The sequence below is a fragment of the Silene latifolia genome, chromosome 2 (genome assembly GCF_048544455.1).
Source record: "Silene latifolia isolate original U9 population chromosome 2, ASM4854445v1, whole genome shotgun sequence".
Classification (NCBI taxonomy): Eukaryota; Viridiplantae; Streptophyta; class Magnoliopsida; order Caryophyllales; family Caryophyllaceae; genus Silene; species Silene latifolia.
The window spans coordinates 19620359-19692447 of NC_133527.1; the positions used below are offsets into that span (position 1 = coordinate 19620359).

Below are 72089 nucleotides of genomic sequence, written 5' to 3' on the forward strand. Positions count from 1 at the left end.
CAAAGTCCTGCACTTGAAACGATACAACTACATACATGCTTGTTTAATGCACCATATCCTTCTTCTTCTACCTTAAAATACTCTTAATGCTCTCATTCTATATCTTACTCCGTACATTTCAGAATTTCTATTAAAAATGTCAGACGTAAACCCATGTTTCTCTCAAGACGTATGGTTGGAAATCCTTAAGAATCTTCCCGTCAAAACCTTAGGCAAATGTCGTTGCGTTTGCAAATCATGGCATTCTCTCATTACTTCCTCAACATTCATCACTACTCACCTTAACAATTATACCCGAAACAACACGAATACCATCCTTGTCTACCGCAAAAAAAATGTCTCGTGAAGTTCCAAACCACGAGCAATACCTTTTCTTTCTCGACACTAAGGGTCGTATCCCGTTTCAACTTTGCCATACCTCAAATTTCTCCTTCAAACTACATGACTTGCCTATCAGGCAGCGTGGGTCTTTCTTTGTGGGATCCGTTCATGGCTTGTTATGTCTCTCGGATAAACCTCACTTCTTTCCTACAAAATAAATTATGTTATGGAATCCCTTTCTTCGGAAAATAATCAACTTGCCTATGTCGTCTTTGCCTGCTACCAGTGGCTTAATATCGGTGTTGGGGTTCGGTTATGACAATAACAAAAAGGACCATAGGGTTGTCAAAATTAGTTATTCTCGTTTCGATAATAATAAAGGGTTCAACCCGTTGGTTGAGGTGTATTCAGTCTGGGAACGGATATGGAAGACTATCCCCGCGGATTATTTGGCTGATAACTCGATTAGTAGCGTCTCCTTTTCCCATTGCTTCTTAAACGGGGTTATTCATTGGCTCGCTTTCGAGACAGGACCCTTTAATTATGTTGCCAAATGGGTTCTTTTGTTCAATGTGGTTGAAGAAACTTTTCAAAAGATGGAGTTGCCTGAGGCGATAGTAAAAATGTTGACGACATGTACAGGTACACCCGATCTTTTCGAGTACAAAACTAAGTTATCACTGTTGCATTGCGAGGACTTTGAATGCCACATGTCCACGTTTGCGAAATGTCAAATTTGGGTTAAAGAAGAAGAAGAGTCGTGTTGGTGTATGATATTGAATATTACGGTGGATGATGATCATTATCTATTAAGTCAAGTTGCGTACTTAGACAAAGATGGTAAGCTATTTGGGTTTTATAGGAAAAGTGATAGGGTGATGGTGTTGTATGATGTTAGCAAGAGACAATTTATTGAGCTTGGTTTTCATTACTCCTATGATGCATCATCTAAGTTTGCTTCGTTTACTGATAGTCTCGTGTTGCTCGATCAAGACACCACCGATTTAACGAAGATGATGCACTCGAAATGTACATCTACTCATCTTCAACTTGAAATGAATTAATTTTAATTAATTTCTATGATGTCACCATTATTAATTTTTTTTTTTGGAAGCATTTTAATTAGTCTCTACAAAATTATGTTTTTCTTCACAGTTATTGGGAAGCAAAATACCCTGTATGTTGATCAATGTATTGGACCACATACATGCTTGTTTAATGCACCGATTACTTCTCCTTCTACCTGAAATATTCTGATGTCCTCTAAAATCCCCCAACGCGAGCAATATCGTTTCTTTCTCGACTTGGGTCGTATCCCCCTTCAACTTAATCACACCTCAATTTGCCCCTTCGAAGTGCACGACTCTTTCAAGCACCGCTCTTTCTTTGTGGGGTCCATCAATGGCTTGTTATGCCTTTCAGATGATGTTATCTCGGTCCAAGAAGCAAAATCATGTTATGGAATTCCTTTGTTCGAAAAATGATCAACTTGCCTACGTCTATGGCCGCTACCATTGACTTAGATGACCTAACATCTGTGTTGGGGTTCGGTTATGACAGTAAAAAAAATGATCATAGGGTTGTTAAGATTAGTTTTTGTCGCTTTGATGACGAGGTCAATCCTTTGGTTGAGGTTTATTCGGTTTGGGGTCGGATATGGAGGAATATCCCCACGGATTATTTAGTTGATAACTCGATTTCTAGGGTCTATTCTTCACACTGCTTTATAAATGGGGTTATCCATTTGCTTGCTTCGTCTTCTGCTGGCGTATGGGTTCTTTTGTTCGATGTCGTAGAAGAAACGTTTCAAAAGATAGAATTGCCTGACATATTTTCAAGTACATGTTTAATAGGAGTCGGTCTTCTTGAGTATAAAACTAAGTTATCAGTGTCCCATTGCTACAATGAACGCAACACTGCGAAATGCCAAATTTGGGTTAAAGAAGAAGAGTGTTGGTGTTTGATATTGAATGATGCTCTGTATGATCGTATTCATATAGGTCCACTTGATTACTTAGGGAGGAATGGTGAGAGTTTTGGGTTTGCTAGGGTGAGTAATAGAAAGTTGCTTCTGTGTGATCTTATGACGACGAAGATGAAACGACCTGTTAAACTTTGTATTCATCGATATGTAACTATGGATTTGCCTGAACTTGGTCTTCGTCAAGATGCATCTACAAAGTTTGCTGCGTTTACCGAGAGTCTTGTATTGCTCGACCAAAACACCGATGTTTATACTGATGAACAACTCCAAAGGTACACCTAAGACTCCCTATTCCTTGTCTTGTTAAGCATCTGGAGACGGTACGTTTGTATTTTTAAGCATGGAATAAATTTCATGCTTTTTGAGGGATGTGAATTGATTCGATTTCGAGCTCAATATTCATATGACGTTTCTTTTGTGCTAATATGCTTTTTATTTCGTGACAGATCTTTTCCGAATCGTCGTCGGTCTATCGTCTTTAACGATTTTTCAACTGTTTATTATGGTGATCCCTTCTGAGTTCTGAACTTGATGACGAACAATCAAGATGCTCAACCCATCAATTTAATACGGTAAAAACATTGATATGTTCAATCTTTGACATTGTATAGTTGTTAATATTATGTCATCGTCATCTAAACATATCGTATTATAGCCGAATTGAATATCGTATTATATGCTACTATTTTCACTTATCGTTTTTCCTTGAAATTGAGTTTAAACTATGAGCTTATTATGCAGGCTTGTACAGTAGATGCTAAGCTCGAGTTTATCTCTCAAGCGTCGAGTTCAACATCACTATTTGTAGTTCAAAGCTAAACCTTCATGGAGGAAAACATGCCATTATATACTCTAGTTTCGAATATTTATACTCACTTGAAACAAATGGTGGCTGCTATAAGCCTGTAACTAGCTTTAACGTCGCTTCTGCTTCACTCTTATCTTTAGACTATGTAGGTTATCCCTGTTTTTTTTTTCAATGACAGTTTATTTTCTTTTACTGTGGTTGTATCAGAATGTAATTGCATTGCTCTGCTATTTTACGAACCAAAGCGCGTATCCAGGTTAATACAATCACAATTAGGGATGGCAATGGGTAGGGTCCGCCTAGACCCGGACCCGAGATTTTCCCTTTGGACCCGTACCCGACCCAGACCCGCAAGGGTCTAAAATTTGAGGACCCATACCCGGACCCTATGGGTAAGGGTAGGGTTTGGGTCTACCTGCGGGTCTGAGTTTCGGCCACTTTAGTAACAAGATTAACAGCTATGAGGTCTATAATATTAAAAAAAGTTCATGCTACTTTAACATTATGAGTTTATTAATCTGCCGTTAATGGTGGTTGTCGGTCGCCGCCTATTAGAGAGGTGGTTGGCAGTCGCGTATCAGGTGGTGTTGGTTTTCTTGTGTCAGTAGTAGAGTGGTGGTATTGTCAGAAGAGTTTGGTTGAATTTTATCACTTTATGGGATGAGGGAAGAGAAAGAGACTTTAGTTGGGTTTCTACGGTCTGCCACTAAGAATTCAGAAAAGTTGTGATTTTGATTTTTTTTTTTTTTTTTTTAATAAAGGGTCCAAGGGTCGGGTATGGGTCTCATAACTTAGACCCGGACCCGGACCCGAAATATTTTCTTAAGACTCATACCCGACCGATACCCATTGGGTCTGAAAAAATGAGACCCATACCCGACCCTCAGGGTCTGGGTCGGGTCCCCGACCCACTGCCATCCCTAATCACAATACTGCAATGCACAACTGAACAAGATTTCATGAATGTGAAGTAATTGTAGACGTTAGAAGAGATCATACCTCAGTCCTGTGGTAAATTATACCATGCACCCAGGAGTATGGTGCATGGTACTCTCTCCATATAAATTTTTCTTATAATAAATAAATATTAAATTTAATAAATTATAAAATTATAAAAAATATATCATTATTCATAATTTTTATTTCTCTACAAATAGAGATTATATTTGATATATTTTGTTATTTATTTTATTTTTTCTCATACATTCACATCATGTAATTGACATATTCATATCATATCACATAATTATTCTTATTCCTTTAAATCATTTTGTATTATGCGGTTTAGATATGGAATAAAACGTTCAAGATCGTCATTGTTCAATATATTTGAACAAATAAAGTCATATTCACTAAACTGAAAGTGAATATAATAGAGGCATGAGATGAACACACTACATAATACATATTCATCAAAGTACAGTGTCATATTCACTAAACTAAAAGTGAATATAATAGTGTTATATTGTGAATATCGCACTATAAAGCACATATTCATAATACAACATTGTCATATTCACTAAAATTAAAGTGAATATAATAGTGCCATATCGTGAATGCAACACTACAAAACACTTAAACTGAATATGGTAGTGGTAACTATTTCTTAAAAGTGGAAGTTAATTTTTGGTTTTTCAAAAAATAAAATAAAAATAAAAAATAAGGAAGTTGAGGATGAGTGGGGAGTGGGGAGAGTGGGAGGGAGTATAGAGTATCCTACACCAGGATATAAGAATTGCAGTCCTGTTGTCTTCTTACCCCTGGGAATCGGTATAAATCTAAGCGAACATCTTTACACTTTTTCATGGCCTAATTTTCGCGCACTGCAGCTTCAGCAACAGAAACCACAGCAGCACCACTTATCAGTAGTCTTCTTTCTGTAAAGTATATGTGAAAGATTGAAATTATATTGATGAATAAACTTGAAGGATTACATGGGTATTTATATGAATACAAGAGAGACCTAGAAACTAATATTTACCTAAACTTAACTTAAGGAAAGATTACAAGAATATAGAATATTAACATAACTAAAGAAATAGGAATTATGGAAAATACAATATTTACAGAATTTAGGTAATGGGCTTAACACGCTCCCTCAAGACGGACGAGCCGAAAGCGAGACCGATCTTGGACAGCAGATAACGAAAACGCGGTCGATGAAGTGGTTTAGTGAGAACGTCAGCTAACTGATCGTCCCCAGAAATGTGTTGAACACGAATTAGGCCAGTGGCAACTTGATCACGAACAAAGTGGAAAGATAATGCCAAATGTTTCATCCTGGAATGGAACACAGGATGAGCAGAATAATTAGTAGCACTTAGGTTGTCACAGTAGATAACCGGTTGAGAAATATCAAGAACAGAGAGTTCTTGGAGCAGGGATCGAAGCCACGTTATTTCAGCCGTGGTGATGGCCACAGCACGAAACTCGGCTTCTGTAGACGATTGAGCAATGGCTTTTTGTTTCTTCGAAGACCAGGAAAGAGCATTGCGACCCAAATAGGTAACATACCCGGTTGTAGACCGGAAAGAGTCTCGATCACCAGCAAAATCCGCATCACAATAAGCATGAAGACGGAGAGGGGAGTTGCGAAACAATTGTAAACCAACATTGGCGGTGCCATTTAAGTAACGCAGAAGACGCTTAAGAGCACACCAGTGGAGCTCGGTTGGAGAGTGCATGAACTGAGCAAGTTTGTTAACAGAGAACGCAATATCGGGTCGTGTAAAAGACAAATACTGAAGGCTACCAAGGATAGCCCGGTACTCAGTGGGATTCGACAAACTGGGACTCCCATCAGAGTGAAGTGGAGGCGAGACGGCCATGGGTGTGGTGGCCGGCTTTGCTTCGTGCATTTTGTGTTGGTGCAACAAATCATGGATATATTTCGATTGTGTCAATAAAACACCCTGGGAATTGGGGGTGACTTCGACTCCTAAGAAATAAGACAACGTACCCATATCTTTGAGGGAGAACCGTGTGGCAAGGTGATTGACAAAGGCAGATACATGACTTGGGTTGGGGCCGGTGACAATAATGTCATCAACATAAACAAGCAAGTAAAGTGTTAGTGCAGGTGTCGTGCAAGTGAATATCGATGGATCAGCAAGTGAGGCTTTGAAGCCAGATTGAACTAGGTGAAGCTTCAGTGTCGTGTACCAGGCACGTGGAGCCTGTTTGAGTCCATAAATAGGTTTGGTGAGTTTACAGACATGTGTGGGGTGTTCAGGGTCAGTGAAACCCGGTGGTTGAGACATATAAACAGTGTCAGATAAAGTACCTTGCAAAAAGGCGTTATTAATATCAAGTTGACGGAGTGTCCAGCCACGAACAAGGGCCAACGAGAGAATGGTTCGAACCGTAGTGGGCTTGACGACAGGACTGAAGGTCTCGGCATAGTCAATCCCGGGGCGTTGGTTGAACCCTTTAGCAACTAAGCGGACTTTGTATTTGTCAACCGAGTTGTCGGGGTTATATTTAACACGATAAATCCATTTGCATCCAATCACATTGTAGGAGGTGTTTGATGGGACAAGTGTCCAGGTTGCATTATGTTTAAGAGCATCATATTCGGCAAGCATCGCATCGCGCCACTCCGGGTCAATCAAGGCTTGTTTCGTGGTGTTTGGAAGGCGAGAGGGAGGTAGTACAGTAGCCAATTTAGCATACTTTGGATTGGGCTTTGGTATGTTGTTGGTTAAACGAGTCACAGCTCGTGGTGGGGGAGGTGGAGGAGGTGGTGGTGGAGGTGGTGGAGTGGTAGGCGTAGGGGTAGGAGTTTAGGGAGTGGTCGTGAAGGGTGTGGGTGTAGTGGTAGTTGGAATAACTGGGGTTTTAGGCGAGGAAGGCGAGGTGGGAGTTGATGGTGAGGCAGGAATGTCGACAGTTGGTGTAGTCAATGGTGGTGTTTGCGGAAGAGTGGGAGTAGAGGGAAGGGTGTCATGGAGCCAGTCAGTGATGACAGGAGGTCGAGGAGATGGGTTTGTAGGTGACGAGGTTAGTTTGGTGTAAGGAAATATATGCTCGACAAACTTAACATGACGCGAGACATAGGTTTTATTTGTAGTTGGGTCAAGACAATAAAACGCACTTTGCGTTGGTGAGTAAACGACAAAGATACAAGGTTTGGAGCGGGGTTCTAACTTATGACTCGTGTAGGGCCGTAACCAAGGATAACACAAGCAACCGAAGCTGCGAAGTTTTGTATAGTTGGGCGGGTTACCAAATAGCTTAAGAAACGGAGAGGCAAAATTTAGAGATGGCGTGGGTAGACGATTAATTAGGTAGGTCGCAGTGGTGAAGGCATGAGCCCAGAGGGTCGATGGGAGGTTGGCGTGGGTAAGAAGGGACAACCCGGTTTCGACAATATGTCTATGTCGACGTTCAGCATACCCATTTAATTCGGGGGTGTGGGGAGGAGTGGTGAGGTGACTAATCCCGTGTTCGTTTAGCGTATGAGCCATTTTCAAGTATTCTCCTCCATTGTCAGAAAAAATTTGTAGAATGGGTCTGTTGAAGTATTTTTCAACAAGATTTTTAAAACGAGTAAAAACTGTAGTGGCATCGGATTTTCTTTTTAACGGATAAAACCAAATATATTTAGTGTAATGATCCACAAAAATAATATAGTATTTGAATGAATCATACGATAAAATAGGTGAGGTCCATACATCAGAAAACAGTAAATCTAATGGGGCTTTAGAAAGCAAAGTATTATTAGAAAATTCTAGTTTGTGACTCTTGTTAACATTGCAAGAGTTACAGTAATCAAAGGATAAATTGCTATTAGGAATTGGAAAAGTAGTATTTAAATAACGTAAAATCTTCGACGATGGATGACCAAGCCGATGATGCCACGCTAGGTTGGTAGATAAAATAGTCATATTAGCGGACGGTTGAGGTGGGTGCCATTCATAGACGCCACCTTTAGCACTTCCGCTGAGAAGAATCCGAGCCGTGTGAATGTCCTTTATAAAAAATTGAGTGTGAGATAATTCAAAATAAGCATTGTTATCAACACAGAATTGAGAAACAGAGAGAATGTTACGAGAAATAGTTGGCACAAATAAAACATGTTTAAAATTGAGTTTGACAGTAGGAGAGACAGAAACTTGAAACGAACCTATACGATTTATGGGAAGGGCGGAGCCATCGCCAATAATTAATTCATCTTTTCCATCATAAGGGTGATGGAGAGCAAGGTTATCGAGGTCGTTGGTGATGTGATGGGTTGCGCCACTGTCAACGAGCCATGGGCGAGAGGGTGAGGCAGCATCCGAGTGGTAGGTTGAATCCGTGTAGGCTTGAGGAGGACCACGTGGTGGCCGGTTAGGTGTGAAGGCAGACGACGAGGGAAAGACGACATCAGGATAGTCACGCTTAAATTTGAAACAGCTCGAAATAACATGACCAACTGCCCTACAATATTGACACTTTCCTTTGAATGGGGCTGGGGTATAGGTGTCGGTGTTTGGGGCAGGGGTGTGAGAGGAAGACGCACGGTTGTGGTTAGGGACATAGGGACGCTGGTTGCGGGTGGCGGCATGAGCCGAGGCTGGGAAAGGTGCCGGTTTGGTTACGTTTTTGTGGGTAAGGTCAAAATTGATTAGCTTTTCGTGGAGGGTGTCGAAGGGGATGGTGTCATCCCGAGCATTTACGGCATCAATGACGGGTTTATATATTTCGTAGTCAAGTCCACGAATGACTTTAGCAATTATATCTTCTGGGTCCATGGGTTTGCCTAATATGGCAAGTTTGTCAGTGCAAGTTTTAATTGTGTGGAGATAGTCGGTGACGGTTTGGTCCGTAGTTTTGGAAAGGTTGTCAAGGCGGTCTTTTACCTGAAGAATATGGCCGCGGGTTGATTTGGCATAGGTGTTGGTGAGGACATCCCAAACATCACGAGAGGTAGAGGCTCTCATGACGAGGGCGTGGGTTTCGGGTGATAGGGTACCTAATAGTGATCCCTTAAGCAAGTGATCTTGCCTCTTCCAAGTATGGTATGCGGGGTTGGTGGTGGGTTTGGAAGGGGCAGTGTCAGTAGCGGTTGAGGTAATGGTTTCGGGTGGGCATGGGTGGCTTCCATCGAGGAACTTAAACAAGTCATAACCACGAAGTAGCGACGACACTTGATCTTGCCATTGCATGAAGGTCAAGGGGGTGAGTTTGTCGACAATGGATAGATTGACGACATAAAGTGGAACCTTTGGTTCATGTGGGTTGTGGATGGTGTTGGCCGAAGACATGGTTGTCGGCAAGGAAGGCGAAGGGTAGGGTTTTTAGCGTGAGGCGATATTAGGATCGATGAGAACCTGATACCATGTAAAGTATATGTGAAAGATTGAAGTTATATTGATGAATAAACTTCAAGGATTACATGGGTATTTATATGAATACAAGAGAGACCTAGAAACTAATATTTACCTAAACTTAGCTTAAGGAAAGATTACAAGAATATAGAATATTAACATAACTAAAGAAATAGGAATTATGGAAAATACAATATTTACAGAATTTAGGTAATGGGCTTAACACTTTCCTCCTCTGCGATGAACGACAACAGTCCAACCTTCTTCAACCAAACTCGACACTTTAAGCCTGTTTTACAATACCAGGCCAACATGAAAAGGACCGACCATAAAACCATCGGAATTATAAGGCTGTTGCGGTATTGAATATGGAACTTTATGATTTTTCTACTCGTTCCTTTGCTATTGATGCGGATGCTCCACATGTGCAGTTCTTGATTTTTCTATAATTTGATCGTCTTTAGTCGTGTGTAGTAGTCAACCACGGAATCCCTTTGATAGGAAAAGACTACGGTGTGTTAATCCACTAATTAACCTATCAAACAAACAATTTATAAACCCCATGCCTTTTATGACTAAATACTATGATCTTATTTATCCTACGGAGCGGACTATGATCTTATTTATCCAACGGAGTAATTAGATACATTCGTTTCACAGTAATGATTCATGTAACGATCCTAATTGAGACCGATAATTTGAATAAACACAAAACGGATAACATCAGACTACCATGAAATTTTTTTGCATTACGTATTAATTTCTCAATCAAAATCATTACTGTTAACTGTCTACCTTCCTCGCTCATAGAGTAACGAAAAGCCCATATAATTCGTACATGGAAAATTGGAAATGTTGATTGTTTAATGCACCAAATCTTTTATCTTCAAACTTAAATACTCCGATTAAAATGCTCAGTATATCTATGTTACATTTCAGTACTAGTATTTACTAAGAAAAATGTCAGATATAAATCCATGTATCTCTGAAGACATATGGTTCGAAATCTTAAAGGAACTTCCCGTAAAAACCTTAGGCAAATGTCGTTGTGTCTGCAAATCATGGCATTCAATCATTGTTTCCGCGTCTTTTATTGCTGCACACCTTAAGCATTATACCGGAAACGACACAAATTCTTTGATTCTCTATAAAGGATCGGACGAGCGGTATATTCTCTTTCGAGATTTAGCTCAGTTAAAAAAAGGAAATAAACTTCACACCTCAGATTTCCCTTTCGTTGTACCTGTTCATAATTTGACGTTCTGCTTCAAGTTCGTGGGGTCTGTTAATGGTTTGTTGTGCGTCTCTGATTCTAGGTATCTTAGCCCGACAGACCGTATCTTGTTATGGAATCCCTTAATTCAGAAATCCATTAAACTTTCTAAGTCCACATTTACTGGCGAAAAATCTGTGGTGGGGTTTGGCTATGATTATCGGAGGAATGATCATCTGTTGGTCAAAATTAGTTATTGGGGAATCAATATGCCGTTGGTAGAGGTTTACTCGGTTCAGGGACGAACATGGAGGACTATTTCCTCTAAGTATTTGGTTGACAACTTGATTAATAATATTTCCTCTTTACACTGCTTTTGTAATGGAATCATTCATTGGCTTACTACTCAAGAGGCCGAAATCAATTCCTCTCTCAGGAAATGGTTGCTTTTATTTGATGTCTAGGAAGAAACATTTACGAAGATGGAATTACCAGAAGAAATTGTAAAGATTCGCTCATCACGGGGTGAGTTTGGTATATTCGAGTATCAAGGTAAGTTATCGGTGTCCATCTCTGACTACATGGTCTGGGACGAAGGCGATATTTCAGCCGATTGTCAAATCTGGGTGAAACAAGAATATAATGTAGGGAGTTCATGGTGCAAAATCTTAAATGTTGGATTGTTATTTGACTTTTACCATGACGGTCCGGTACAATACTTAGGAGAGAATGAGGAATTACTCGGGTTCGGTAAGGAAAGCATTGGAGAGCTGGTGTCCTATAATCCTAAGACTAATGAAATTAAAGAACTTGGTCTTCAGATGTGGGGAGCTAACAAATTCTGTTCTTATTCGGAAAGTCTTGCATTGCTCGATCAAGAGATTGACGATCTCACAGCTGATGAACTCAAAAGGTATATATACTAATATACCCCGTATCTAATACGACATAGTTTTATCACATATACAAAAATGTTTTCACTTAGCTGAGAAAATTAAAGCTAATGTGATATTATCGCACATCTTTTTGTTTATGCTAATTTGGTTGATTTTCCAATGTTTGTCATACATTTGATTTTGGTTTTGGTTTTGGTTTTATTATGCAGGACAATGAACTCTTCTTTGGCGACTGCATTTGGATGGAATTTCATGACGGATTGCTAATGTGTAATGTGGATCGATGCTAATATTTGATTTATTTTGTTGTGCATTTTAATTATTTGATTTCTTGTTAGGATATGTCGAGATATCTTGTTGGGATATGTCGAGATAAGCCAACACTTGTAAGGACTAATAGAGTAGTCCATGCCTTTTATTAAGCAATACTAAGTAAAAGTTGTCAACAGGATCGGACTATGATCTTATATACTTTAGTTACATACATTCGATCCGCAATAATAATAGTTGTTAGAGTTCATATAACGGTCATAGATGAGACTAACAATTTTAAGAAGTACGAATGAGATAAACATATACTCCGTATAATACTACCATGTGCGCTACATTCCAATCATTTATAAGTACAATGTTGAATTTTTACTAGTTCAGTTATCAGTGTCACATCTGGGTGATGATCAAATCTCCCCCTGGGTAAATGATATTTCAGGTCGATGCCAAATTTGGGTGAAATTAGACTACAACGATGCTAGTTCATGGTGCAGAATCTTGGATGTTACACCGTTGCATGGTGTTTCTCTTATAGTCCCAGTGCAGTATTTGGGTAAGAATGGCGAGTTACTCGAGTTTACCAAGAATCGTAGTGTAGAGCTTGTGCACTATGATACTGATTCTGGTCGTATTAAGGTGCTTGGATTTCGTACAAGTCCTTTCACTAAGTTTAGTGCTTATTCTGAAAGTCTAGTCCTTCTCGACCAAAAGACTACTGTAACGTATCATATTGATGACTATGCTGAACTCGAATAGTACATTCTCGACCAAAATACTCGTGTAAGATGGTTTTAGACCATTCAATTGTAAAATGGGTATGTTTAATTAATAACCAGTTTTGCTTACTTATATGGTTATGTACTTGTGTATGGAACCGTTTACACTATCTTTGTGTAAAACTGCTTTACACAAGACTAGCGTTTCTTTCTATCAATTTTAATGGCCTTAAATTCCTCTTCCCATTATTTATTTGTGCTAATCTTGGTTAAGTCTGAATGTTGGCTGTATATGTTCTAATTTCCTATTCTACTTAATCTCTCGTCGCTTTTTAATGTTTGCTCTACATATTGAGTCAATCTAATCAACATTATGAACTATGATCAGTCTAGATCATGATGAATGATAGAGAATGATTAGAGAGATAAGAGAAGAGAAGGAAGTGAACGAATGAAAGAATGAAAGAAATATTCTGTATAATTGATAATCTCAACTTATTACATGATAAGTATATATATAGGTAGTTTAGATAAGTCGGTTAGTCTAAGTCGGTTAGTTTAACAACCCTAACAACCTATTACTAACAACCTATATTCCACATCCCCCCCTCAAGATGGAACATCTTGGTACAATTTAACGCCTAATTTGGCAACAAAGAAATGATGCTCCTGTTTTCCAAGAGCTTTAGTCATCAAGTCTGCCAGTTGCAGTCCACTCCTAACATGCTGAGTGTATAAGAACCCTTCCAGCTGCTTGTCATGGACAAAATGACAGTCTATATTCAAGTGTTTGGTCCGTTCATGAAAAACGGGATTCATTGTTATGTGTTGTGCAGCTTTATTATCGCAATACAAAGGTATTGGCAGCTTGATGTCTACTCTGAAATCTCTGAGTAACCCTGCCAACCAAACCAATTCACTGGTTGTATAGGACATACTTCGATATTCTGCTTCTGCAGAACTCTTGCTAACCGTTACTTGCTTCTTGGTTTTCCATGAAACCAGTGAGTCCCCTAGAAATATACAATAACCACTTAACGACCTACAGCTGGATGCACATGAGCCCCAATCAGCATCATTGTAGGCCTGTAAAGTAAGAGATGCAGCAAATGAATAAAAGAGTCCAGCATTCACTGTCCCCTTAAGATATTTTATCAGATGCTGAGCTGCTTGATAGTGTGGTTCTCTTGGCTGGCTTAGAAATTGACTTAAATGTTGCACACTGTAAGCTATGTCTGGCCTAGTAAGACTGAGATAGAGGAGCCTGCCCACAAGCCGTCTGTAAACTTCAGGATCAGGAAGTAGTTCACCTTGGTCAATGGCAAGCTTTAACCCCTTTTGCATAGGAAAGGATGCAACTTTGCAATCCTCAAAGCCTGCATCTTTAATGATATCCAGAACATACTTTCTTTGGTTCAACATAATACCAGAATCATTTCTAGCAATCTCAAGCCCTAAGAAAAACCTCATCTCACCCAAATCTTTAATGGTGTACTTAGAATGCAATGCTGTCTTCAAGGATTTTAAAGCTTCTAAATCATCACCAGTGAGTAGAATGTCATCTACATAGACTAAAACCAGTGCCAATTTATTGTTTATTGGATTCTGCAGAGTAAAAAGGGAGTAGTCCTGCTTAGACTGCACATAACCTTGCTGAATCAAAAATTTTGACAATTCCTGGTTCCATTGCCTGGATGCCTGTTTCAGGCCATATAGGGACCTTAGAAGCCTACAAACTTGACCTTTCCTGGCCTTAGTATAGCCCATGGGAGGCTTCATGTAAACCTCCTCATCAAGATACCCGTGTAAAAATGCATTATTAACATCTAATTGGAAAAGAGGCCATTTCCTTATGGCTGCAACTGCTAGCAAGGTTCTAACAGTAGTAAACTTAGCAACGGGAGAAAAGGTGTGCTTATAGTCTTTATCCTTTATTTGATTGAACCCCTTTGCTACAAGCCTAGCCTTGAACCTCTCCACAGTGCCATCAGCTCTATGTTTAATCTTGTATACCCACTTACTACCTATAGCCTTTTTATCCTTAGGTAAATCAGTTAATATCCAAGTATTATTCTTCTCAAGTGCCAATAATTCTTGGTCCATTGCTGCTATCCATCTGGAATCTTTACTGGCTTGACTGAAGTAGCTAGGCTCAAGCTCTTGGATTACATTTGACAGTGATGAAACATAGCCAGGATCAAAGGCATCAAGCTGCTTAATTACAGCTGTATGCAAAGCTGTGGACACAGAAGGACAATGATATCCAGAAAGCCTACTGGATGTCTTTCTTGTCCTGCTGGACTTCCTAATCTCAAGAGTACCTGAAGAAGGGACAGACTGTACAAACACATCTCTACTGCTAGATGGGGTTGTACTAGGTAAAACTGTAGGAGAATTTATATCTGTAGTAAGGTTATCAGTCTCATCTGTAGAGCTGACCATATTATTTGATAAACCAGAATCTGATTCCTTTACAATATCAAGATCAGAAATAAAATCTGTAGAAAAATGCTGAACACTGGCAGTTTATAAGGTAAACAATGTTCATAAAAAATTACATCTCTATTGACAAAAACATCATGTGTCTCCAGATCATAGAGTTTATAACCCTTCTGAGCAGGTGGATAGCCTATGAATAGGCATTTTCTAGCCTTGGGCATGAATTTATCCCTGACAGTAATGGGTCTAGTAGCATAACAGAGAGATCCAAAGACTCTTAATTCATCATATACTGGTTTTGTATTAAACAATAGCTCATGAGGTGTCTGCCAGTTTAGAACAGAAGATGGTAGTTTGTTAATCAAATATGTAGCAGTAAGTAAGCAGCCTCCCCATAACTTAATAGGTAGTTGAGCATGAAACCTAAGAGCTCTAGCTGTTTCTAATAAGTGTCTATGCTTTCTCTCCACCCTACCATTTTGTTGAGATCTACCAACAATGCTCCTTTGATGAACAATACCTTTTGAAGCAAAAAATTCATGACATTGTGTCTGAAAGAATTCAGTTCCATTATCAGATCTTATGACTTTGATTTTAGCATTAAATTGTGTCTCCACTAGGTTTACAAAGCTTATAATCAAACTAGGAACTTGTGTCTTTTGTTGAAGTAAAAAGGTCCAGGTACTCCTGGAATAATCATCCAGAATAGTTAAAAAAGAATGAGCCCCAGTCCTATCAGACTGTTTATAGGGCCCCCATAAATCCATGTGCAAAAGATCAAAACATTTAGCAGCATGTGATAAACTTCTATGAAAGGGCAAAGAATGGTGCTTGGCCAGAATACAAGTTTCACAGAATATTTTATTAATGCTTTTCATCAGAATAGGATTTACATGCTTTAATTTTTCTACAGATGAATGACCAAGCCTAGAATGAAAAAGAGCTATATTTATCTGCTGAACAGCATTAGTGGTACTTAAGCTAGTTGTATTACATGTTTTTGAAGTAACAGTATTCCTAAGAATGTATAAATCTCCAGTTCTTTTACCAATTGCAACAATAGTATTACTTGAAGGGTCCTGAAACAAACAATGATTATCTGAGAATACAACAAGCAATTTAGACCTGGAAATCAGCTTGCCAACAGATAAAAGATTAGGTTTAAAATCAGGTATAAGCAGTACATCATATAGAACAATATGTTGGGTCAGATATACTGTTCCAGTTTTATAAACGGGTTTCAACGTGCCATCAGGTAAGGCTACAAATAATTGTTGTGTTAAAGTAATAACATCATGTAAGATGGAAGCATCTGAAGTCATATGGTCAGATGCTCCAGTATCAATCACCCAGTCCTTGTAAAAGAAAAAACCATAATTAACAGAGGAACAAGAAGGAGAGATACCTACAAAATGGCTAAAAGCTTGAGAGCTAGGTTCACCAGTTTGAGAAGAAGAAGACTTGTCAGACAAAGCCTGGAGAACCTTGGTCATTACAGAGTTAACAATTCCTTGCACAATATCAGGTGAAACTTGTGAAACCTGAGAATCCTGAGTAGTATGAGAAACTGCAGCAGACTGTAAAGTATTCTGATAAGCTGGTAATGACATCCCAGGTGCATTATAACCAAAAGATGTAGGATAAAAGAGACCCCCATTCTGAGAACTAGGACCACAAACAGGTGCATATTCAGCATCCTGATTATGACAGGCTGCTACATTATTAGCAGGTTTTGGAATTGCAGGATTTACAGTCCCAACAGCATTAGCAGCTTTCTTGGCTTGCTTAGCTTTCCAAGCTTTGAATTTGTAGCAATGCTCAATAATGTGACCCTTAATGTCACAAAATAAGCAAGTCTGGTTCTGAAAACAATCCTCAGTCTTATGATTTGATTTACCACACTGAGCACATGGCACAACAAACTGCCCAAGAACATTAGCCTGACCAGAATTATCCTTAGATCTCTTGCTTTTTGCATTGTCATCAGCAGATTTGTGATTACCAAATCTCTTTTTGGCAGCATAAGCAACAGTCTCAAGTACAGCAGAATTATTGTTATCATTAATGGATTTTTGCCTCTCAATCTTTTGCAAAATTCCTAAAGCACGATTTATGGGAGGAAGGGGTTCCATAGACAACAAAGAAGATTGAACTTGTTCATAACCACCATGTAAACCCATCAACAGTTGTATTAACTTGGATTGGGTTTCCCTTTCCACCAATCGTTTGATCATATTGCAACTGCACTTAGCCATAATCCCGCAAGTACATTGAGGCATAGGATCCATGTGATCTATGTTCTCTCATAATCCCTTGATTTTGCCATAATAGTCCAACAAAGAAGCATTTTCTTGTTTAATATTAGCAAGTTCTTTCTTTAACTCGTACAATTCTAGCACATTAAGCTGGCCAAAACGTTCAAGTAATTCTGACCAAAGATGCTTAGACGACTGAGTATATTGAAAACTATCATGCAAATTCTTAACCATAGAATTCTTTATCCATCGAGAAACAAGTATATCACAACGAATCCAAGCATTGTACCTTTTATCTGACTTGTCAGGAAGAAGGCATTCACCAGAAATAAAACCAATCTTGTTTTTGGAGAGAAGAGCCTGAATTATATCCCGCTGCCATTGACGGAAATTAGACCCATCAAACAGAGTTTCAGACAGTTTCAACCCAGGTTGATCAGTTGGTGACAGAAAGAATGGATCATCGAGAGGAGAATAGAGAGAATCTTGATCAGCGGACTGAGAATTTGTATCAGCTGACATGATTATGTATTGAGATAAGAAAAAACAAAGAATTTATTCAAAGATTTAACAATGAATATATGTGTTTGATTGATGCGGAAGCGTGTTATTGGATCGTTAAACCACTGATACCATATGAACTATGATCAGTCTAGATCATGATGAATGATAGAGAATGATTAGAGAGATAAGAGAAGAGAAGGAAGTGAACGAATGAAAGAATGAAAGAAATATTCTGTATAATTGATAATCTCAACTTATTACATGATAAGTATATATATAGGTAGTTTAGATAAGTTGGTTAGTCTAAGTCGGTTAGTTTAACAACCCTAACAACCTATTACTAATAACCTATATTCCACAAACATCAATTCAGTATGATATAGAGCTCAGATGGAATCAAAATTGCGTTCGAGCTCAAGCTCAGGGCTCGGTTCAATATTTAGTTATTCTTATGTCGCTTCGTTATGTTCCAAATGGTTTAGGAGTTATTCAATTATTTTCTAGTAGAATTTGAATTTAAGTTTTCTTTTTGAATGAATCCTAACTGTTAATGTTAAAATTACGTATTGAACATTGTTCAGTAATGGTAACGAAATGCCCATTTACTTGTGAAAATTAGAGGTAATTTGTGGATCAAGACCATTCATATCCATTCATAGAGTAACGAAACGCCCATTTACTACTTGGAAAATGTTGATAACAATATTTTGTTTTTCTGTACACTTATTGGGAACCAAAATGCCCTGCATACATACAGGTTGAACGATACCACCACATATACATATGCTTGTTTAATGCACTAACTAACTAATTCTCCTTCTACCTTAAATACTCTGATGTTGCTCACTTTATCGATCTATCTCATCTCACAATATAGTATTTGTTAGAAATTGTGCCTTGAATTTGTGTCGAAGACGGATAAGTAAGATGCAGCCAGCCGTAACACGGGTCGCACGAATTACTGTAACAAGAAGATTGACTTTAGTGCGTGGTTTTGTTTTTAGGAGAGTTTGTGGGTATGGGTCCCACTTGGTCTCTTCTAGTTTAATTAGAATTTGCCCAGCACTTCTACTTCTTGGTTTTGGTAACTTTGTTTCTCGTGGATTTGTTTGTATTAGGAAATTATTTAAATAATTTCCTATTAGTCTATATTTCTTAATTAGACTAGATATTTTATCTTGGGTGGAATAAATATATAAAGACCCAAATTTTATTCTAGGTTAATTAAGAGAGAGATTTGAGAGCACAATAAAGAGGGTCAATTTGTGAGGTTCCTTCTGAAGAAGAAAACTCAGTTTGTTCCGGGCTCTATTATTGGTGTTCGTCTGTCTTTGAAGATCGGAGGAGTTTGTTCAGATCTTGGTAGGCCTCAAGATTATTTGTCCTTCGTCTTATTGGGGTAGTCTCTTTTGTTCCTTTGAGACTACTATATTTGTTGGTAGAATAGGGTATACTTTTGGCTCATATTGAGCGCGTGTGTACCGGTCTACTGTTGTACTATTTTCTCCACAATAGTGAAATTTGATCTCCTCGCAAGGTGGACGTAGCCAGTTATTTTACTGGTGAACCACGTAAATCTTTGTGTCAACTTTATTTACATTCGCTATTTATTGTTCTTATCGCCTTATCAATTAACTGTTTGGGTAACGGGACGCCTCCGTTACAACAATTGGCACCAGAGCTAAGGTTTTGATTTGGGATCTGCTTCCGCGTTAGTTGTGTTTTAGGCGTTATTTGGGTTTCTTGATTTTCAGGTGAAAAGATGTCGTCTACGAATGTTTTGAATGTTGAAAAGTTCACTGGGAGAAATAGTTAAATTTGTGGCGATTAAAGATGAGAGCTTTGCTTAGACAGCAAGGCGTCTGGTCTGTTATCTCAAAGGCAAATTCAGCAGGTAGTTCGTCTGATGCAGCAAAGACGGCAAAGACAGATGCAGATGTAGTCTTGGAGGAGAAGGCTCATTCTTTAATTCTGTTATGTTTAGCTGATCATGTTATGGTTGAGGTTGCCGATGAGGAAACTGCTATAGGTTTGTGGTTGAAGTTGGAATCTTTGTATATGACAAAGACTCTAACCAACAAGTTGCTTCTTAAGCAGCGTTTGTTTGGTCTTCGTATGCAAGAAGGTACGTCTCTCAAGGACCATCTAGACCGTCTTAACTCTATTTTACTTGATCTTCGTAATTTAGATGTTAAGGTAGATGATGAGGATGCTGCCTTGATTTTGTTAGTTTCTTTGCCAAATTCGTTTGAGACTTTTGTGGAGTCATTTGTTGTTGGTAAAGATTCTTTGACCCTAGAGGAAGTGAGGTCAGCGCTTCACACTAGGGATTTGCGCCGAGTAGCATCTGGTGGTGTTGTAGACAGTAGTCCTGTAGGGCTTGTTGTGAATTCGGAGGGTTCTAATAAGGGTAAAGCAAAGTCTAAGGGTCCTCGTAAGAATGTCTGCGCAATTCATCGCAAGGAACCCGGTCATTGGAAAAATCGGTGTCCTAAGTTGAAGGAAGCTGGTGTTTCTGCTGTTGCAAAAAAGGGTTGCTAAATACGATTCGAGGAAGATTATGCTCTCGTTGTTGATGTTGTTCCACGTTCTTCGGATAGTTGGATTTTGGATACGGGATGCGTTTATCATATGTGTCCTTTTAGGGAATGGTTTACTTCTTATGAAGCTTCACATGGGGCTAATGTTGCTATGGGTGACGGGTCTATTTGTGAGGTGCTTGGAGTTGGTACTATTCGGGTTAGGACATGTGATGGTGTTGTTGTCTTCCTAGAAGGTGTTAGGCATGTTCCACGTTTGAAGAGAAATCTTGTATCACTTGGGATGTTAGTTGATCGGGACTACGATTTTCAAGGTGATGGTGGATCATTGTGCGTTGGTAAGGGTTCTTCTGTTACTTGGAGAGGTGTTAAGGAAGGAACTATTTATGTCCTTCAAGGCACTGTGCTGACTGTTGGAGCATTAGGTAATCATTCTTCTGTCTCTCTCGAGTCTAAGTTGGGGCATATGCAACTTGGATATGTGAATGATACTTTGAAACACATCCAGTTTGGGTCACTTGGGTCACTTGGTGATATTCTGGATAATTCGGGTTTGGATAGCTTTAGTGAGAATGGTAGTGTTTGATGGAAGGTGGAGTCTATTCCGGCACAGTCAAGCTACGGGGTTCTCAAGACAAGCTATCTACTTTTGTCTCTGCGCCTCAATGAGGCGTGTGCGTGCCCCAAGAGGTGGGGGCGGTTTGGGGCTCAGTGTGGAGCTGTTGTGGCTCTTGAAAGAGAGCCGTTTGGGACCTCGTAAGGGGTCATTTGAAACTTCGACGGGAGTTTATTCTTTGGAGCTTTTGGGTTGGACTATCTTGTCTAACAATTTGTACCTTTGATGGAGGTAATTTGTGCTCGCTTAGAATGTTTGTTTTTTGTTTGGTTTCGACTTGAGTTTTGTTGCCTTGGTGTAGGCATTTTTGTGGTGGTCATGACACCTAGTATACTCAAGTGAGACATTTGTTTTGTTCGTGGCGTTTGTGTTCTTTTTGGGACAGCTTGGTACGACGGTACATTTAGCCATGTAGTTTGGAGGAGATTTTGTTTGGAGTCTTGTGTGCGTTGTTTTGGTACACCGTTCCATCATAGTGACATTGGGTATCTTTTATACTTGTGTTGGCATTTGGTAGCTTTTGTCCTCTTCGGAGTTTGCTACGTTTGGCCTTCCTATTGGTATGAAGATATGTTGGGTACTTAGTACATTTGGTAGTCGCAGCTTGCTACATTGGGTACTTTGTATATTTGGTCACATTTGTTGCACACTTGGTTCGTTTGTCCGTTTTGTGAGTTGTGTTCAAGTCAAGTGGAGACTATCGGGACAGATAGTGACTTGTGGATCGACTCTGTTAAAGCTGATTTGGGGTTTGGTTCTTGTTTGGGTTCGTGTTTGAATAATTCAAGTCAAGGTGGAGATTTGTTAGAAATTGTGCCTTGAATTTGTGTCGAAGACGGATAAGTAAGATGCAGCCAGCCGTAACACGGGTCGCACGAATTACTGTAACAAGAAGATTGACTTTAGTGCGTGGTTTTGTTTTTAGGAGAGTTTGTGGGTATGGGTCCCACTTGGTCTCTTCTAGTTTAATTAGAATTTGCCCAGCACTTCTACTTCTTGGTTTTGGTAACTTTGTTTCTCGTGGATTTGTTTGTATTAGGAAATTATTTAAATAATTTCCTATTAGTCTATATTTCTTAATTAGACTAGATATTTTATCTTGGGTGGAATAAATATATAAAGACCCAAATTTTATTCTAGGTTAATTAAGAGAGAGATTTGAGAGCACAATAAAGAGGGTCAATTTGTGAGGTTCCTTCTGAAGAAGAAAACTCAGTTTGTTCCGGGCTCTATTATTGGTGTTCGTCTGTCTTTGAAGATCGGAGGAGTTTGTTCAGATCTTGGTAGGCCTCAAGATTATTTGTCCTTCGTCTTATTGGGGTAGTCTCTTTTGTTCCTTTGAGACTACTATATTTGTTGGTAGAATAGGGTATACTTTTGGCTCATATTGAGCGCGTGTGTACCGGTCTACTGTTGTACTATTTTCTCCACAATAGTGAAATTTGATCTCCTCGCAAGGTGGACGTAGCCAGTTATTTTACTGGTGAACCACGTAAATCTTTGTGTCAACTTTATTTACATTCGTTATTTATTGTTCTTATCGCCTTATCAATTAACTGTTTGGGTAACGGGACGCCTCCGTTACAACAGTATTAAAAATGTCAGATGTAAATCCATATATTTCTCAAGACATATGGTTCGAAATCTTCAAGGAACTTCCTGTGAAAATCTTAGGTAAATGTCGTTGTGTTTGCAAATCATGGCATTCTTTAATTGTTTCCCCTACTTTTATGGCGGCACACCTAAACCACTATACCCAAAACGACGCCAACTCCTTGCTTCTCTACCGTAAAATATCCCTTAATATCTCACAACATGAGCAATACTGTTTCTTTCTCGACTCTGGTCGTATACCCCTTCAACTTAGTCACACCTCAATTTGCCCTTTCAACGTATTTTATGATTCTCAGCATTGCTCTTTCTTTGTGGGCTCAATCAATGGCTTGATATGCCTTTCTGATGATGGTTATCTCGGTCCAACAATCCAAATCATGTTATGGAATCCTTTTCTTCGGAAAACGATCAACTTGCCTTTGTCTATGGCCGCTACCATTGACTTAGATGACCAAACATCTGTGTTAGGCTTTGGTTATGACAGTAAAAAAAATGATCATAGAGTGGTTAAGATTAGTTATTCTCGTGGCAACCACGAGTTCAACCCGTTAGTTGAGGTTTATTCGGTTTGGGATCGGATATGGAGGAATATTCCCTCGGATTATTTAGTTGGTCACTCGATTCCTATGGTTTCCTCTTCACAATGCTTTATTAATGGTGTCGTTTATTGGCTCACTTCGGAAAATTATGTTATCGATAATTCCTCATTTGGCAAATGGATTGTTTCATTCGATATAGTCGAAGAAACTTTTGAAAAGATAGAGTTGCCAAACAAGATTTTAAATTCATGGAAAGGGGAATTCGGTATTCTTGAGTATAAAACTAAGTTATCATTGTCGCATTGCGAGTATCAACGCGACATGGACGCCATGGTCATTGGTGCGATAGTTCATATTTGGGTTAAAGAAGAAAAGTCTTGGTGTTTGATATTGAATATCGCAATTAATGATTATATTCATATGGGTCCAATTGATTACTTGGGGAGGAATGGTGAGCTATTTGGGTTTGCTAGGGCAACTGATAAAATGTTGATTTTGTGTGACATTTTGATGACGAAGACGAGACTACGTTTTACACTTGGTATTCGTCATTTTGTAATGAAAGAGTTTCTTGAACTCGGTCTTCATCAAGATGCATCTACAAAGTTTGCTGCGTTTACTGAGAGTCTTGTATTGCTTGACGACCAAAATACCGATGTTTGCACAAATGATGCACTTAAAAGCATTCCATACATCCATTCAACTTGAAATCTGGAAATGAATCGATCAATTTTCTACAATGATGCCTTTGTTTCATTCGTTTAGAGTTTTTGAGTCAACGTGAAGTTGTATTTTGTCCAATATTGCTTGTTACGTTTTATTTTAAAGTACCGCTAGGCGCTATCGTACGAGTATGGTAAGTATATGAACTTTGTTTTTCAAGTTGTCATATTTGTGGAATACTCCGTTCAAGTTTTCTTTTTTAATGAAACAAATTTGCAGGGCCGTTGAATAAATCTGAGCGATTGCCCGTTGAATAAACCTGAGCGATCATCAATTTGGAATCCCAAATAATAAGAAAAACAAGATGAGATGACACCGTCGCCTTTAAACTAAAAGTTTCGTTATTACTTGTATAGTCATATTTTGGGGCCCCAAACTATTGTGCTCCGATTCTTGGTACCTGTTAGTGATTTTGATCAAAAGACATTTAAGGGAATTTGGATTTTAGAGTCAAAATTGGGTTGAGCTCGTGATGATATAATGTGAGTCGGGAATAAGGAGTGTATGCTCATATATATAATCGTATATCGAGTAAATGTATATGTAATGGATAAGGTTGTTAAATAATTTTATCCGGTTCTGCAAGTATATACGAGGTATAATGCAACCCTTATTAGGGTTATGTGCTCGGAGATATTAATATCAATACTTGGCGAGATTCACACATGGAAATTTGTGTCTCGGCCAAGAAAGTCACGACCCCGATCGGGGTGGTCTGGTCTCAAATCATCTTCAACTGAGTGTAGAATTCAACCACGGATAGTGCTCCTTGTACTTCACTTGATTAATTTGAATCAACTCACACCGCCTAAGACCAAAGAGGGGTTGGGATCCGCAACTGAAAGACTTTAAACCTTGCCTTTTTCTCTCGCCTTTACTGGAGAACCTTCTTTCATTCTCCGGCATAATGGCGCGTCTAAAGCTTTCTTTAGTAAGTACATTAGTGGTTTTCACCACCCCAAACCATTTTAACTTGGTTCCCATCTGTGGCATCGTGTTGATTGGTAATGGTGATTTTATTTCCATGTGGAATGATAATTGGACCTCCCTTGGCCCCTTTCGTTTTCTCATGATTGGGCCCTTGAATTTTTCCTCTGTCAACATGTGCAACTCGTCCATCATTGTTGATGGTTCTTGGAACTTTTTCCGTTCTTGACTTCACCTTACCCCCTATATTATTGAGACCATTTTTACCTTACCCCCTAACCCTCTGTCACTTGCATCGATCGGTCTATTTCGAATTCTTCCCTTTGCGCCTCTAAGGGTATGTTTGGATAGCAAAAGTGGAGGGAAAGGAAGGGGAGGGGGAAGGAGGGAAGAGAAAGGGAGGTAAGGGAAGGGGAGGGCAAATGGGGTGTGGGTGTTTGGATACAATTCCTTCCAAATCTTGTCTATTATGGAGAAATTTTGATTTGCCTTCGAGGAGGGAAAATGGATCCCTCCAAATCTCTCCCCCTCCATTTCCCTCCACTCTTATTTGCTATCCAAACAAAAGATTTTAAATCCCCTACTCTCCTTACCTTTCTTTTCCCTCCAAATTCCTCAATCCAAACACACCCTAAGGGTTTTTCTCTTAACCTTGATTACGCTTCCCTTAGCTCTGATTTGTCCCTACCTTCTTTCTCTGGTCAGTGTCTCACTGTCTCCGTTGGCTTTGGCGGATCCCAACTCAACCCCGTATCTCCCTTTTCCTTTATTAGTTGGTTTGGTGGGATAAGATCCTTCATAAAGCCACCCTTTTTATTCATTCCATTTACTCCTTCACCTAGTTGCGACTTGTGTAACCACCACACTGAAAACTCTCTCCACCTTCGTGATTGCCCTTCCTCTCGTGATGTTTGGAATTACTTCACCCTCCCTTCCTCTTTCTTCACTAGTGACCTTGAGCCTGGGCTCTTTGAAAACGGCTCTTTGCCTTCTTGGGTCACAACTTTCACTTTCATCTTGTGGCATATTTGGATTTGTCGTAACAATATCATCTTTAACTCCGTTGTTGAGCCCATCAACCAGATCTTGATCAACCGTGTTCAAAAATCTTGTCTTGACTTGCCAACTCCCCTGCTCCCTGCAAAATAATTCCCCTCCCCTTTACCTAGTGTGTTGGGCTCCTCCGCCACTTTTGTGGTCTAAGATTAATGTTGATGCTTCCTTTTGTGACTCATCTCGTTTGGCAGGTATTGGGTGTATGGTTAGAAACCATTTTGCCACTGTGGTTAGGTGGTTGGACGAGGAGATGCTCGGCCATCTCGCCCTTTATGAGTGAAGTGTTGGCTATTAGAGATGGACTGTTATTTGCTTCTAATAACATGGGAAACTTCATTATTAGTTCTGACTTACCGCGGCGCATGCCATAGTCAATGACGAGCTGCTTTCAATTTCTAACGTTTTTGGTTTCTCGATTAATATAATTTTGAATTGTAGGGAACTACTAAAGGGCTCACAATGCCATAGTCAATGACGAGCCTAGGTGCACCAATGCCGTTGCTGACGCTCTCGTCAAGTTATCTACTAAAGACGTTGTACCAAATCAAGGAAATTTAGGAAATTTTACTTGGAGTGTAGCTCTTTCTTTTGTTGAGAATCTTTGTAATTTAGACTCAATGACTTGTATCAAGCTCTCCCCGTACCCTCCTCTATGATTTGTAACCTACGGCCTCTTTCGTTTTCTTAATTTAAAGTTCCGTTTTTAACCAAAAAAAAAGATAAATATTGGATCATTTTATGTTAAATATATAGTGACTACTTTTAATTATTACTTGCCAAAAATTGTCAGTTTTTGTCAAAAAGTACGAGTACAAACGTCATACGTGAGAATTTAAGTAGTGCATGCAGGGCATTGTGATTTCCTGTAACTGGGTATCAACATTTCATATACCAATGTCCATAGTATACGTGATACTTTTAACTATTCACCGTTTCATCTCTCAAAATCTTTAATACAATCAACCTTCGTATTCTGCACACATTAAATACTCAGTTGTACTCACTACTAGTATTTATTTCGTCTTCATCAGTTCATTTCATTGTCTACCAAACTCTTCATCTATTAAAAATGTTGAACGTAAATCCATATGTTTCTCCAGACATATGGTTCGAAATATTCAAGTACCTTCTTGTGAAAACCTTAGGTAAATGTCGTTATGTACAGTAACTAGAAGGAGATCAATTAACAGTAACTGAGTACAGTAACTGAGTAGGGAAACCCTACCTTAGCACAACAGCAATGAAGGAGATCGAGCAACTAGAACGGCTCCTCTACGAAGTCTTCGCCTAAACAACAATCACATAACACAATCACTAATTGCTAAAACCCCATTTCCCCCAATACATGATTAAAGACAAACCCTAGAAATAACCACCATTAAACATGAGAATAAAGACTTAACGACAAAGAATTAAAGGGTTGAGTACGATTGCTTATGATTGTCCACACAGAGAGGAGAGATTCGGAGTGATTAGAGCGTCGTATGATGTTTTAGGTTTTGTAAATTGTGTTTAGAAACTGATTAATGAAATATATAACGCCCTAATTACTCCCGAATTAAACTGCTGAAATATTACTCGTCAGACCGGATACTCGGTCGAGTATAGAGTATACTCGGCCAAGTACCCTCTACTCGTTCGAGTATTCAGCATACTCGGCCGAGTGTTCCTTGACAGTAGCCAAACAGACTACGCGACACACACTACTCGACCGAGTAGGCCATACTCGGTCGAGTACCAGCCTATAAAATCCGTAGTTTTACAATAATTACATATCCAATCGGTAATATAACTCTCTTTAGGGAATCCTCTTTACTAGAGAGGTGACGGACATTTGTATCAAATCCAAAGCGCAAATCCATAAGGAAATATTTATCAGATGGGTTGCACCACCGGCTGAACGGAGCATTGAAGGGTAATCCGTGTTTATCCGGGGCGGATGGAATATTTCGTAATGTCGCTGGTCAAATTATTGAAGCATTTGTCGAGAAATTGGGAGTTGCAACGGTGACACGAGCTGAACTTATGGCCTTGAAACGGAGCTTAATGATTGCCATAAAGCGGAAGATACCACGCCTTATTATTCAGACGGACTCTATGGTGGTTGTTAATGTGATGGAACTGAAAGAACCGTATCCGACTGCGCATCCTCATTTGATGCAAATTTGTAAGTCATTCATAGAAGACTCTCAATGGCAGGTTCAGATCATCCATATCTATAGAGAGGCTAACATGTGTGCGGACCTAATGGCGAATATTGGAGTAACGAAACCTTTGCAACTTTGTCGTGTAGATCATACAAATATGTTGACCCAGTTATTTCATCTCATTCAGCAAGACATGGGAGGGGTGGTTTGGCCTCGTTTCGTGCCTGTGTTTTCGTTTTAGTTTGGTTGCTTTGGTTTTTGTTTTAGTGTTGTTTTTGTTTCTTTTGTTCGTTTAGTTCTAGGTTGGATGTATTCCGCTTTTCTTGACCAAAAAAATAAAATAGATACTCCCTCTAGAAATATGTTTTCTTCCCATTTCTATATACTCGTTTTTACGTACTTTTTTTTAGTATTATATAATAGACCTGAAACATAAAACCGAACCCAAAAAGTCATTCGAAAATAGATGAATTAGTAACCGAACGAACACCTGATGTGATTATCATAATAGTACCCGAAACCCGACTCAATTCGAATCAAACCGAAACTGAATCAACTCAATAATAATTGAAAATACCCGAACTTGAATTTATCTCAACCGATAAGAACGGAACCGATTGACCAAAATGAGAAACATCTATTTTCTCATAAATAAACTCATAATTAGGTATTTTTTTCATTGATAGTTTCTCATAAATAAACTCATAATTAGTTTTTTTTTCATTGATAGTGTTATGAATTGTGACATTTAAATTGAAAAATATAAGGTATATACTCCCTCCAATCCTCTATTTTCTTCCTCTTTACTTTGGACACAAGAATTAAGAAATGAAGTATTATATTGATAAAAAGTTGGGTGGGGTTTGGTGATAGGAGAAAGGGATGAATAATTAAGAGTTAAATAATAGATTGTGGGCCACAAATAGTAAAGTAAGGAATAAAATAGGATTAAAAGAGTTGGGTGGGTGGGGTAATAGGAGAGAGGTATGAATAAAATAAGAGTAAAAAGTTACCAAAAATAGAAAGGGGAAGAAAACCTGAATAACCGTTTTAGGAAATAGGGAAGAATATGGTGAATTGGAGGGAGTATAAGCTAATTTTTTGACCTAAAACCCAAGAAAATTATGACCCGAAACTCAACTCAACGGAAATAGAATCGATCTGAATCGTAACCGGCTCGAAAGAGCACAAACCCGATTGAAGTTGCTAACCGAAACGAACCTGATCGAAATAAGGTCAACCTAATTTAAATAGAACCGATTCCACCGGATCCGAAATTGAATTGAATGACTCGTTTGCCTAGTGACCCGATTTAAAGTGAACCGAATAACCCGATTTAAGGTGAAAGAAGGTACTTATTCTATATATGACGGTCTAAAATACCGTACATTCATACGAAATCTACACTAGTGACCTTATCAACTAAGCTAGTTGACACCTATAAAGACGTCTCATAGGGTAAGACGGGCTTTTCAATAATTTACGAGGGTGTATATTAATTTCTCAAAATCTTTCTAATCTTAATAATAATTCCCATTATAGAAAGAGTGCTATACGGCCGGCCAGTTTAGGGTTTTTCCAACAGCTAGTTTAAATAATTTCTCATATATTTTGTTTTTCAGTACTTATAAAATAAGTTCATCATCAGTACGAATCACAAATAAAATGTCGGACATAAATCCATGTATCTCTGAAGACATATGGTTCAAAATCTTCAAGAAATTTCCTGTAAAAACCTTAGGTAAATGCCGTTGTGTATGCAAATCATGACATTCTCTAATTATTTCCTCTTCTTTTATGGCCGCACACTTTAAGCATTACACCCAAAACGAAACCAATTCATTAATTCTGTACAAACATATTCTTTGAAAGTTCAAAATCAAAGATCTGATTTTGAGCAAATCAGTCTCTTTCGTGATTTTGATATGTTGAAACAAGGGAATAGACTTCACACCTCAATTTGCCCTTTTATTGTACCTCAAACTCTTCCGTCTTGCTTTTATTTTGTTGGGTCCGTTAATGGTTTGTTGTGCGTCTCTGATAGTAGTCATCCTCGCCCAAGAGACCGTATCTTGATATGGAATCCTTTAATTCAGAAATCTGCTAAACTTCCCGAGTCCAATTTTACGGACGACCTTTCTGTTGTAGGGTTCGGCTACGATTGTCTTAGGAATGATCATCGGGTAGTCAAAATTAGTTATTCGGATACAAAGAAGCCATTGGTAGAGGTTTACTCGGTTCAGGAACGAACATGGAAGACAATTTACGCTAAATATTTGGTTGATAACTCGATCATCAATAATGTCTCCGCTTCACAATGTTTTCATAGAGGAGTGATTCATTGGCTGCTTCTTAGTAAAAACACGAGAATCGGTCCTTCTCTTGTTGAATGCTTGCTATTGTTTGATGTCGCGGAAGAAAGATTTGCAAAGATGGAACTGCCTAAAGAAATCGTAAAGACGGGCTCACGTAATTTCGGTATATTTGAGTACCGAGGTAGGTTATCAGTGTCCCATTGCGATTATAGAGTCCGGAATAATGAATTTTTAGCTCAATGTAATATCTGGGCGAAACGAGACGACAATGTCGAGGGTTCGTGGTGCCAGACTGGTCCAGGGATCATCCCACAACCGGATAGTGGAGCCATCTCCTATAGACCAGGTTAGATTATTCTTGAGGAAGCCCCACCCAATTCCCACATTTTTCCAAATATGGGAGCCGTAGGAGAAAGAACGGGGACGGGGGTAAGGTATTTACTGTGTAAGGCTTTGGTAGCAAGGGAGGATTTGTCAAGGAGGATTTTCCAGCTCAGTTTAGTGGTAAGGGAATCATTGTGAAGCTTGGCGGCCTTAATACCCAGTCCACCCAAGGAGAGAGGAAGGGTAACAAGATCCCAATTGGCAAGGTGGAGTTTCCTAGAAGACTGGCTAGACCAAAGAAAGCTCCTGGTAATTTTATCAATGCCGCGGAGAATGGAGGAGGGGAGGCGAATGCACTGCATAGTGTGGCTGGAAATGGCATTGAGGGTGAATTTAATGAGACAGATTCTCCCAGCTTTGGATAAAAAGCGAGATTTCCAGTTGGCAAGTTTGGTTTGGATGTTGTCGAGGATGAAGTGGAGATCAGCTCTTTTAGGTTTTTTACCGTGAAGAGGATAGCCAAGGTAGATTCCAGGGTTGTTAGCTTTTTTGATGCCTAAGGCATCCTCAAAGAGGTGGACATCAGGGGGGGGGGGGTGTGCCTGGAGAAAATAATTTTGCTTTTGAGACAGTTAATTTTTTGGCCTGAGGCGGAGCAGAAGGACAGAATGGTGTCTTGGAGGGCACAGAGATTCTTCTCAGAAGCTCTTCCGAAGACGAGGATGTCGTCAGCAAAGAGAAGATGGGAGAAAGCGGCTCCCCCTTTCCCGAGGGGGTAAGGGGTCCAATCGTTGTCATGACAAGACTGATGTATGAGACGGGAGAGGGCCTCCATACAAATAATGAAAATGTAGGGAGAGAGGGGATCGCCTTGTCGGATACTCTAGGAGGGAAGGAAATTGTCAAGAGCGGTACCATTAAGGCTAACCTGAGCGGAAGCCGTGGTGATACAACTCATGATAAGGGAGATAGTGTCAGGGTCGATGTTGACCTCAAGAAGGCAGGTTCTAATAAAGTCCCACTCAAGTCTGTCGAAGGCCTTTTCAAGGTCAAGATTAAGGGCAAACCAACCCAGGTTACTCTTGGAGAAGTGCATGGAGTGGAGAATCTCCGAGGCAATGATGAAGTTGGTATCAGTCCCTCGACCAGGGACGGAGCTTCCTTTGTTAGGGGAGATGAGGTTGTGCATGTGAGGCTTAAGACGACTAACAATAATTTTTGATATCATCTTGTAAGTGGTGTTGCAAAGGCTAATGAGTCGAAAGTTTGTGATTTTTTGAGGGGAGGGGATCTTAGGGATAAGGGAGATAATGGTTTGGTTGATGGAGGAAGGAACAATTTTTGTTGAGAAAATATTTTTAATAAAGGGGATGAAGTCAGGTTTTATGATGTCCCAACATCTTTTGAAAAAACCCGCGTGGTATCCGTCGGGTCCGGGGGCTTTGTTAGAGCCAAGAGAAAACAGAGCAAATCTAATTTCCTCATCAGAGGGGATCATGTAGATAGTGACATAGGTGGTCCCAGAACTAAGGGAACTAGAGAAAGGGGGAAGGAGAGTGAAATCTTTCTCAGTGGTAAAGAGTTTGGCAAAATAGTGAGTAATATGACTATTGAGAGCGTCATGACCAGAGATGATGGAACCCACATCATTAGTCAGGGAAAGGATACGGTTGAAGCATCTACGAAGGGTGACAGATTTCTGGAAAAAGGAAGTGTTACGATCCCCATCAGTAAGCCAGCTAATATGGGACCTATCCCTCCAGTAGCGATGTTCAAAGTCAAGGACACAGTTGAGGTCATGGGTGAGAGAGTCATTAAGATCAATGAGGAACCTAGAAGTGGGGTGGTTACAAAGGTCTTTCCGGATCCCAATGATGCGGGAGGAAAGTTTCTTTCTCATTTTTGGAAGACTACCAAAGGTAGCGGCAGCCCAGTCAGTAAGGGTGAGGCCGAGGTTAGTGAGTTTATTAGGGGGCAGCCGGGCAGGGAGGGCCAGGACGAAGAAACAAGGGGGAGGAAGGAGGGATCATGGTTCCAGAATCCCTCGAATTTGAAGGGTTTAATCACGGGATGGGGGGGGGGGGGGGGAGGGAAGTTTTAAGAATGATAGGGCAATGGTCCGAGGAGAGACGAGTCAAGTGAAGGTTATGGGAATTGGGGTACTGGTCAAGCCACAACTGGTTCACCCAAACCCGGTCAAGTCTTTCCAAAATTGGGTTAATACGCCTTTTGTTGGTCCATGTGAACTTGGGTCCAGAGAACCCGATGTCTATGAGGTCGCAAGAGTCAAGAGCATTTTTGTACAAGTCAGTTCTGTGCAGTTTTATTCCACGGCCTCCAAGCTTGTCGGAGGGGCAAGTGACTTCATTGAAGTCTCCTAAGCAAACCCAAGGGAGGTTATGAGTGTCAGACATGTTCACGAGCTCGGTCCAAAGTGTTCGACGAATACGGAATTTTGTACTAGCATAGACAGCAGAAAGGAGAAAATTAAAGGAAGTAAGGGGTACCTGAACCACCACATTAATGAGTTGATTGTGTTTGTTGAGAAGGGTAACTGTTGCCTTTCCCGAGTTCCACAAAATGATTATCCCGCCAGTGAAGCCCACCGGATCCAGAATCTCAAACGAGTCGAAAGGAAGCTTGCGCACAATGGTCAGAGAGTTTGGGGAGGTAACCCGGGTTTCAGAGAGGGTGACAATGGTGGGGTTATGAGCATTGATAAGGTAGGCAAGGTGGGTGCGGAAAGAGGGCCTCGCAATACCCCGACAGTTCCAGAATAATATATTCATATTTGGAGGGACAGAGAACAGGTCACTTAGCTCTGTTTGAGCTCTCGAGCTGGCCTCTGCCACGGCCACGTCCACGTCTAACCCGTGGCCTGGAAGTGAGGGAATGGGGTTGTTTCTCAGCTCGCACAATGTTAAAAGAAGTTTCCTGTGCACTGTGTTTGGCACCCTGTCCCAGCTGCACCATAAGTCCAGAGCTTTCAGGCGGTTGGCAGTACGAAAGTTCACTACTGCATTCGCGAAGCTCGCTACCCAGAGGTCCTTGGATGTCGAATTCAATAGATAATTTTTTTTCAATCGAGGCAAGGTGGGAATAGGATCCATTAGAAATTGCAGTTCCGGTGGAACAACCAGGGACGGGTGAAGGTGATGATGGTGATTGAGACACCACATCAAGAAACAAGTTAGAACCGGGGGCAGATTGGGTAAGTCTGAGAGGTCGGGTAGATGGGCCGGGTGGAGGCAACCCGAGAGCATCCGGGTGTTTATGAGGCAAATGTTTTTGCAAGAGGGTGGCGGGTTGTACGAGTTTGCAAGGATGGACCTGAGGTTGGGTACGGTTACTTGACGCGAGACGAGGCGACGTTCGTAGGTGAAGGTGGTCTCGTTGATAGGTATCTCTGGATGGGTGAGGGGTGGGGGTTGGAAGAAGTCCTCTGGACTCGCTTCCGGGTGGAAGAGGAGAAGCGTAGTATTTTTTCGTGGTGGTGGTGTGGGTTGGAACAGGGGTGAGGGTGGAATGTAGGTTGGTGGGACAAGGAAGGGGAGTGGTGCCGGTAGGATAAACGGGTTCGGGTCGTCTTGTGCCTGGTGTTTTTGGTTCGACATTTTTTGGAGGGTTGAAGGGTGAGGAATTTGAATTAAGGAGAGAGGGGGAGAAAAAGGGGAGAGGGGGGTTAAGTAAAGGTTGGTTAAGGATAGAGGAGAGGGAGGGGAAATCAAAAAATTGATTGAAGTTAAAGTTGAAGAGGGAAAAGGGGGAAGTGGGGTTAAAGTCAGAGTGCAAATCAGAAGGTTCAGGGATAGACTTTCCTAAAAGGTGGGTTGAGTGTAATTTAGGAGAAGGAAAGGGTACTTTACCAGAGTCATGAAACGGGACAATGGTCCAATTATCAGAAAGAGAAGGAGGTGGGTCCTTTGTGGAGATAGCATCAGGCTGCAAATAATTGTCACTATCACCATTGACTTGAACAGTCTCAACCCGGGTTCGACTCTCGGAGTTGGAACAGAGACTTTTGCAAAAACCATGGCAAATAACACAGTAAATTTGTTTATCCGCCAACTTAATTTCTTGACAAAAATTTCCAAGCCAGACCTTGTTTTCATTAATACCTTCTGTATTTTCATTGATGCATACGAATTTGAGCACTTGTTTTTTTACAAGTTCGCGTTGAGCTATGTTAAACATCTTTGTTAAGATTTATAGATAGAGAGTATTTCATAAAGGTTTGTATTATTGAATTGTGATCTCATGAAAATACATGACGATATATATAATAGACGACATACTCTAAACCCTAGACGGTAGCTGTCGTAACCTAACCCTAATGATAATCGGCCTAATGGGCCTATATCCTAATACCCTCCCGCAATCGTAAAGGCAGTACATAGTACGAACTTTACGATTGGAGAATTACAAAGAAAAAAATAACATAAAAAAAAGGAAATCTTCAATCTTCATCTTCTTCGATCTTCATTAATCTTCCTTCGTCTTCAAAGGTAAGTAATAAACGAGTATAAGACTCGCTAAAATTTATTCGAACAAGAACGTTAAGTTTTCGGACTTGTCGAATATGAGTTGATTTGCAGGAACACTAATCGAACCTAACAAATATCAATAAAACGGAAAATTATCCGTCAATTTCAAGATCTGGAGAACAAAGCTTTTTTTTCGGACTCCAAATAAATCAAGTACCACCTTAAAAAACGCTGAATGATTTTAATCGGATTTCAAAGAGAAGATTATTTTTTTTTCCTTTTTTTTCTCTCGGCTAAAATGGGGGATTTATATTATAAATTATCAAATCCCACGCCATGCACATCCAAAGTATTGATTCAATCCTTCTTGATCAAGCGTGACCTATCACAATTGAAGGACTTTTATTTTAAATTATTTTGCTAAAAAGGGTAAGAAGAATTTTTGACTAAATTTCTTGAGCAATTTCATCAAAGATCCCACCGGTGGGCATCGCGGCTAAGTTAAACACCCACCGGCAGAAAAATGAAAGCGATTTTTAAGAGTACTCAAGAAAGAGGCTCTGATTATATCTTAAGATTTATAGATAGAGAGTATTTCATAAAGGTTTGTATTATTGAATTGTGATCTCATGAAAATACATGACGATATATATAATAGACGACATACTCTAAACCCTAGACGGTAGCTGTCGTAACCTAACCCTAATGATAATCGACCTAATGGGCCTATATCCTAAGGGTTAGGTTACGACAGCTACCGTCTAGGGTTTAGAGTATGTCGTAACCTAACCCTAATGATAATCGGCCTAATGGGCCTATATCCTAATACAAATAATAGAAAAAATGTGTAATTTGATAGAATTTGAAATTTGATAAATTGAGTAATTTGAAAAAAAAAACAAAAAAGATTGTGGGTAGTTAATTGTGTTCTTTTTTCTTTTCTTTTTATTTTTTTTTATTGTAACTACTATGGGTGTATACTACTCCCTACTCTTGGGAGTAGGATATAATTTACCCTGCCTACTCCCTACCATAGTTTTCATTTTTGAATGAATCAGACTAGTTGAGTACTTGATGTTGAAATGGCCTTCACATTTTGTTTTTTCATTTATGCATATGACTATGAGTACGGGCTTGAGGCTTAACGACATAAACCCGACAAGAAATTAATGGGTACTCGATCCGATCTTTTACAGGTCAATGAGCGATGTTTAAGATCGACTATTAAACACCTTTCAACTAGAATTGTTCATGGGTCATCCCTTCCATGAACCCAAGCCCATCCCGCCCGTCATATAAGTGGTTACGGACAAGACATTTCAAGAAAATTACAAAGGTCCAGCCCACGATCTTGTCCCGAACCCGCTTACTCGCTTCTTCGTTGACCAACATTAAAGGTGAGCAGTTGAGCACAGCTTATATCCGGCTCAAGCCCACATTTAATCACCTCTATTTTCAACCGTCTTATTTGAGGATTTGTGAGGATTAGAAGCATAAATTAATTAAGGGAAATGATAAATACAACCCACTAGGTTGTATTTAAACATTTAATTCTCTTCTATATTTGGTATTAATTTAGAAATTAGAGAGTAAATTACACATAAATCAATGCAATTAATGCATATATTAACTATTTATTTTCTCTTTTAATTGCTTAAATACAACCCATCGAAAATGTTGACCCAAATTATGTTTTTCTGCACAATTATTGGGAACAAAAATGCCCTGCTGGTTAAAAGAAACGGCCTGAGAGCATCCACAATGGTAAGCTAGTTGCTACTAGCTTACCTTTGCCACATCAACTTTTTAAGGCACAACAATTTCAAGTTATAATTTGCTCCAATGGTAAGCTAATTTACTAGTAGCTTAATTGAACCCACTTAACACATCCTCTATTTTTCTATTGGTTACATTCTTCTTGTAGGACCATTTAAGCTACTAGCTCCATGGAGCTACTAGCTCAATTTAAGCTAGTTTATGTAGAGTGCTCCAATGGTTAAGCAAGTAGCTTGAAATCTTTTTTATTTGCAAGCAAGTACTTTTAGGTAACCATTGGAGATGCTCTGATGCATGCATGGATGCTTGATAAATGCACCAACTACTTGAAATTTCAACAACATACATGCTTAGTTATTTAATGCACCAACTCCGATCGATGCTCCTACCTTGATACCTAATAACGTGCTCGTATTTATCTGTCATAGATTTCAATAGAATCACCACTATCTACTAAAAATGTCAGAAGTACAAGGCTAAGTTATCAGTCTTGCTTTTCGAGCAACATTTATCCGCCAGTTCCTCGTCTGTGAAATGTCAAATTTGGGTTAAAGAAGAAGAGTCTTGGTGTATGATATTGAATTTTGTAGTGCAACATCCTATTTTTACGGGTCCATTTCAGTACTTGGGCAAGGATTGTAAGCTATTCGGGTTTTCTAGGACAACTGATCGAATGTTGCTATACTATGATCTTACGACGAGACAATTTATTGAGCTTGATCTGTATCGACATGTAACTTCTAAGTTTGCTGGGTTTACAGATAGTCTCGTATTGCTCGATCAAGACACCGATCTTAACTCAGATGATAAACTCAAACGTCGCTTCTTTCGTTGACCAAGTTTTATTATGCGTTGCTCAATCTAGTCACAGGGGTGGATTACATGGATATATTTCTTAAGTTGATATATTGGAATTAAATCATTTATGGTTTGTACTAGAATTGGAATTTTAAGTTTATATTTTTGAATGAATCGGACTAGTTGAGTAGCTGATGTTGAAAAGGCACAAGTAGGAGTCTCACATCTTGTAATTCTCTTAACAACTAAGCCGGGTAAAAGAACTAAATAGACGAGTAGACGACTAAATATAATAGGTCTTTCTTTTACACGCCCCTTCCTGCATCTGTATATATGAGTTTCATTAGAAAATATCTGAACTCATCCATTTGCACGTTAAAAATATGAAATTTGAATTAGCTCAGAACAAAATACATATAAATCGCATCGTTGTATTTTCGCTTCACCCAGATTTGAATTGTACCATTTGAGTTCAGCATATAGTCATCAATTATAATCGGAAATCTCTTGGTCGAGAAAGACGAGACTTTCAGAATAAGCACTAAACCTCATATATTGAGTAATACGAAAACCAAGCTCCTTAACAGGCGCAGCCGTCATATCAAAGTACCGAAACCCATCACTGAATTTCTCGCCATTCTTACCCATATACTGCATTGGGACTGTAGGAGAAAGACCAGGTAACGATATAACATCAAAGATTTTGAACCATGAAGTCGCATCGTTGTATTCTCGCTTCACCCAGATTTGACATCGAGTTCCCCAGTAGCAATGCGAGACTGATAGCATACCTTGGTGCTCAAAGATACTGAAACTCTCAACATTCTCCATGTGTGTAATAGCTTCAAGCAACTCCATCGTGTCAAACTTGTGGTCCGAGACATTAAACAGAAGCAATGCTTTGGGACGGAATTCAGAATCCCAAATAAACCAGTGAATAAACCCATTGACAAAACAATTCGTGGAAGTAACATAGCCATGAGTAATAATAGAGTTATCAACCAAATAATCAGCAGAAATAATTCTCCGGGTACGCTCCTGAACTGAGAAAACCTCAACCAATGGAGTTTCTGTAGGCGAAAAATATATTAGGACCACACAATGATCGCTCTTTCGACAATCATAGCCGAACCCCACCACAGATACTCTGTCCCTAATTGTCGTCCTAGGAAGTGTGATGCATTTTTCATGTATGGGATTCCAAATAAGGATGGGAGTAGAGCAGCCGAGATTATCATTATTAAAAAGGCACAACAAACCATAGACAGAGCAGAATTGGTGGAAGTAAGGCCATGTATAATCGCAAATCGAGGCAGGGGGACTCGAATTCTGCTCCTTTAACTGATCCGAGTCACGGAATTGAACACACTGCTCGTAATATGTATATCCTTTTTCCGATTTCTTTCTGTAGAGTATTAAGGAATTGGCCTTGTTTTGGGTGTAATGCTTGAGATGTGCAGCCATAAAAGAAGGCGAGACAATAAGGGAGCGCCATGATTTGCAGACACAGCGACATTTGCCTAGGGTTTTTACAGGAAGATTCTTAAGGATTTCGAACCATATGTCTTGAGACAAATAAGGGTTTACATCTGACAATGGAGCGTCCTCTACCATATTATTCTTCATGCTTGATTTGATTCCAAATTGCATATGATTTTTATTATAAACGATATTTGTGGAGAAATTCATAAAGCAAATTGTTGTTTTATTATTGTTTGTTCGTGTCTCAACCAGAAATACAATTGATAGGGGTTGTATATATAGATTCAAAAGTAAACCTAGGAATTCCTATAAACGGAAACACCTATATAATATAATATCAACTAGTTTTAAACCGGTGTAAAATTGCACGGGTATGTATTTGGGCCGGTATGAATGTTTTTGGATATATATTTGTTTTTGCATTTCTATTGTACTTATCTAGTTGGTCTAAATCAACGATCTACATGATTAATGTTTAAATTTGTTACAAACACGTGTTGACATGCACTGGTTTATGAGGAAATAACGTAATCTACTCTTGTAAATAAAAATTGCATACATAAAAAACTTTACATCCGGATAAAAGAAATATAATCTAATAATCAAGTTTAACATATGAAAGTTATTCTAAAAATTGAAAAATTTCATGATACACTACATTAGTAGTGCATAATGACTTGTAAATTAAATTAAAATTTATTTGGTTTTATAGAATAAAAAGAATTAAAATTTGCTTTAAATGCTAGTTGAAGACTAAATTAACCCGGTTGCCTATTATTGTCGCCTACCATTTTCGGCATGCGCGGCTGATAGTTAAGTTGCCGAGTTTTATATTCCAGGTAAATACTCCGTCATGATTGATTTTCATGTAGTTTTAAAAAATTATGTTGTGATGTTGTTGCTGCATGGTTCAATAATATTAACCAAAATATATGAATATTTTATACTCCAAGTAAATACTCCGTCAAGATTTATTTTTTAAACAAAAATTATTGTAGCATGTAGTTTTAAAAAATTATGTATGTAATTCATTTGCGTTTTATGTTCTATCCCGTATATAAATGTAATTCCTTCTCGTAGTTATGTAATTTTATTATTATTTAATTTTGTTTTAAAAATTATGTAATTCAATTTTATTTACTCCCATTTGTAATTCATTCTGCGTATATATTATTAATTTTATTTACACGGAATGTATAAAATTATTTCATAATATTAATTCATATAATTTTTTCATAATATTATTTCATAGAATTTGTTGCAAGACGGAATTTATCGCATGTTTGAAAATACGGAAATCTGAAGAAATAAATACATTGCACACTACCGGGTCCCACCATAACATGAATTTCCAAAAAAAAAGAGGTTGCATTAATGACGTGGCGCGCTGAGGATTGAGTATTGTCTTTTGTATTAATATAGATAAGATATTATTCTCTATGATATATCACGATAACGTATTTCCTAATTATGAATATATCCATAACATACCATGTATGGTATAACATATTTCATATAACATAATTCTGGCAAGTGTTATGTTAAACCAAGTAATATTTTACCTAAATAACATCCACCAATAACCACTTTTCCATAATAAAGATGTTGGGTGAAAACATATCCAACACGAGAATTAATAAGCTAATAGTTACACGAAAAAGCTAGGTTACATTTGGTGTATGGAATCTCTTGTACATTAGGAGTAATATGGCGACACGTGGCAATGGTGGGGTATGAAATATAGGTGCTGTTTGACCTTGCTTATGAAAAATGACTTTTCCTTTTTAAAAGGAGTTTATTCACAAGTTACTTTTCGGAAAAGTTTTAGTTGTTTGGCCATACATTTGTAAAAGCGGTTTCTCACAAAATTTATATGTTTGGCCTAATTACTTTAATACCATTTTTGTTTGCTTATTTGGTTCTTTATGTAAAAAGTAGAAGTAGAAGTAGTAAATATCTACTTCTCCTTTTGGGGGTGAATAATCAGTTTTTGACTTCTCAAAAGCACTTTTAAAAATCTCTAATTTACCATGTTTGGCCAAGCTACTACTTTTTCAATTACAAAAGCACTTTTTAAGTTTGGCCAAATAGCACCATAATCTTTTATAACAATTAGTTTGGCAAATTTAGGAGCAAATATTTGAAAATATAAATTTGAGATTTGAATATCTTTTACCATAATTAAAAATTTCTAAGTTATTATTAATGTTCATACCATAATAAATTGGGTTATTTCATAACAATAATCCATCCTATTGGTAGTATGCAATAATCACTCCATCCTATCAATAATCTCAATTAAATCTAACGTAAGCACCATACCTTCTAATAACGAACCAGTTGATATTTTTTTATATTTATGTGTATCAAATAAACCAAGTACTTGATTCATCACTTGAAATATTACACATACACATCACATATACCAGCTAGGTTGTCCAAAAACTATCAAATATTCCAATATAACCTTAAAGAAAATATCAGTTGGTTCGTTATTAGAAGGTATGGTGCTTACGTTGGATTTAATTGGGATTATTGATAGGATGGAGTGATTATTGCAGACCACCAATAGGATGGATTATTGTTATGAAATAACCCTAATAAATTTGAGATTTGAATATTATTTTCTAATTCCCCATTTTCGTTTTTTCTTTCCTTGTAGTAAAATTGAAACTGCTATCATGAAAATTTGTTATATGGGTGACGTGATTGAAATTGCCAACATCTTCTATCCTCCTACAATTGTGAGATGTTCTTCAATTCATTCTTCAATTGATATAGAAGAGGAGCATTTGATTGACCATAGCGTTCACATAGATCAGTTCATAACAACTTTGCTGACTTACAAGATGTAAAACCTTCTTTAATTATTGTAGGAGCAATGGAATACAGTAACCAACATCTGACCATATGATCACACCTCATCCATTGAGGAAACTTTGGAGACGTAATTGCAGGCATTGGAACTGCACCTGTGATGAAGCCTTGCTTATTCTTCGTGCCAAGAGCAAGAACAACACCTCGACTCCAGGACAAAAAATTAGAACCATTGAAAGGAGTATTCGTCAATGACATATTAGCACTCTCAGAATTTGCAAGAAAAAGTGGATCATCATATGGATTACTGTATGAAGCTTCACCAGTTGGAATTTCAGTAGAATTTGTCATTTTTGAAGATGATACAAGTTTTGAGAGTAGAAAACGTTCGATTTGTTGTATTGGAAGAATAAAGGTGTAGAAAAATGAAAATTTGCTGCAAAAACAACAATTTGAACTAGAAAAACACTAAAATCAGAGAAATAAAGCGAAAAATGCGGAAGATTGATGAACGATATGCAGAAACAGGATGTTAATCCTGCTCTGATACCAAGTGAAATGGTGCCAGAATGTATGTAACAGTGGCAGCATGAAGCTTATGAAACGCCATTGATGAACACAGAAGCTTAGTATCAGAAAGTATGGAAAGAATTATGAAGAATTGTAGAGGAAACAAAATGTAAATAGAATTTGTGATTATATTGCTTAACTTATGATCAATGTACAAGTATGTGTATATATACAAGAAGAAGAGCAACTAACTAGTCCTAGTCAAATCAGTTACATCAGTCAAAGTTTGTTTCAAGTGTAACAAACTCTCTAACAAACTTCCTAACAGAATCTAGAAGCTTCTATACAAATATCTAAGGTGGTTTGTGCCCTGGAGGCTTGGTGATGCAACTTTGATGCTGATGAATGTTTGTGCTGCTGCTGTAGTGTGTTTGCATCAACTGTACCAGACTCACAATCTTCTATCCTCCTACAATTGTTCTTTGTTGAATCTATTGTACTAAAAATGCACGGAAGAAAAATTAGGCGCAAAACTTTGTAAAATATAAGTTTCTTTTAACACAAATTCAATTAAAAGTAACCATATAAGTTTTGTAAGATATAGATATAACGTTCATTTTCCTAAAATATTTAATTATAACAAAATATTAGATTTCCACAAAATTAATAAATTTTCCTAAAATTATCCCCTTAAATCTTTTCCATCTTCTATACACTGCAAGTAACATAATAACATGTGGCGATTGTGGGGTATAAAATAGAATCTTTCTTAAGTTTAGTTTTATTATATTTTGGGAGCCAAAATGCTAAAAATCAAATTCAAAAACGCTAAAAATCATAATCTTTTTAAGTTAGGTAAGGTATTTTTTTTTTATTTCATATTTTGCGTTTTTTTCCCAAATAACAAAGTGAACACTTACCAATTCGTCGACGCTATTAATATCGAATCAAACTCGCTATGAATATCTTCGACGTTATTAGTTTGTATGTAATCCAATCAAATTGATTCGTTGGCGTTATTAATATCTCCATGCCCAATTGACAAACTTATCCGTGATTATTTTTGAAGGATAGAGGGATGTTCCTCTAATCAACTGCAATATAATTATAGCAAAGTTGTGATGCTTAGTTACAAAATCAGCACATTCTGCAATGGAGCACATAATGATCGTAGCAAAGTTAACCATAGCAATCCAATTTACAGCAAAGTTCAATAGCAAAGTAAACATTCTGCTGATGGTAGAAAAAAATTGAATTTTTTTTTACTTCAATGTAAATGTATGGATTTAAGTTTTTTTTTTAAGCAAAGTAAGTAACCGTATAAATTTATGATAATAAATTGCTTTTCTTGGGTACATATGATAATAAATTGTTAGGGTAGAAAATTTAGAAGATATGGGGATAAAGAATATGCTAAGATATAATATTATCTCTAATTAAGGTATATATAAATATTAATACAAAAATTAATAAGCTCCTAAAATTTCCCTTCCTTTTCTTGTTTCCCTCCAAAAATGAATATTTTTCCTACAAACTTTCCCAAATTCCTTCCATGACTAATAATAGATTCCCTTTATATGTTAGACATTTAATTGGTGGTGTATATGAGATTCTATACACCAAGTGTAACCGTAGGATCTTCCTGATAAATGAATGTTAATTCATTTGCGTAAAGATATGCAAAAAACATATGAATTGTTATTAATTCATTTATTTTGTAACGTGAAGTAATTTATGTTATTAAAATATAACGTCAATTCACGTGGCTATATAAAAGACGTAAATCCTTTGGAAAAGATATCTCACAAAATGTAATCAAACACGGTGACTTAGCTTGGTAGAGAACAAGTCGGGGTTTGAGGGTGAGAGGCAGTACAACGAGTTTTATACAATAATTTAGGAGGTTAATCTAGAGGTAATATTGGTGGCATTCACTAATATTACTGGAGGGCTACAGGTTTATCTTATATTATTGTGGGTTCCGAATTAGTATTTAATTCGTGACGGTTACGTTGTACTGGTACTATATTATTATAGTGGATTCTAATCTATTTGGCTAGTGGGTTTCACTTCCGGTTTGGAAGGTTTTGCCCTGAGTTTGACCCTAAATACTGTCTCATCTTATTATTGCTTAGATTTATTTAACTTTACGGTTTACTTGTCTATTGGTTGCTTCCGTTGCGCGTGGGAGATTGGCGCTAATTTTCCAACAAAAGACTAGGGATATCATTGGGGTGGAGCGGTGGTGGTAGATATAGGCTCCCTTGTACTCATCCCCGCCCCACCACCGGTGGCGGGTACAAGTTTCCAAAACCTTCCCCGACCCAACGGGCGGAAATATAAAATCGTATCCGCGCCGTTAACCCATTAACCCGCTACACTATAATTTTGTTCGATAAATTTTTTCGCAAAAAATGATTTAATCACTATTATTTTCCATTTTTTTTTGAATTTATCTTAATAATTTTAGTTTTTAACAAAAAAAAAAAACTTTATAAAATAGCTATTATTAACATTATATCTTAATTATAACTAAATAAGATTTAAAAAATTGTTATAATCATATTAATTTTTTTAAGGATTGGCGGGTAGGCGGGTAAGATGCAAATTCCATCCCCGCCCCATTGCTCATGGCGGGTACAATTTTCGTACCCGCCCACCACCCGCCAAACCTCTATACCCATACCAGCCCCAATTGTGGCGGGTGCGGGGCGATACTGATGCGATCCAAGTTAGTAACTCGGAGTTGGTTGATGAGCTGGTTGTGAACACTCACGGTGATTGTCTGATTGTGGCTCGTAGTTTTCAGCCTATGGGCTTCTATTATCCTTCCTATGTGAATTTGCTAAGTATGGTGCATGAGAGCTGATTGTGGCACGCATTCCAAGGGAAGGACGGTCCAAGCTTCACGTTTTTATTAGCATTTTCAGATTATTGTTGTTAAAATAAAATCTAAGCTTATTTAGTATTTGTCTTGATACATTGAACTTGTAGCATTAATGGTTGTAATCAAGTGAAGAGTGATTGCTCAACTCTTCACATTTTGGCTGCTCATTTCGGTTCTTTGGAGGCTATATAAAGCAGAATTTATTGAATCGAACAGTGCTGATGACTGTCTGATTGTCGAAATTGATAAAAAGTAATGTTTATGTGTTTTTTTATATGTAAATGAAACAAGAAATAAAGGATATTTGTTTCGAATTATGTGAATAAATCGAACCAATGGGATATTTGCTATTGTTAGACCTATAACAATAACAATGGGGACCAAACTCAAGACCTATTGAGAATGATCGTGAATTTACTCAAACCCGTTGAATAAAAACAAAGGATTGGCCGCAATCATTTTCAACTGAAAACAAGTTTTTCTAAATTTCTGGTCTTATTTTATTAATAAGCTTCAAGGCTTTATATAGCCTCCAAAGAACCGAAATGAGCAGCCAAAATGTGAAGAGTTGAGCAATCACTCTTCACTTGATTACAACCATTAATGCTACAAGTTCAATGTATCAAGACAAATACTAAATAAGCTTAGATTTTATTTTAACAACAATAATCTGAAAATGCTAATAAAACCGTGAAGCTTGGACCGTCCTTCCCTCGGAATGCGTGCCACAATCAGCTCTCATGCACCATACTTAGCAAATTCACATAGGAAGGATAATAGAAGCCCATAGGCTGAAAACTACGAGCCACAATCAGACAATCACCATGAGTGTTCACAACCAGCTCATCAACCAACTCCGAGTTACTAACTTGGATCGCATCATCCGCCCTTTCTTGAAAAAGAATCGTCCCGATTCTTGAACCTATGATATGGGTCATCAAAAGTCGATCAACCCTCGAACTACCTCGCTCGAGTTTAACCTTTGAATTCCAATCGTAACCGGAAATTCAACCAACATCTTAACTTCGACACACCTTAAGACCGTTTGGGACCAATTTTTTTTTTTTTTTTTTTTGTTTTCTCACGGATGAACTGTAACACGGCTGTGAATAGTAACTTCTTTTTTTTTATTTTTTTTTTTGTCTCCGTCACGCCTTGAATAACAAATTACTAGAAACTTGTTCCCGAGATGCAAAACCGATTAACCCTCGAACTACCTGTTCAAGTTTAACCTTTGAACTCCAATCGCAATCGGAAATTCAACTAAAAATTGGCTTTGACACGACTAGGACCGTCTCGATTATGGAAAATCAAGAGCCGAAGCTATGATACCACTTATGATGCGAATTGGGCAGCGGAGTTTATATGATGTGAATGCGGAAGCAGAATTTATTGAATCGAACAAAGGTCTTGATGGTATCGATTGTCGAAATTGATAAAAAGTAATGTTTATGTGTTTTTTTTATATGTAAATGAAACAAGAAATAAAGGATATTTGTTTCGAATTATGTGAATAAATCGAACCAATGGGATATTTGCTATTGTTAGACCTATAACAATAACAATGGGGACCAAACTCAAGACCTATTGAGAATGATCGTGAATTTACTCAAACGTGTTGAATAAAAACAAAGGATTGGCCGCAACCATTTTCAACTGAAAACAAGTTTTTCTAAATTTCTGGTCTTATTTTATTAATAAGCTTCAAGGCTTTATATAGCCTCCAAAGAACCGAAATGAGCAGCCAAAATTTGAAGAGTTGAGCAATCACTCTTCACTTGATTACAACCATTAATGCTACAAGTTCAATGTATCAAGACAAATACTAAATAAGCTTAGATTTTATTTTAACAACAATAATCTGAAAATGTTAATAAAAACGTGAAGCTTGGACCGTCTTTCCCTTGGAATGCGTGCCACAATCAGCTCTCATGCACCATACTTAGCAAATTCACATAGGAAGGATAATAGAAGCCCATAGGCTGAAAACTACGAGCCACAATCAGACAATCACCGTGAGTGTTCACAACCAGCTCATCAACCAACTCCGAGTTACTAACTTGGATCGCATCAGATACCCACTTGTACCCGCCTCACTGACATCCCTAATAAGGACATGGAGGCATTCGTTATAAGGTTATAAAATACAATGTTACAGACTAGTTTAAGACGGTTATACGGATCATTATTGTGAAATTAATTCATTAGTTATATTTGTCTTGTTAATATATGATATGATTCAAGTATGTTTCACAATTTAAACACAGAATAATTACACGTGAATTTTTATTTTCTTGTCTCCATCGAGTATACTACATCATCGTTTTACCCCGGGCAAAAGAAAAGAAAATTAGACGTTAGGACATGTTCGATAAATAACCAAGCTCAAGTAGAATAGCAAAAAAAAACTAGCTTTCATTAGGTAGAATGTACGATGACATAGTACGCCAAATACCTCGTAAACATTTTCTAACCCAAATTACCCAGAATATACTCGCATAGTAAAGCTCATAAATAACAATTGACCTGATTAAAATAACAATTGAACTAGAACCCATATTCGAACATCATTAGTCTCGACATAAAATCATCGATTGTTGATGAAATTCCATCCAAAAGGAATCATCAAATAAACTTTCAACCTGCTTGGTAAAACCAAATGAATCAAATCAAATCAAAACAAAACAAAAACACAACTTACTTATTAATATACAATGGATGGGAAAATTAAAGCCGTATAAGAAAAATTAACTTACAGTTATAAACTTTTTCATGTATCGAATCAACTTCATCTTTCTCACTACACAGATATTCTAGAAAGCCGCGCGCGTTGAGTCCTGCCTAAATTTTTTTTTCTTTTTTTTTTTTGACAATGATGGGTCCAGCCTATATACAAATGTATTACAAACCCTATAACTTTATCAGTTAAGCAAACTGACATTTGCAACAGGCCACCGATAACATACAATGGTACTCAAATATACCGAAGACACCTGGTCTAGTCTTTACTATTTCTTCAGGAAGTTCCATCTTTGCAAATTTTTCTTCCGCTACATCAAACAAAAGCAAGTATTCGCCGAGGGAATAACTGAACTCATTTCCTTTAGTAAGAATTAAGTAACTCTATTATGAAAACAGTGTGAAGCGGAAACATTATTGATCGAGTATCAACCAAATATTTAGCGAAAATTGTCCTCCATATTCGTTCCTGAACAGAATAAACCTCGACCAATGGCGTGTTTGCATCCAAATAACTAATTTTCACCACACGATGGTCATACATCGTGGTGGAGCTAGGGGGGGCGGCTAGCAGAGGGGGCCTCCCGACCTGACGGATGAAATTTTCCAAGTTTTTAGTTAAATATTTCGAAAATTTTTCAAGGGTACCTATAAAATTAGTCGTTCGCCCCTTCTAAAATTTTTCGCCCCCCTGATTTCAAATCCTGGCTCCGTCACTCTAACATCCGATAATCATAGCCGAATCCCAACACAGAATTTTTTCCCGTAAATGTGGAGTTAGGAAGTTTAACGGATTTCTTAATTAAGAGATTCCATATCAAGATACGGTCACTCGGATTAAGATACTTACATTCGGAGACGCACAATAAACCATTAACAGACCCAACAAAATAAAAGGAGGACAATGTTAACCCATCACGAAAGAGACTAATTTTTGCTCAAATCCTTTGGTGTTTGAACTCTCAACAAACTCTTTGTACATAATTACGGAATTTGCGTCGTTTCGAGTGTAATGTTAAAGGTGTGCACCCATAAAGAAGGAGAAACTATAAGGGAATGTCATGATTTGCCAACACAGCGACATTTACCTCTAATGTTAGACAAAGTATATTGTGTGAATATTTTGTAATATGTTTTGACATATTTGTATTAGTTATTAACACTAACTATATCGTTTATATCATGATAGAATATCATCGTAAGCCTTGTATATAAACTCGTATGTTTATTCAATAATACTCAAGCATTATAATCTTTCACCTAATTTTCACAAGTATTGTACAAGTTCACACTGAAAACCCTAATCTAGAAGATCCGTTGCTGTGGAGATAAGATCAGCAGTGAGACAGTGAGTGAGATGATGAGTAAGACGGTGGGTGAGCCGATGACCCAGACGATGAGAGAGACGATGAGTTAGCTGATTACCCAGACGATGGAAAAGACAATGAGTTAGCTGATGAGTGAGGGAAAAAGTGAGCAGGACGAACGGAAGTTATCGAGAGAATATGAGTGAGTGGTGTAGAAGAAAGGTGAGTTAGTTAGTGGTGCAGAAGAAAGGTAAGAGAGAATGGAGGGATAAGATGAATTAAGAATGAAGGGCTGAGATTTGGTTGTAACTATTCATAGCTACAATAGATGAAGTCTAAACTTTTATAAGTGTATGGATGGATGTATAAATAAATTCGAATTATATCATCTTCATTCATTCTCAAACAGACGATCCAAATTCTCAAATAAGATAATTAGACACAATATTCGACGGTGTTCTAATACGGAGTACTAGTTAACATTAGGTTATTCATTTCATTTATCAGAAGTTATTATGTAAGACGGTCTCATTGTGTAAAAAAAACTTATTTATTTGCATTAAAAGAACACCTTTTTTTTTATGAAACTAGACCTTCTTACGGTGTCAAACCGTTTTACACTATAATTTATGTTTATTTTTTGTTGCGGAGTATTACTTTATTTATTTACCATCATGCATATAAGTGTGACACTATGATCGTGTGGCCTTTTGGTTTCTCAACTATTCACCTTGTTTAAACCAACCTGCTAAATATCGTCGATAAATTACTAAATATCGTCCAAAATTTGTAATGACTTTCCTAATCTACCCCTCACTCTAAACTCCCCATATTAACCTTTTTTTCAAGTACGGCATTTTCGTCGCCACCGCTTTAATTCCGCCACCAAATTCAACGAATGGACGACGTAAGTAATCTAAACTAGTTTAATTTTTTAAAAATTTGTAATTAATTTGTAGATTTAGGTGGTTTAGAATAGAATCGTTATTGTTATAACGGATTAGCGATTATCGATTACCGTGCCAAAAATTAATCTAAGTCGAAACATGAATTTTTTTTTCCGGACAATTTTTTTTTCGTCCAGACGAAAAAAAATTTGTCCAAAAAAAATGTCATCTGGACGGAAAATTTCTTTGTCAAGCCCTTTTTCGAGATATCTTTTTGTTTTACTTTTTTAAAAACAAATAATAATTTCCTTCTTAGATTTGTTTTGGGAGCGAGGATCGATAATCGCTAATCAGTTCGTCAAATTATAAACTTGAAACGTAATTAAAACGTAAACATATCTCTTAAACATCATTACTAACTTGATCATTGTTACCGTCATTAGTCGATTTGATTACAATCGTTTTAATCGGAAATTTTGTAATACGATCCCCATATCTTCTCCCCCAACGGCTACTTATGTATATATGGCACCTTTGTATCTTTGCCTTATTTACCTTATTTTCTAGCTGTTAGATGCAATCCTTTGTGTATATATATATGGTTGTAACATGTACAAAACACACAACTGAATAATACTCAATATCGTTTCTATCGCTGTCTCTCAATTTATATTATGGTATCAGTTAACAGGTTTCTCTAAAATTTGTTTTTTCTCCATCTCAAACCCTACCATCTCTATCATGACTAACACATCACAAACCACAACGCCATCTTCCTCCTCGGTCACAGTCGTCCAAATCAAGAATCCGGGCACCAAAATTACTCATATTACTTTTAATGGTAACAATTACGATGAGTGGTCTCGTGCCTTCCGTCTTGCCCTTCTCGCGAAAGACAAGATGGGTTACATTGACGGGACCATCGTCAAACCCGCAGAGTCTGCCGACGATTTCAAAATTTGGCGTTCAACCAATGCTCTTGTCACGGCTTGGATCTACAACTCCATTGAAGTCGAATTAGCCAAATCAATTTCCTATCGTCCTGAGGCCAAACTGGTTTGGGACACTATTCCCCAACGCTTCAATCAAGAGAATGAAGCACGTATCTACCGTCTCAAGGCCGAAATTAGGGCCTGCCGTCAAGCCCCGAATGAATCAATAATGACGTACTATGGCCGCCTTACCAGTCTCTAGGACGAGTTGTTGGAACACGATGCTCTCCCTTCATGCTCTTGCATCCTTGTGATTGGGTAAGCATCTTTGACTCTCGTCGTGAAAAAGATCGGGTCCGTGATTTTTTAATGGGTCTAGATGATCGCTTCGACACTTCCCGTTCGCAAATTATTGGTATAACCCCTCTTCCCAATCTTAGTGTTGTTTATAACCGTTTACTATAAGAGGAAGGGGTTCGTTCCCTATCTAAACCCGAGTCTGACCCCCGCCTTGAACCTATGGCATTCGCAGCCAAAGCCTCATATGGTTCGAAGTCCAGTAAAGTAGGGACTCGTGAGGTCTCCTCTGATCGATCCAACAGCCTCACTAATAATCCAACTCCAAATTCTAATCGACCGTATTGCATAGTTTGTCGAAAACATGGTCACTACTTACGAACTTGCTATAGCGTTACAGGAAATTTCCCAGACTGGTGGGGCGATAGACCCCGTGACCGCGTCTACATTGATCTGAATGCGACAGACCTAAGTCAGGCCGTCTTTGTTCCTGACCCCCTCGAAATCAGTAAGACCGCAACAAACATTTTGCCTCGACCAGTACTGGTCCGCGTGCTCACATGGCCTCGGCCTCTGGCACGTCTCATGGTAATACTGCTTCCGCTCTTCGCTCTTCTCTTAATACTTTTGACGGATCGATTTTACTTCGCTTGATGCTCGGGAACTCGAGGAATTAAGCCATCTCTGGAAGAATCGTAAAACTGAAACTAATGACCATCTAAGCGGTAAATTTTCTATCTTTTCTTGGATTATTGACACAAGTGCCTCTCACCATATGTCGGGTTGCATTTCTCATTTTAATAATTTACATCCTATTGAACCCTTATCTGTTGGACTCCCCAACAAGGATTTAGCTATTGCTAATCGCAGTGGCGACATCTATCTTTCCCCTCGTCTCATCTTACGTAACGTTTTATATGCTGAAAATTTGCAATGTAATCTTATTTCGGTTTCAAGTTTATTGCTGGATACAACACTCACTATATAATTTTCTCAACAACTTTGTTTAATTTAGGACCGTACCTCGAAGATGGTGATTGGTGCGGGTGAGCAACGTGAGGGGCTCTATTATTTGAAAGGTGTTCGGAATGAGAAGGTACATGCCTATACCGTTGGGAATTTTGATACTCTCGAGCTATGGCATCATCAGTTGGGGCACCCGTCCTCCAACATATCTCGTTTTCTTCCTTTTATTGATAAGAAAAATGATTCTAATTCATCGTTTCATAGCAAACATTGTGAGATTTGTATTCGGGCTAAACAAACTCGCGCCCCCTTTCCCTTAAGTTCAAACACAGCAGCTGGAATTTTTGATCTTTTACATTGTGACTTATGGGGTCCTTATTCTGAATACGCATCATGTGGGTCCAAATATTTTCTCACTATTGTTGACGATTTTTCCCGATCGACATGGGTCTATTTATTACGTCATAAAAGTGACACTCGACAAACTCTACTGAATTTTTTCGTTATGGTCGATCGTCAATTTCAAAAGAAAATCAAAGTCTTTCGAAGTGATAATGGCACTGAATTTTATTGTTTTGAACGGTTTTTTCGCGAAAATGGTATTCTTTTTCAAATGTCAAATGTTGATACCCCTCAACAGAATGGCCGAGTCGAAAGAAAACACCGTCATATTTTAAAGTCGCTCGTGCCCTTCTCTTTCAAGCTAGTCTACCCATTCGCTTCTGGGGCGAGTGTATATTGGGAGCCGTTTACTTACTTAATCGAACTCCGTCTATGATTCACAATGGTAAAACTCCCTACGAGATGCTTTTTAACGAACCACCACCTATGACCCATATCCGCACCTTTGGTTGTCTCTGCTATGCTAAAAATATAAATCGCTCTCGTGATAAATTCGCTCCTCGTGGTCGGAAATGCGTGTTCCTAGGCTATCCTTTTGGCAAAAAGAGGTGGTTACACTACTACAAATCCAGGCAACTACAACGCCCCTTTAACAACGATTATTCACGAAAATCACAATAGACGTTGTAGAATGTATGGCGCGAATTTTACTAAAATCAATTACAACGGGTATGGTTATAAAAACCGTTGTTATTAGTTTTAACAACGGGTCACACATGCACAACCATTGTTAATAATTTGGCGCAAAATTGGCGCAAAGTTAGTGAAAAGTAATCCCAACGGTTACTTTTGTAACCCGTTGTTAAAACATATTTGACAACGGGTGTTTTTTACAACCGTTGTTAAAACATATTTCACAACAATTGTTGTTTAATAACCATTGTCAATACCTTCCATACTATAAACCACACAAATGTAAGTCTGCTGTGACCACAAAACACAACCCTTAATACACAAACACAAACACAAACACAGCAGACAAACAAACACAAAACACACACTTTCTCTTTCTCTCTTTCTCTCTTTCTCATCGTCGCTTTATCTTCTCGCCGTCACTGTTGATTTCATCGTCTCTTACGTTCTGTATTTATCAGGTAAATCTCGCCGTCACTGTTAGTTTCATCGTCATTATTTTCTTTTTCTATTTATTTCTTTTGCATGTATGTGTTTTTATCGACCATTATGTTATTTGTTTAAGTATTGTTCGCATAATTAGTTAGAAAAACAATGAAGAAGCAAGATGAAGAAGCAAGATAAACATAATTAATATATATATATATATATATATATATATATATATATATATATATATATATATATATATATATATATATATATATATATATATATTTATAAATACATAAATTAAAAAAAAAAATTACATATATAAAAATGCAATTCTTATATTTTCATAGAGGATCTTATTCTGCTCTATCGTATCCGTCCTCTCCTCCTTGGCTATTTGGAGGTTCCGTTCAGCAGTTGTTATATCGTCATATAGCCGCAATCGCTCGCCGCTCCGTCAAGCCATCTTCTTTGGCGTGCTTGGTGCGGATCGAGCATCCGCAAGGTAGCTCTGAAACTTTCCTCAATATGGAGGAACCGGCGGATGAAGCTGTTGTTGTTCTCGATCATGGTAAGAGTCTTAAGGATGAAATCATTCATTTTGTTGGAGTTTTTTGGAGTTTTTTTTGAAAGATTAAGTAGAGTTTGTTTTAGCAGTTAGGGTTTGGAGATGTATATATTGAGATAATGGAAATGTTAGTTGAGATAATGCAATGTATTTATACTAAGCAATGTGTGGGTTGAGTTGTTTTTTAATTAATATATATGTTAGGAAGTTGTGCCATAATCATCATCATATCTCTCAATGCTGCTTCAAATCTTATTACTAACCCTTCTCATTCCATATTGTCCGTTCATATGCACAGTGATGTCAGTAATAATGCATGCATCGGAATTCTAACGGGCCGTAATTTTTTTTTGGTAGAATGTAAGAATTCTATTAATAATAATGAGCTATTACACACTAGTTTATCAACCCAACAACAATTTTAAGAATGCACATTGCACCTTTACAACACAATTCTGAGACAAAAAAAAAAAAAAAAAAACTCAACTATTTAGATTAGTCCATATCAATTTCTTCCTAGATTTGTTCTGACTCCCAATGCGAGCCTGAACCTCTTGCTTAATCCGAGCTCCAACCACCTCTGGTCGCCATATCACCTGCTGAAAACGACAGTGATTACGTGCCCACCAGATATGGTACACCAAAGCCATCACTACTAAAGAGGTGAATACCCCCCTATTCTTGTCTTGAGCCTGCCACCAACTCAAAACTTGCCTCTCAGGTATTGCCAACTTACTCCAGTCTTGTACCTGCTGCAAACATTTTCGACTGTAGGAGCAATGAAAGAACAGATGATCATGGCTTTCATCCTCCTCACCACACAGAACACACTCTGTATCACTGCTCTGAAACAGCCTATGAACCCTATCCTTGGTTAGAAGACGCTGTTGAGCATACAACCAGCTGATAAATTGATGCTTAGGGATACCATCAGTAATCCAAATATGCTTATACCAAGGGACATTACTTGCTTCAGTACCCAACCAATCATAACCACTAGAAATCGAGTAAGGAGCATCTTTTTCTAACGGGCCGTAATTATGCATGCATCTAGTAATATTTAATTTAATTTTTTTTTATTTTTTAAGAACAAACAACAACGGTTATTTATAAAAAAACCCGTTGTCTTTAGTTATAACAACGGTTTTCTATATTAAAACCCGTTGTTATAACTTTCTCCCCAAAATTGAGTCACACTTTCCACAACGGGTTTTTATACTTAAAACCGTTGTTAATATTTTTAACAACGGTTTCCTTAAGAAAACCAACCGTTGTTAAAACCTTTTACAACGGACGCTTTAACAACGTCCGCTTTTTTATATAACAACGGTTTTTGACCGTTGTTATAGCCTGAATTTGTAGTAGTGTTAGTCTACGATTTGGATACGGGTACCTATTTTTCCTCCCGTGATGTCGTCTTTATCGAGTATGAGTTCCCCTATCATTCTTTAAACATACACGATACTCCACCCATCACGTCTTCATTCCTCAATGATACACTTCAACCCATCGAACATGTCCTTATCTCGACTACCATACCCCACACTGACCAACAATCCTCCACTCCCACCAACGATTCAACTCCTTCGACAGCTCACTCCACCACACCCAATTCCACGCCTGACACCCCCGCTACCACAACCAAACCCAACACTACTCCATCCTCCCCACCCGAGACATCCAACACCGAGCCTATGGGCAAGGGGCATCGACCCAAAATTCCCAACACCCGTCTCACTGGTTATGTTCGTCCACCTATCGGTCCCTCAACTCACCACGTCACCTCGTCATCATCTTCAGGTACACGTTACCCTATATCTAATTTTCTTACGTATGATAAATTTTCTCCTAACCATAAAAGTTTTCTAGCGGCCGTGACCAAAAATCACGAGCCATCTTCCTTTAAAGAGGCTATGCAGGTACCCGAATGGCGCGAGGCAATGAAGAGTGAAATTGACGCCCTCGAACGCAACAATACGTGGATCCTCGAACCTCTTCCTCCTCATAAAAAGGCTATTGGTTCTAAATGGGTCTACAAGATAAAATATCATGCTAATGGGTCAGTTGAGCGATACAAAGCTCGTCTTGTCATCATGGGAAACAGGCAAATCGAAGGAGTCGATTTTCAAGAAACTTTCGCTCCTACAATCAAGATGGTTACCAGTTCGTACCCTCCTTACTATTGCCGCAGCTAAGAACTGGCATATCGATCAGATGGACGTCCACAATGCGTTCCTCCATGGAGACCTTCAAGAAGAAGTATACATGAAGCCACCACCCGGGTTCCATTCTCCTTCCGACAATAGAGTATGCCGTCTTCGTAAGTCCCTTTACGGACTTTGACAAGCCCCATGATGCTGGTATGCAAAACTCGCTTCCACCCTTAAACAATATGGTTTTACACAATGTCCCTTCGATCACTCACTTTTCTCCATTATAAAACAAAATGTCGAGATACATGTACTTGTCTATGTCGATGACCTAGTCATATGTGGAAACAACACAAATATGATCCAACAATTCAAAAATTACTTAAGCACTTGCTTCCACATGAAAGACTTGGGTCCTCTCAAATACTTCCTCGGCCTAGAAATCGCCCGCAATTCGAGTGGACTGTCTATCTCTCAACGCAAATACACTTTGGACATTCTCACTGAAACCGGTCTCCTTGGGTCCAAACCCGCGTCCATACCTATGGAGCCAAACCACAACCTCGCTGAATCCACATCTCCTACCCTTCACGGCCCTCAACCATATCGTCTGTTGGTAGGTCGTCTAGTCTATCTCACCATTACCCGGCCTGAATTAACCTACTCGGTCCACACCCTTGCACAATTCATGACCTCGCCGCGTACCGATCACTGGCAGGCTGCTCTACAAGTTGTCCGTTATCTTAAAAATAACCCGGGCCAAGGCTTGCTTCTCCATTCCAACGCCTCTCTACTCCTTCATGCTTATTGCGACTCGGACTATGCTACTTGCCCAACCACTCGTCGCTCCCTCTCGGCCTACATTGTCTTCCTTGGGAACTCCCCCATCTCGTGGAAGACTAAGAAACAATCTACCGTGTCTAAATCCTCCGCCGAGGCCGAATATAGAGCTATGGCTTATACCGTATGCGAACTAAAGTGGCTGAAAGGCCTTATTAATTTTCTCGGTATACCACATCGCTCACCTATTGCTCTATCATGCGACAATCAGTCGGCTCTTCACATTGCCCGCAATCCGGTCTTTCATGAACGCACTAAACATATTGAGGTGGATTGCCATTTCATTCGGGACGAGATTTTGAATGGTCTTATCAAACCAAGCTACGTCCCTACCAAGGATCAATTGGCCGACATCCTCACCAAGGCACTCGGGTGCACATAGTTCGAAGACCTTCTATCCAAGCTGGGCGTGATCAACTTACACGCTCCAACTTGAGGGGGGGTAATACGATCCCCATATCTTCTCCCCCAACGGCTACTTATGTATATATGGCACCTTTGTATCTTTGCCTTATTTACCTTATTTTCTAGATGTTAGATGCAGTCCTTTGTGTATATATATATATATATATATATATATATATATATATATATATATATATATATATGGCTGTAACATGTACAAAACACACAAGTGAATAATACTCAATATTGTTTTTATCTCTGTCTCTCAATTTATATTATTTTGTAAATTAAATTACTGTTTTTTTTTCCAAAAAACCGTTGTTTTAGAAAGATTTTAGAGAGAGACAAGGGGGAGTTAATTGAGGGCAATGTTGGAAAGATGTGCTAATAGTCGAAGATAATTAGTAAAAGTGTCGATATTTAATATGACCGTCACTTGTAAAAACGGTTTTTTATACCAGAATTAGGTTAGTATGAAATATGTTATTGGGTTGTTTAATTTTTTTTTTTTGGGAAGTTGTTAGACTGGTTTAGGTCGAATAGGATATTAGAATAGTTTCGATGTAAAAGAAAAATGTTACGAGATATCAGGATATGTCGAGATGTGTAGAGAATGAGATTGATATTATATCATATAGTGTTTCCGTTGATAGGAGATCCTAGGTTTACATTTGAGTCTATATATAGGACATCTATGGTATTGATTGTATTGAGACACGACGAAAAATAAAAAAACAACAATTCGCTTCATGAATTTCTCCCCAAATATCGTTTATAATAAAAATCATATCCAATTTGGAATCAAATCAAGCATGAAGAATAATATGGTAGAGGACGCTCCATTGTCAGATGTAAACCCTTATTTGTCTCAAGACATATGGTTCGAAATCCTTAAGAATCTTCCTACAAAAACCTTAGGCAAATGTCGTTGTGTTTGCAAATTATGGTGTTCCCTTATCGTCTCGCCTACTTTTATGTCTGCACATCTCAAGCATTACACCCAAAACAACGCCAATTCCTTAATACTCTACAAAAAAAAAAAAAATCGAAAAACGGACATAACGAGCATGGTGTTCAATTCCATGATTCAGATCAGTTAAAGGAGCACAATTCGATTCCCCCTGCCTCAATTTGCGATTATACATGGCCTTACTTCCACCAATTCGGCTCTATCTATGGTTTGTTGTGCCTTTATAACAATGATAATCTCGGCCGCTCTACTCCCATCCTTATTTGGAATCCCATAATTGAAAAATGTATCACACTTCCTAGGACGACATTTAGGGACAGAATATCTGGGGTGGGTTTCGGCTATGATTGTCGGAAGAGCGATCATCGGGTGGTTGACAGGCTAAAGTCGTATGCCTCAAATTAACAATTTATATCACTTAAATCCAAATACTAAACAGTAGTAAAGCGGAAATAAGGGTCGAACCCAAGGGAATCAGATTAACAATTTATGCTATTTATAATGTAGGAACAGTCGATCTTTAATGTAATTAAAGATCGTAGTAACAAAAGGGGGGGGGGGGGGATTTGAGTTGATTTTCTAATAAACTAAGATTAATAGCTAATGCAAATTAAGTAATAAAACTAATGACTTTCGGTGTATCAAATGATTTAAAAGGGTCTTAGAGCCAAGCATATATCCACACTCAATAACAATTGATCACTGTAACACGGTTTCAATTACTAATCTTGATTACTCTATCGTGAATGATAAATTCCAATTCTCCTTAAGAATAGTTAATTAAAACGAATACCGTTCTTAATCAACCCTAACTGTTAAACAACCTTAACAATCCAGTTCAAGATTTGATTCAACAACAGCAATATAAAATAGAAAACTCGATAGAGAATAAATAATGCATACAATCCAGTTGCACTTTAGATATTTATGTGAATCGCTTCTAAGTACTAATATCAACGTATCCCGTTGAATATTAATTCCCAGCTGTTACTAGCGTACTGTTAATCAATAAATCCTATTCAATTAACAAAACTAACAATAGAATGAAGAAATCAATCACTAGTTGTACACCTAGCAATAATCAATCGACATTCATAAAATTAATAACTAAGCAATTCACAATAATCAAGACAAGAAATTAAAACATTCAAATTCACAATCGTATTATGAGCGCTTCAATTGCTTGAATCCAAGATGAAAAATTAGTTACACATCGTCTGCTAATAACAATAATAGGGTTTTTCTCTTCTCAAAGTTGTGTCCGTTTTTCTAAAGATGCCCTCACAAATTATACAGTAACTAGGTAAATAATTAAAGTAGGAAATAAAGTACTAAATAATAATAATAATAATAATAATAATAAAATTCATCGGAACAAACCGAGTCAAATAAGGAAACAAAACACGAGTCTTTAATGTAACGCAAAGCTGGACGCTGAAACAGAAGGCACACGCACAGGTCGCGCCTCGGTCGCGCCTCGGTCGAGCACAGGTCGCGCCTTGGTCGAATACAGGTCGCGCACAGGTCACGCATAGCTGCTGCCACGTCTCTTTTCTTTTGATTTATGCGCGCTCAATTAGCGCACCTTAAGCGCACACGTCTCAGATATCTCCATAGGTATCCGGGCCTATCTCTCCTCGAACTTGGACTCCGTTTTAAACTTGTAAAACCGGCCCAATAGCTAATCAAAGCTCACTAACAAATAACCTGCAATTAAACTCTATAACACCACTTCAAACTGTCAAAACCATACTAATTCGCTCCAAATAACTACGACTAAATGAGTCGTATCAAATTCCCCATGCTTGAACTGTTACTCGTCCTCGATGTAAAACCAAAGAACACAATGAAAAAGCATACCAACACCAGCTCAAACCCAGCACATGGTAGAAAAATGACAGACAACAAGAATGCTCACTTCCCTCTCACGCCCTCCAAAACACCCTCAAAAGTGTAATCACTTCCACCGCCTAGCAAAGAGTAACAAACCCACATCCTCAAAAGACAAAGGAGCAAAGTAACAATAATTAGTGACGGTAGTCACCACAATATAGCAATAGAAAACAATGCTACGCCCTTTATCGCTCCATCCTAACCAAAATTTCACATGGCTCACAACAAAAACCAACTAGCCATGTGTATAATCCTAGACACCTCTACTCCACTCACTAGCACAAAACCAACAACCGCATAAAGAAAGTGCAAACAACAACAATGAAGCACAGCGATTCTTCTCACCTTAGCCACTAGTCCTACCCAACCGACCTTCTTTAGCACCCTTCTTATGACGCCACACCAAAAATTAGTGTGAAATGGATTTTTTTTCCTAAATCTCTCATTTTGCCTAGAGCGCCCGCCCTTGCGGGTTTTCACTCTAGCTATTTTCCTCACACTACTCTCGTGGCACGCATCTCAATTCTTCATTTTACCCGGAGCGCCCTTTCGGGTTTTCACTCCGTCCTCGGCCACTTTTCCCATTTTTGCCTAGGCGCCCTTTCGGGTTTTCACCTAGCCGGGTACTTCTCTTTTTGTTTTTTCATTTTTTTTTTCAATTTTTTTCGTTTTTTCTCTTTTTTTTTTGTTTTTTTTGGTATAAAGCAAATTAAATTAAAAGTGACGGACTAAAATATGAACAATAGTGAATATACCCCTCCCCATGCTTGAACTCAACATTGTCCCCAATGTTGTACGGGAACACAAAAAAAAAAGGGAAGGGGCATACCACTAGCTAGGAAGAAGGAGTCCCGAAGCGACGGGTCTGCCGGTCTCTAGCACGAGCCCCTCTGTCAAGAAGTCTCTTAGCCAACTCCTCATTCAAGGTAGCCTCAGGGGGTGTGTAAGAACTCGGGTACATAGCTGTGAACATGTCACTCATGGCACGATGAAGTGCCAAACACTCCCTGGTCGCATCATGAACACTCTCAATCTCATCCCGCAATTCCTCTAACTTAAGCTCTACATGGTCCCTCCATGCAACATCACCGAACGCCTCTGTACCACCACTACCTTCACCATCATGACCCTCATGTTCGTCATCATGCTCAGGTTCCTCCGAACCATCAGCTTCCGCCATCACTAAATCTGTACTAGCAACTCCAGTACTACTCTTCTTTTTTTGAGGTGACTAGAACAAGCAGCTCCGGAGGGTCCATGGGAATGAATAGATCGCTGTGACGCGGTCCGACTGGAATCAGCATTCCCTCCGGGCGAGGTAGTCTCAAGTAAGCTTCCTTCTTAATAGTTCCTAACAGCAAAGCATAGGCTAACTCCTCACAATCAATGCGACCCAACATCTGCATATGGCAGCACATGGACTCAATGGTCAAAGAAGAGATCCCGTGGACGCGATCTCGTGGGTCCAAATCATACCCCAAATGCATAGCAAGCAAAGTCACCATGCCTCCCATAGGAATCTTACCAGTTTTGACACTCCGAATATCAACACACATTTGAACAAATTCACTCACCCAGCCCGTTCTAACAATACCTCCACCGCCTCAAGGACTCCCAACTGTCTCAATGCCTGTCTATCAAGAAATTTGGTTACGCGGATGGTTTTTTGGGAAGTATAAGGGCTCTCAAGTATTTCTGTTGAACCTCAGTCAGAGTACATCCCATATAATCGAAAGCTAGACGGTTGGCACTAGCACGTGAGGTACTAGTGCTGGCCTTTGGGGTAGGTTTTGTAGCTTTTCGAGGTGGGTTTTTTTTGTTTTGTGGTCATTTTAAGGCACACAGCAGTAACTAGTAACAAAAACAACAACACTGCAGTAACAACTTCAACAAGAACTCAGCAACACACTCCTTTAATTCACACACAACCTCCTTGACCAACACTTACAGTACTCACAACAAAACCCGACACAGCACACACGACACAACCCAGTTCAACACAGTAGCCTCGACAACACACACCTTAGCAACTGTCCAACACCAAAAATACAACAACAACAACGCAGTAACACTCCCGACACTTCACAAAAGTAACTGCACAGTCTCCCTGCAACTCAAAAACACGCACAAAACTACAGCCCATCAATGATACGATTCAGCGAATTCGAATTTATGCAATTAGAGAAGGAACACACAAAGACACGAGTAAAACTTGAAACGCGTCGAAACAGATGCAACAAACCCAAATCAGTCCTCAAAATCGCCTCAACTGAGAAGCAAATTTCCCGTTTATAAATTAGGGTTATAAAACCCAAGTTTTCGTCCCAATTTCAGCAAGAAAGGGGCGTAATTTAAGCAAAAAAGGATCAAACTTACACGAATTGGGGGAGAAATTGTTGAGTTCGCTGCAATTCCAGAATTAGGGTTTGAAAAACCCCCAAATTTTTCGCACCAAATTCAGCAACAATCCCCAATTTTTTCAGAAATTAGGGGTAGAAAAACCCAATTTTTCGCACAAAGTCTGAGCAGGATGGGACGATTTTCGAAATATCAATGGATGAATTTATGTAATTGCGATTGTTGAGGGATTTTCAGGAAATTGGAGCAGTAATTTGTGGTTTGGATTTGGAAAGAAGAAAGGATTGATGTTTGAATGGATTGATTTTAGGAAATAGGAAGAAGAAAGGAAAGGGGATTTGTCGAAGGAAAGGGTTAGTACCTGATGTGAATGTAAAGTGTGCCTTGAGTGGGAGTCGAGCGCGCGTCAGATGCGCATAGGGTGAATGTAGAGCGCGAAATAGGGCCTGCCGCGTGTGTTTTTACTGCGTATGTGCGACCAATTAATGCGACTGAGGCACACTTTACATTCACGACTTGTATTTCTTTCTTTCTCCGTCTCGAAGCATTATTCATCATTCCTATTACATATAATAAACCGTCAAAATAAAATTAATTAAAACAAGTAATAAAAAGAACACAATAATATTTCTAATTACTAACTAAACCAAATAAATTAACTAATTTTAAAAACTAAAGAAATATTACAAAGAAAAAGGATACAAAACACCGGGTTGCCTCCTGTTAGCGCTTTTGTTTATAGTCGTTTGCTCGACTTATTGATGAAATTAATCTTCATAAATGGGGTCGTAGAGATCCAGTGACTCTACCACCTCAATCTCGACACCATCATGATAGGGCTTCAGTCTTTGCCCATTTACTTTTAGCACTTTATCCGTTGTCTGATCTCGTACCTCAACTGCACCATGACGATAAACATTAGTAATTATAAGTGGACCGATCCAACGAGATTTCAACTTACCTGGAAATAGACGAAAGCGGGATTGGAATAAAAGGGCTTTTTGACCAACTTTAAAGTCCCGTCTCAATATCATCTTGTCATGCTAAGCTTTCGTTCTTTCTTTGTAAGTAGCTGCATTCTCATATGATTCAAGTCGGAGCTCTTCTAACTCTTGCAATTGCAATTTCCGATGCAACCCCGCGTCATCCAAGCTCATATTAAAGCTTTTTATTGCCTAATATGCTTTATGCTCCAATTCTACAGGTAAATGACACGCTTTCCCAAACACAAGTCGATAAGGTGACATACCAATTGGGGTTTTATAGGCCGTTCGATATGCCCATAATGCATCATCTAATCTCAAGCTCCAATCCTTCCGATTAGGATTCACCGTCTTCTCAAGGATTGATTTAACTTCTCTATTAGACACTTCAGCTTATCCATTAGTCTGCGGATGATATGCCGTGGAAACTTTATGAGTGACACAATACTTTTTGAGCAAAGCACTAATTGTCCTGTTGACAAAATGAGTTCCACAGTCACTAATCAAGGCCCTTGGAATTCCAAATCGAGCAAATATGTTAGCCTTGATAAAATCTGCCACCACCTTGGAGTCATCGGTCTTAGTGGGAATAGCCTCCACCCACTTAGACACATAATCTACCGCCAACAATATGTAAAGATTTCCATATGAACTTGGAAAAGGACCCATGAAATTGATCCCCGAAACATCAAAAATCTCACAGTTAAGCATGTAACTTTGCGGCATCTCATTCTTTCGGGAAATATTGCCTACTCTTTGGCAATTGTCATAAGTTTGACAAAATCCATGAGCATCTCTAAACAAAGAAGGCCAATAAAACCCACAATCTAGCACTTTTCTCGCAGTTCTCCTTGCACCGAAGTGGCCACCACAAGCATGTGAGTGGCAAAATGTAACGATAGAGGCCATCTCATTCTCCGGTATACACCTCCTTATGATTTGGTCAGAACAATGCTTCCACAAATAAGGCTCATCCTACACATAATACTTCGCATCACTACGAAGCTTGTCTTTTTTAGATTTAGAAAAACCTTGTGGAAATTTAGAAGAGCAAAGAAAATTTACAAGATTGGCATACCATGGCTCTACGGATCGAATAGCGAACAAGCTCTCATCAGGAAATAATCTTTTCACCGGATTTTTCTCATGTGGATTTGCATCAACATCCACTAACCTGCTCAAATGGTCCGCTACAACATTTTCTGCTCCCTTCTTGTCTTTCAACTCCAAATCAAATTCACTAAGCAATAGAATCCATCTTATCAATCTCGGATTAGATTCTTTCTTCGCCATCAAGTGGCGCAGTGCTGCATGATCTGAAAACACCACCACTTTTGTACCAAGTAAATAGGACCGGAATTTTTCCAAAGTAAAAACAATTGCTAGAAGCTCCTTCTCAGTTGTGGTGTAATTTCGTTGTGCTTCATTTAGGGTCATGGATGCATAATGAATAACATGGGAAGCCCTCCCATTCTTTTGACCCAACACCGCTCCCAAAGCATAATCACTCGCGTTACACATGATCTCAAAGGGAAGAGACCAATTCGGTGCTTGAATAATTAGAACGGAAGTAAGCGTATCTTTCAACTCATCAAAAGCCTCCTTACAAGCCTTGTCAAAAATGAAATATGTCTCCTTTTGCAACAACTTGCATAAGGGTGAAGCGATCTTAGAGAAATCCTTGATGAACCTGCGGTAAAAACCTGCATGACCAAGAAAAGATCAAACTTCGCGAACATTAGTAGGGTAAGGTAGAGACGAAATAGTATCAATCTTAGCTTTATCTACCTCAATACCTCTCGAAGACACAACATGTCCAAGTACTATACCTTGTTCCACCAAAAAGTGACACTTCTCAGAATTCAAAACAAGGTTAGTATCAATACAACGCTTAAGAACAAGAGATAAATGATGTAAACAATTATCAAAAGAATCACCATGCACCGTAAAATCATCCATAAATACCTCAATAAAGCGTTCAACATACTCAGAAAATATGCTAACCATACATCGCTGAAAGGTAGCAGGTGCATTACAAAGTCCAAAAGGCATACGTCGATACGCAAAGGTACCAAAAGGACAAGTAAATGTAGTTTTCTCTTGATCCTCAGGGGCAATAGCTATTTGAAAATACCCCGAATACCCATCTAGAAAGCAATAATAAGCCTTACCCACTTGTCTTTCAAGCATTTGGTCAATAAAGGGAGGAGGAAAGTGGTCTTTTCTAGTTACCGCATTCAACCTACGATAATCTATACAAACTCTCCACCCGTTTTAGATCCTAGTGGGTACAAGCTCACCATCTTTGTTCTCAACTACGGTCACCCCCGACTTTTTAAGGACTACTTGGGTAGGACTCACCCATTTACTATCAGAATTAGGATAAATCATACCTACTTGAAGCAATTTGAGAACTTCTTTCTTCACTACCTCCATCATAGGAGGGTTCAATCGACGTTGTGGTTGCCTTACTGGTTTAGCGTCATCCTCTAGCAAAATCGGGTGCATACAAGTACTTGGACTAATGCCCTTGATGTCGGCAATAGTCCAACCAATAGCTAATTTGTTCTCCACAAGTACATCTTTCAACCTTGCTTCTTGTTCCTCGGTGAGCTTACTAGAGATGATAACAGGAAGTGTTTCTCCCTCACCAAGGAAGATATACTTCAAATGCTCAGGTAGTGCCTTATGTTCTACCACAGGTGCCTGCAAAACAGATGGCAACAATTTCTCCGAAGGAACAGTTAATGGCAACTTATTATTAAAATCCAAAGGAAGCTCCTCCAACTTATGTAATTTGGCCACAACCTCCTTCAAGTTAGCAGAAAAAACATATTCTACCTCTTGACCATCCACACTATTTTCCAAAGCTACCTGCAACTCATCATCACCATTAAAACCAAAGAAATCTTTGGCCAAAGGGTCAATAATGTCAATAAAATTCAAAGAGTGGTAATCATCAGGATATTTCATAGCATCATAGATGCTAAACTACACCACTTGACCACTAGACTCCATAGTCATAGACCCACTAGATACATCAATCTTAGTGCTAGCAGTTTTCAAGAATGGCCTACCTAACAGAATAGGAGCCGTATGTTTATCATGTTCCATGTCTAGCACATAAAAATCAGCAGGAAAGATAAGATTATCAACCAAAACAAGCACATCCTCAACAATCCCTTTCGGGTAGACATTCGATCTATCAGCTAACTGGATAACAACACTAGTAGCATGTAGAGGACCAAGTTTCATAGATTCATATAAGGAGTAAGGAATCACATTAATAGAAGCTCCTAAATCTAGCATGGCCTTTTGAATCTTAGTGTTTTCAATGGTGCAAGGGATAGTGAACATGCCCGGATCACTACACTTAGTGGGTAATTTTCTTTGAAACATAGCGGACACATGTTCACTAACCTTCACTTTATTCACCCTTTCCAACTTGTTATCCCTTTTAATAGTACACAACTCCTTTAAGAATTTTTCATATTTAGGAATACTTTTCAAAAGATTAAGAAGGGGGATGTTTACCTCACACTTTTGGAATACCTCATAAATGTCCTTGTCGTGTTCAAAGTGGTGAGTCCTCTTAAGTGCATCAGGAAAGGGTACCTCCGGTTCCACCACCGGTATAGAAGAGGGAATATGCTCCTTCTCCTTAACAATAGAAGCTTCTTCACCTTCCTTGATCACTATCTCTTCCTCTATTTCATGAATCACCGGTTCCTTGGCTTTTCTTTTCACTTTCTCAGCCTCCACTAGTTGTCTCCCATTTCTCAAAGAGACTGCGCTCACACTCTTTGGATTCACCACCGTTTGAGATGGTAGTGCATTAGAATCTCTAGCCTCCAACCGATTAATTGCAGTAGCCACCTGACTAACTTGATTTTCAAGATTCTTAAAATTTTGCTTATTATCTGCTCTATCTTGAGTAACACTGAGAGTAAGAGCCCGAATCATATCGTCTGTGGACATTGATGAACTCGGTGGTGCTTGTTCACCTGCTTGTTGAAGCAATTGTTGATTAATTTGTTGTCCTTGTGGTCTTTGGAGAAACTGGCCTCTAGGAGGGCCAGACGATGAACCGGCTTGAGAATTTCCCCAACGAAAGTTAGGGTAAGCCTTCCATCCTTCATTATAAGTCTTGGAATATGGATCCCATTTCCTGTTATTTCTAGTACTCTCCCAAACACCATTCACTTCTTCTTGGCCATTTTCTCGAAAGTAAGGACACAAATCATTAGGGTGACCCTCAGTAGCGCATATGCCACAAACAGTAGCCATCTGTCTCCCAGATAACATGTCACGGAGAGTGGAAACAATATTATCAATCTTTTCCTCTAAACCAGGATTAACACCCATAGCATTCACTCCTCTTCGTGATGGTTTCCTCTCAAACTGTCTAAAGGTCTCAGCTAGCTCTGAAATAACCTCCCAAGCCTCATCTGGATTTTTGTTGGCTATATTTCCTCCACAAGCAGAGTGAATCATGCGACGGTCATCTTGGTTCAGTCCACCACAAAAATACATAATGAGATCCTGATCAGAGTAACCATGGTAGGGGCAACTAGCACAGAGCTTCTTAAATTTCTCAAGATACTCATACATAGTTTCCTTGTCTTGCTGTTCAACATTACTGATGACTCTTTTCAGCTGAGATGATCGAGAAGGAGGAAAATATTTCTCCAAGAACGCCTTCTTCATACCTACCCAAGTAGTGATACTTCCCGGTGGGAGATAGTTTAACTAGTCTCTCGCATTGTCCTTCAAGGTGAAAGGAAATGCTCTCAATTTCAACTGCTCGTCAGTAATAGCAAGTGGCTTCATACTAGTGCACACAATATGAAAGTCTGAAAGATGCTTATTCGGATCCTCAATGCTTATACCACTGAAACTTGGTAATTGATGTATCAAACCAGATTTCAGTTCAAAAGTAACTCCATCATCCAATGCCGGAAAAGTGATGCACAATGGTTGAACATTAAGATTTGGAGCTGTGAGCTCCCTTAGTGTGCGGGTTTCTCTAGCCATATTCAAAGGTTTGGGTTGTTCTGAAATTTCAGAATATTCAGAATCTGAATGTAGATCGTCGAACTCACTGCCTTTAGGAACAGCCACTATTGCACCTCGTTTATTCTTTCGTAACCTGAAAAGAGTATGCTCAATCTCTGGATCGAAAGGCTCGAGGTTCAGGTTAGAAATACGAGTATTATGCATAAACCTACACTAAAACACAAAAATTAATTAATGCCAATTCCCCGGCAAAGGCGCCAAAATTTGACAGGCTAAAGTCGTATGCCTCAAATTAACAATTTATATCACTTAAATCCAAATACTAAACAGTAGTAAAGCGGAAATAAGGGTCAACCCCAAGGGAATCAGATTAACAATTTATGCAATTTATAATGTAGTAACAGTCGATCTTTAATATAATTAAAGATCGTAGTAACAAAAGGGGGAGATTTGAGTTGATTTTCTAATAAACTAAGATTAATAGCTAATGCAAATTGAGTAATAAAACTAATGATTTTCGGTGTATCAAATGATTTAAAAGGGTCTTAGAGCCAAGCATATATCCACACTCAATAACAATTGATCACTGTAACACGGTTTCAATTACTAATCTTGATTACTCTATCGTGAATGACAAATTCCAATTCTCCTTAAGAATAGTTAATTAAAACGAATCCAGTTCTTAATCAACCCTACTGTTAAACAACCTTAACAATCCAGTTCAAGATTTAATTCAACAGCAGCAATATAAAATAGAGAACTCGATAAAGAATAAATAATGCATACAATCCAGTTGCACTTTAGATATTTATGTGAATCGCTTCTAAGTACTAATATCAACGTATCCCGTTCAATATTAATTCCTAGCTGTTACTAGCGTAGAGTTAATCAATAAATCCTATTCAATTAACAAAACTAACAATAGAATGAAGAAATCAATCACTAGTTGTACACCTAGCAATAATCAATCGACATTCATAAAATTAATAACTAAGCAATTCACAATAATCAAGACAAGAAATTAAAACATTCAAACTCACAATCGTATTATGAGCGCTTCAATTGCTTGAATCCAAGATGAAAGATTAGTTACACATCGTCTCCTAATAACAATAATAGGGTTTTTCTCTTCTCAAAGTTGTGTCCGTTTTTCTAAAGATGCCCTCACAAATTATATAGTAACTAGGTAAATAATTAAAGTAGAAAATAAAGTACTAAAAAATAATAATAATAATAATAATAAAATTCATCGGAACAAACCGAGTCAAATTAGGAAACAAAACGCGAGTCTTTAATGTAACGCAAAGCTGGACGCTGAAACAGAAGGCACGCGCACAGGTCGCGCCTCGGTCGCGCCCAGGTCGCGCCTTGGTCGAATACAGGTCGCGCATAGCTGCTGCCACGTCTCTTTTCTTTTGATTTATGCGCGCTCAATTAGCGCACCTTAAGCGCACACGTCTCAGATATCTCCATAGGTATCCCGGGCCTACCTCTCCTCGAACTTGGACTCCGTTTTAAACTTGTAAAACCGGCCCAATAGCTAATCAAAGCTCACTAACAAATTACCTGCAATTAAACTCCATAACACCACTTCAAACCGTCAAAACCATACTAATTCGCTCCAAATAACTACGACTAAATGAGTCGTATCAGTGGTCGTAATATATTTTTCAACTACAAAAAGTCCATTGGTTGAGGTGTTCTCAGTTCAGGAGCGTACCCGGAGAATTATTTCTGCTGATTATTTATTATTAGTCATGGCTATGTTACTTGGGCGAATTGTTTTGTCAATGGGTTTATTTACTGGTTTATTTGGGATTCTAAATTCCGTCCCAAAGTATTGCTTCTGTTTAATGTCTCTGACGACAAGTTTGACACGATGGAGTTGCCTGAAGCTATTACAAACATGTCGAAAGTTGAGAGTTTCTGTATCTTTGAGCACCAAGGTTTGCTATCAGTGTCGCATTGTGGTCCAGTCTACTACGGGAGAACTGATATTGCTCGATGTCAAATCTGGGTGAAGCGAGAATACAACGATGCGACTTCATGGTTCAAAATCTTGGATGTTACACCGTTACCAATGCATTATCTGGGTAAGAATGGCGAGTCAATCGTGTTTACCAAGAAATTCAGTGATGAGGTTCTGTACTTTGATATGACGGCTGGTCGTGTTAAGAAGCTTCGTTTTCGAATTACTCAATCTACGAGGTTTAGTGCTTATTCTGAAAGTCTCATCTTTCTCGACCAAGAGATTTCCGATTATAATTGATGACTATATGCTGAACTCAAATGGTACAATTCAAGCTAATTAATATCTCATCGCCCCATCGGTATCTAATTTAAGGTTTGTTCTGCATTACGATACAGGTCTCGGAATGATTACTAATCGTTATTTATCATTGTACTAGAATTAGAATTTAAGTTATTAGTTTTGCATGAATCAGACTAGTTAAGCATTACACCCGTAACAACAACAATTCCTTAATTCTATGCAAAGAGTTTTCGAGACGTTCATAAATCGAAAATTTCGAGCAGTGTATATTCTTTCGTGATTTAGTTGAGTTAAACAAGGGATTAGCATTCGTCTCACAATTTGAAAAAGACGGATTAGATTACATTACCCCATGGAGCCTTGTTCGGTCATGAGAAGAATTATCAGAATGAGAAGATGGTCCCTGAGAAAGAGCATGCATGAGTTGCTGTAAAACAGATTGAGTGACATTCTGTTCAAGATCTTGAACAAAGACTGGATTGACACGAGGCTTTGGAGCAGAAAAAGTAGAAGCACATTCCAAGGGTGTAATCTCTTCATACTCATCATCTTGATTAACATAGAAAAAGCGAAGATGATTAGGATATAGGCACATTAGGCCGATTATCATTAGGGTTAGGTTACGACAGCTACCGTCTAGGGTTTAGAGTATGTCGTCTATTATATATATCGTCATGTATTTTCATGAGATCACAATTCAATAATACAAACCTTTATGAAATACTCTCTATTTATAAATCTTAACAATTTGTACTCGAATTTTATCA

At 38.5% G+C, this 72089-nt stretch overlaps 8 protein-coding genes across 8 annotated transcripts; 4 read left to right on the forward strand and 4 right to left on the reverse strand.

The window, feature by feature from the left end:
- Window positions 1–584: 584 nt before the first annotated feature.
- On the forward strand, window positions 585–1385 carry LOC141636064 (uncharacterized). Its single transcript, XM_074446732.1, has one exon. The coding sequence runs from the start codon at window positions 585–587 to the stop codon at window positions 1383–1385; it is 801 nt and encodes a 266-aa protein (XP_074302833.1).
- A 437-nt stretch (window positions 1386–1822) lies between these two features.
- Window positions 1823–2587, forward strand: LOC141636080 (F-box/kelch-repeat protein At3g23880-like). The gene has a single exon (XM_074446733.1). The coding sequence runs from the start codon at window positions 1823–1825 to the stop codon at window positions 2585–2587; it is 765 nt and encodes a 254-aa protein (XP_074302834.1).
- A 7797-nt stretch (window positions 2588–10384) lies between these two features.
- Window positions 10385–11101, forward strand: LOC141636111 (F-box protein At3g07870-like). Its single transcript, XM_074446734.1, has one exon. The coding sequence runs from the start codon at window positions 10385–10387 to the stop codon at window positions 11099–11101; it is 717 nt and encodes a 238-aa protein (XP_074302835.1).
- A 6160-nt stretch (window positions 11102–17261) lies between these two features.
- Window positions 17262–17735, reverse strand: LOC141636142 (uncharacterized). Its single transcript, XM_074446735.1, has one exon. It carries the CDS (start codon window positions 17733–17735, stop codon window positions 17262–17264), a length of 474 nt encoding a protein of 157 aa, XP_074302836.1.
- Window positions 17736–22471: 4736 nt separating this feature from the next.
- On the forward strand, window positions 22472–23734 carry LOC141636173 (F-box/kelch-repeat protein At3g23880-like). Its single transcript, XM_074446737.1, has one exon. It carries the CDS (start codon window positions 22472–22474, stop codon window positions 23732–23734), a length of 1263 nt encoding a protein of 420 aa, XP_074302838.1.
- A 14328-nt stretch (window positions 23735–38062) lies between these two features.
- LOC141636189 (F-box protein At5g48550-like) lies at window positions 38063–39190 on the reverse strand. Its single transcript, XM_074446738.1, has one exon. The coding sequence runs from the start codon at window positions 39188–39190 to the stop codon at window positions 38063–38065; it is 1128 nt and encodes a 375-aa protein (XP_074302839.1).
- A 15727-nt stretch (window positions 39191–54917) lies between these two features.
- On the reverse strand, window positions 54918–55481 carry LOC141636205 (uncharacterized). The gene has a single exon (XM_074446739.1). It carries the CDS (start codon window positions 55479–55481, stop codon window positions 54918–54920), a length of 564 nt encoding a protein of 187 aa, XP_074302840.1.
- Window positions 55482–67025: 11544 nt separating this feature from the next.
- On the reverse strand, window positions 67026–68741 carry LOC141636251 (uncharacterized). Its single transcript, XM_074446740.1, has one exon. It carries the CDS (start codon window positions 68739–68741, stop codon window positions 67026–67028), a length of 1716 nt encoding a protein of 571 aa, XP_074302841.1.
- Window positions 68742–72089: the final 3348 nt, after the last annotated feature.

Excerpts from the sequence above, each read along its gene's own strand:
- LOC141636064 (XM_074446732.1), top strand. The coding sequence starts at position 585 with ATGTCGTCTTTGCCTGCTACCAGTGGCTTAATATCGGTGTTGGGGTTC.
- LOC141636080 (XM_074446733.1), top strand. The coding sequence starts at position 1,823 with ATGGCCGCTACCATTGACTTAGATGACCTAACATCTGTGTTGGGGTTC.
- LOC141636111 (XM_074446734.1), top strand. The coding sequence starts at position 10,385 with ATGTCAGATATAAATCCATGTATCTCTGAAGACATATGGTTCGAAATC.
- LOC141636142 (XM_074446735.1), bottom strand. The coding sequence starts at position 17,735 with ATGTCAGCTGATACAAATTCTCAGTCCGCTGATCAAGATTCTCTCTAT.
- LOC141636173 (XM_074446737.1), top strand. The coding sequence starts at position 22,472 with ATGTCAGATGTAAATCCATATATTTCTCAAGACATATGGTTCGAAATC.
- LOC141636189 (XM_074446738.1), bottom strand. The coding sequence starts at position 39,190 with ATGGTAGAGGACGCTCCATTGTCAGATGTAAACCCTTATTTGTCTCAA.
- LOC141636205 (XM_074446739.1), bottom strand. The coding sequence starts at position 55,481 with ATGCATAATTACGGCCCGTTAGAAAAAGATGCTCCTTACTCGATTTCT.
- LOC141636251 (XM_074446740.1), bottom strand. The coding sequence starts at position 68,741 with ATGAAGAAGGCGTTCTTGGAGAAATATTTTCCTCCTTCTCGATCATCT.